The sequence below is a fragment of the Podarcis muralis genome, chromosome 18, assembly GCF_964188315.1.
Source record: "Podarcis muralis chromosome 18, rPodMur119.hap1.1, whole genome shotgun sequence".
NCBI lineage: Eukaryota > Metazoa > Chordata > Lepidosauria > Squamata > Lacertidae > Podarcis > Podarcis muralis.
In genome coordinates, this window is record NC_135672.1 from 8,635,539 (window position 1) to 8,701,674 (window position 66,136).

Here is a 66,136-nt window from a genome sequence, read left to right on the forward strand (position 1 = left end):
CAGCTGAAACGGCTTGTTCCCTGCACTTTTTTGTTTTGTTTCCTAAGTTAAACACAGTTATTGCTTCGATAGCCTTGGCCTTAAGGCGGTTTGCGCGTGTGATTTTCTGACAGGCAAAGGCAAAAGAGAGCCATTTGTTGAAACAAATAGGGCAAACCGAGCCTAATAGTTGCATAAACTACACAGGGCTCTTGTTCAAGGGCAAAGCCGAAAGGAGATTAAGAGGCCATCGCTAATGAGGCTTTCCTGCTCCTTGAAATTATATCCCTCCCGCAATGTGCTAAAGGCTGGGGGTCCAAGCCCCAATTTGCTTCAAAAGATCTGGGCCCCTGAACACACACAAGCAAAGGGAGTAACTGATATTCTTAACATATATCCCATACTTGAAGCCACGTCCAGATAATAATCCCCCTTCCTTGCCCGTATGGAGAGCTCTCAACGACACGAAACACGAAAACCTTTTAGCACGGGAGAGATTTGCTGTCCGAGCTGGTTTTCTAAATGTTCCCATCCTTCAGGAGTGAGGAAAGTTTTCAGTCCAGAGGACCACATTTCCTCTGGAGTAACATTCCCGGGGGGCTGTTTGCCCAGTGGTGGGACGGACCAGGGGGGAAAGGTGGGGAGGAAGACAGTCGAAAGTGCAAGGAGCAAAAGACATAGTTCTTGCCTTTGTGCAAACCCCTACATTCCAGTTGTTGCAAAAGTCAGGTGCTTCGATGTCCCACACATCCCTTGATCCATGGGTGTGTTGTTGTTGTTCTTTGGTCGTTTAGTCGTGTCCGACTCTTTGTGACCCCCTGGACCAGAGCACGCCAGGCACTCCTGTCTTCCACTGCCTCCCGCAGTTTGGTCAAACTCATGCTGGTCGCTTCTAGAACACTATCTAACCATCTCGCCCTCTGTCGTCCCCTTCTCCTTGTGCCCTCCATCTTTCCCAACATCAGGGTCTTTTCCAGGGAGTCTTCTCTTCTCAGGAGGTGGCCAAAGTCTTGGAGCCTCAGCTTCAGGATCTGTCCTTCCAGTGAGCACTCAGGGCTGATTTCCTTCAGAATGGATGGGTTTGATCTTCTTGCAGTCCATGGGACTCTCAAGAGTTTCCTCCAGCACCAGAATTCAAAAGCATCCATTCTTCGGCAATCAGCCTTCGTTATGCTCCAGCTCTCACTTCCACACATCACTACTGGGAAAACCATAGGGTTGACTTTGTTGGCAAGGTTATGTCTCTGCTTTTTAAGATGCTGTCCAGGATTTTTGTTCTTTTTTTTTAAATTGTTGTTGTTGTTGTTAATGCATAGGACCTCCCTATTTTCATCAGGGAAATGTTGGAGGGGATGGAATAGGACGTCCCTATTTTCATCAGGGAAATGTTGGAGGGGATGGAATAGGACGTCCCTATTTTCATGGGAGAAATGTTGGAGGGCATGGAAGAGGACGTCCCTTTTTTCATCAGGGAAATGTTGGAGGGTTGTTTGCAACTTTATAGGTGAGTTCTTCAGGAACCCCTGGAACAAAATTGATTTTTTGTTTGTTTGTTTTTAAGAGTGCGATTTTATTCCAAATGGAGAAATCTGTATTTCCTTGAGGCAGGATTTGCGGGGAGCGAGGACGTTTGCACAGATTGCAGCTGGTACTTTGGACGTGGGAGACATCCCACAGACTTATGTAAGGATCTGGTTAGTTAGGACGATGAACCAGAAGGCTGCAAAAATCCCATCCACCTCTTTCCCCAAACTAAGCATAGGAACAGAAAAGGCATGTGCTACCCTCTTCAGGTAGTGACACCAAACTGCCTGCAAGCAAGGACATAATTTTCATTTATATTCAACTCTTCTCTTTCTCCACAGAGCTTTGCACGAGTTTTAATTCGAGCTTTTAGCCTAACCCATTGCGGCTTTGACATTTTGTACCTTTTAAAATTGCTGTTGCAACATTCTGCTAGTGGTAGTCTTATTGAGGTTTTTTAAATGAATAAATGAGTGAATGAATAAAATAAAATAAATAAAATAAAATAAAATAAAAGTTTTATTGAATTATTTTTGTATATATTTTTCCATAAACCACTTCGAGGATTGCTGCTTCCCAAGCACAAAATCAATGCCATTTTTATTCTCTCTCCCGTCTATAATAATAATAATAATAATATAATAATAATAATAATAATAATATAATAATAATAATAATAAAAATATAATAATAATAATAATAATAATAATAAAAATATAATAATAATAATAAAACAACTATTATTATTAGTATTATTAGTATTATTAGTATTATTAGTATTATTAGTATTATTAGTATTAGTATTATTATTATTATTATTATTATTATTATTATTATTATTTGTTTATACCCCGCCCATCTGGCTGGGCTTCCAATTAAGCCCCGCCCTCCAAGGCCCCGCCCTCCCGCTTTCCCCCAATCCCAACCCGCCTTTTCCCTTAAGCCCCGCCTCTCCCTCCTTCCCACCCTTCTCTCAAGGTAAAAAACAGCGGCGGGAGCTTAGACGGAACCTCCGGCAGGGGGCGCTAGAATCCTTCGCCCTTCTTCCTCCTCCTGGGTCGGCGTCGCTCTAGGAACCCCGGCCTCCGCGCTGCAGGGAGAGGAAGCGGAAGCGGCCGGGGAGCTTCCGGTTCGGGACCGGAAGCGCTGGAAGCCACGCTGGGCGGCTGCAGGGGAGGGTCGCGCTCCGTGTCTGAGTTGCTCGTCAGGCGGAGGGTGGGGGCCTGGGGGGGGCTGTGGGGGTGCGGCCCCCGCCCCAATGGAGGCTGCTGGGGTGGCCCCTATCAGAGCCCAGTGAGTATTAGGGTGCCCCCCTCCGCACCCCAAACCTTCCCTAGACCCCCCTCCCTCCTTCCCTGCCCAGGTTCTGCACCCCAGGGAACATAGGAAGCCGCCCTAGACTGAACCCATTGGTCGCTCTTGCTCATATCTCCTGCACTGACAGGCAGCGTCTTCCCTGGGGTGGGGGGCGTGTGACCTTGGAATTATAATTATAATTTATTTTCTATACCCTTCCCATCTGGCTGGGTTTCCCCCAAACACTCTGGACAGCTCACATTAGAATATTACCATGGGCCTGCCCAGTCCTAGGCTGATGCCCAAATTATTATTTATTATTATTATTATTATTATTATTTTATACCACACCCATCTGGCTGGGTTTCCCCAGCCACTCTGGGCAGCTCCCATTAGAATATCACCATGGGCCTGCCCAGTCCTAGGCTGATGCCCAAATAATAATAATAATAATTTATTATTTATACCCTTCCCATCTGGCTGGGTTTCCCCAGCTACTCTGGACAGCTCCCATTAGAATATCACCATGGGCCTGCCCAGTCCTAGGCTGATGCCCAAATTATTATTATTATTATTATTATTATTATTATTATTATTATTTTATACCCTTCCCATCTGGCTGGGTTTCCCCCAGCCACTCTGGGCAGCTCCCATTAGAATATTACCTTGGGCCTGCCCAGTCCTAGGCTGATGCCCAAATTATAATAATAATATATTATTTATACCCTGCCCATCTGGCTGGGTTTCCCCAGCCATTCTGGGCAGCTCCCATTAGAATATCACCAAGGGCCTGCCCAGTCCTAGGCTGATGCCCAAATTATTATTATTATTATTATTATTATTATTATTATTTTATACCCTTCCCATCTGGCTGGGTTTCCCCAGCCACTCTGGGAAGCTCTCATTAGAATATCGCCAAGGGCCTGCCCAGTCCTAGGCTGATGCCCAAATAATAATGATAATAATAATAATTTATTATTTATACCCTGCCCATCTGGCTGGGTTTCCCCAGCCATTCTGGGCAGCTCACATTAGATTACCTTGGGCCTGCCCAGTCCTAGGCTGAAGCCCAAATTATTATTATTATTATTTTATACCCTTCCCATCTGGCTGGGTTTCCCCAGCTACTCCGGGCAGCTCCCATTAGAATATCACCATGGGCCTGCCCAGTCCTAGGCTGATGCCCAAATAATAATAATAATAATTTATTATTTATACCCCGCCCATCTGGCTGGGTTCCCCCAGCCACTCTTGGTGCCTCCCAGCAGAATATTATACACACGGTAAATACATCAAACATTAAAAACTTCCCTAAACAGGGCTGCCTTCAGATGTCTTTTAAAAGTCAGATGGGAGGGCGTTGCACAGGGCAGGAGCCACCACCGAAAAGGCCCTTTGCCTGGTTCCCTGTAACCTCACTTCTCGCAGGGAGGGAACCGCCAGAAGGCCCTCGGAGCTGGACCTCAGGGTCCGGGCTGGACAATGGGGGTGCAGAGACTCCTTCAGGTATACTAGGCCAAGGCCGTTTAGGGCTTTCAAAGTCCACCAACTAGGGGGTTTGAACCCAAGGCTTTCTGCATGCAAAGCAGGGAGCCCTCCTCTCCACTGACTGTAACCCCCCCCCCAAAAAAGAAAACCAACCACCTTCATTTTCCCCTTCAACACCCCCCCCCCCCAATTTCAGGCTGCTGACCCTGGCTCCTGCTGGATCTGCTTCCCCTCTCAACCCCCAGTCCAGTAGGAAGCTGTTAAAAGCAACAGCGCAGGGCAGCAGATCAGCACTGGGGGCTTTTTTTATTGGTGTAGCCTAGGACTTACTGATCAGAAGGTTGGCGGTTCGAATCCCCGCCACGGGGTGAGCTCCCATTGCTTGGTCCCTGCTCCTGCCAACCTAGCAGTTCGAAAGCACGTCAAAGTGCAAGTAGATAAACAGGTACCACTTGGGCGGGAAGGTAAACAGCGTTTCCGTGCACTGGTCTGGTTCGCTTTGACGTGCTTTTGAACTTCTAGGCTGGCAGGAGCAGGGACCGAGCAACGGGAGCTCACCCCGCCGCAGGGATTCAAACCGCCGTCCTTCTGATTGGCAAGTCCTAGGCTCTGTGGTTTAACCCACAGCGCCACCCGCAGCCCTAGGACCTGGGAGACCTGGGTTCAAATCCCCTCTCAGACATGAAGCTCAGTGCGTGACCTTGGAGTCAGTCACAGTCTCAGCCTTCACAGGATTTGGGGAAGGATAAAATGGGGAGGGAGAGGAACATGTATTCAATCCTGAGACCACTGAAGAAAAGATGGGAAATAAATGCAATAATAAATAAACTATTAAAAAGTTCTTGGGGGTTGGGGTGCAGATTCTTCTGATGAGAAATATTTTTGTCACCGTGTGGTAAAACAGAACCCTTATACAGTGGTACCTTGGTTCTTGAACTTAATCCATTCCGGGCATCTGTTTGACTCCCAAAACCGTTTGAAAACCAAGGCATGGCTTCCGATTGGCTGCAGGAGCTTCCTGCACTCAGTTGGCTTCCGTTTGGTTTCCGAGAAACGTTCACAAACCGGAACACTTAGTTCCAAGTTTGCAGCGTTCAGGAGCCAATTTGTTCGACAACTAAGCCGTTCGGGAACCAAGGTACCACTGTATTTTAAGTTCTGATTTAAAAATCGGTATATCACAAAAATGTAGCCCTCTACTGACTTAACCCCCCCTCACTGTCTGCATGAAGTATCACTCGTAGATGATGTGGTGTGGACACAGAGCTTCACAACCCTTCTCCCCTATAGGTACCTCTCTACAAAAGAAAAGTTCCACACGTACCTTGATCAGGAAGGGGAGGTGACGAATGAGAAAGATGGCGATGTGCTGGCTGCAGAGGACAGTGCAGAGAATAATACCAGTGGAGACCTGAATGAGCCTCCTGCCAAACTGCAGAAGCTGGGAAAAGATGAAAGCAATGCAGAAGAAAAGAGCCCGCCGGAAGAGGAAAACAGAACTGCGAAGGATCCTCGGGGCCAAAAGAGGGCCCGGGGACAGAATAAGGGCCGCCCTTGCATGAAGCCGACTCAGTACGAGAAGAACCGCCTCTGCCCATCAGTCGTTCAGGTAAACTGTGAGGATGATTAGGACTTGATGAAGAGATTGACAAAATTTGAGAGCTCCTAGCCCTGTTAATGGCATGGGGATGTGGGTGGCGCTGTGGTCTAAACCTTGCCGTTCGGAAGGTTGGTGGTTTGAATCCCCGCGATGGGGTGAGCTCCTGTTGCTCGGTCCCAGCTCCTGCCAACCTAGCAGTTTGAAAGCTCGCCAGTGCAAGTAGATAAATAGGTACCACTCCGGCAGGAAGGTAAACTACGTTTCCGTGTGCTCTGGTTTCCGTCACGGAAAGCCAGAGATCAGACATAGATAAGAAACTAAGAGTGATGAAGAAAAATTGAAAAGGTGAAAATAAAATTCTTACTGGGAATATATGTATATAACAACATCGATGATGGTTTGTATTTCTTAAAAATTGAATGTTCTTGATAAGATTTTTGTTTTAACTCTATTCTTTCTTTTCTTCTTTATCTTTTCCCTTTTCTTTTCTATTTCTTTGGTGTAGATCTTTTCATTATAACAGAACATTGTATTTTCATTATGTGAAATTTTAAATGTGTAAATAAAGATATATTTCTTTAAGGTTTTTGCCACAGGTCACTTGTTGGACCTGATGGGATTAAGGGACATGGGTGGCGCTGTGGGTTAAACCACAGAGCCTAGGACTTGCCAATCAGAAGGTCGGCGGTTTGAATCCCCGCGACGGGGTGAGCTCCCGTTGCTTGGTCCCTGCTCCTGACAACCTAGCAGTTTGAAAGCACCCCAAAAAGTACAAGTAGATAAATAGGTACCGTTCTGGCGGGAAGGTAAACGGTGTTTCCGTGCACTGCTCCAGAAGCGGCTTAGTCATGCTGGCCACATGACCCGGAAGCTGTACGTCGGCTCCCTCGACCAATAAAGCGAGATGAGCGCTGCAACCCCAGAGTCGGCCACGACTGGACCTAATGGTCAGGGGTCCCTTTACCTTTTAAAGAGAAGGTTGCTGAATTGTAGGGTGTAAGATGACCAGGGCGTGACCTGCAACTTCATACTGTATATATATTTAAAAAGCTATGCTACCCTCCTTTAAAGCAGCCTCTTTCTCTTGTTGAAGGAACGGGCCGATAAGTGCTTCTTCGGCTCACGCTGCCGTTTCCTACACAGCGTCAAAGAATATATGGCCACCAAGCCGCCGGACCTGGGAGACACCTGCATACTCTTCAAGATGTTCGGCAGGTGCATGTATGGGGTCACGTGCCGGTTTGCTGCAGCCCACCTGGGCGAGGACTACGAGAACGTCATCAATGAAGGCCTCTTGAAGCAGCGGGAGGGGAAGCCGCCAGCCGTGAAGAACAGCCTCAGCAAAGACCTCCAGCACCAGCTGCGCAAAAAGAAGTTCCCTTTCGAAAAGTCCAACCAGTACCTCTGCCGCTTAGCTAAGCCCAACCACGCGAAGGGGGCTGGGAGCCAAGGGGCGGTCCCACAACCCGCCGTGGGGAGAGAGGCCGCGGACTCTTCCGCCTCCCCAGGAAGCATGGATCTCAGAGCTGCAGGAGAAGAGGCGGCAAAGGTTGCTCCTTCGCCGCCAAACGAAGGTCCCACGGTGGAGGAACCGGAGAGTCCAAGTCAGCCGCCGGCCGCAATGGAATCCGCACTCAAAACGTCTGGGGTTGTGACAGATGAAGATCTTGTGAAAGTCAGGCCGTGCGAGAAGAGAAAGGTAAGGGCTGTTTGCGTTACCATATACAGTCATACCTTGGGTTACAGACACTTCAGGTTGCGTTTTTTGGGGTTACGGAGAAACCGAAACCCAGAAGTACCGGAACGGGTTACCTCCAGGTTTCGGCTGTCACGCATGCGCAGAAGCACTAAATCGCGCTTTGCGCAGAAGTGCCAAATCGCATGGATCACGTTCATAACCCAAGCGCCCACTGTATATTTTTTTAAGTTATTCAGAGCGCTGCAGAGGTTTCACCCTCAAACCTCAGGGATGAATTAGACTCCACACACAGGACTTGAAGATGAATCTTTACAGTGGTACCTCGGGTTACATACGCTTCAGGTTACATACGCTTCAGGTTACATACTCCGCTAACCCAGAAATAGTGCTTCAGGTTAAGAACTTTGCTTCAGGATGAGAACAGAAATTGTGCTCCGGTGGCGCGGCGGCAGCAGGAGGCCCCATTAGCTAAAGTGGTGCTTCTGGTTAAGAACAGTTTCAGGTTAAGAACGGACCTCCGGAATGAATTAAGTACTTAACCTGAGGTACCACTGTACTTGTCAGGATGGCAATAATTGAGCAGTTTGCATTATTCATATATATTAAGTCCAGTGCAATGCATTTCTCGCCCTTGAGCCCAAGAGAGGGTTTAGTCCTTTTGATTTCAAAACTCATTCATGTTGTTGTTGAGTCGTTTAGTCGTGTCCGACTCTTCGTGACCCCCTGGACCAGAGCACGCCAGGCCCTCCTGTCTTCCACTCCCTCCCGCAGTTTGGTCAAACTCATGCTGGGAGCTTCGAGAACACTGTCCCACCATCTCATCCTCTGTCGTCCCCTTCTCCTTGTGCCCTCCATCTTTCCCAACATCAGGGTCTTTTCCAGGGAGTCTTCTCTTCTCATGAGGTGGCCAAAGTATCATTTGTAGCAGTGCATGAATGATTAGCCCACAGCTAATAACCTCACCCTTCCTGACCCATGACTTGCATATTCATGATTTTGTCTTACAGCTAGATCTCAGCGAGAAGCTTTATTTAGCTCCTTTAACAACGGTAGGTAGATTGATTGATTGTTTGTTTGTTTGTTTGTTTTATAGATCTTCCTTCATTGTAGGGAGTGGGCAGTGGGGTCCGGAAGGAGCACACTCCCCACCAGCAGGCAGCCACAGTCTGCCTGCACGCGTGACCCTGGGGTGCAGGGCACATCCCCCCCCCCCAGACAAGCCACAGCTGTCTGAACATCGTTCCCTCCGTCTGACCTTTTGCGGTCTCGGCAGTCTGCGGTGTCCTGTCTGTAACCTTTGTCCCTGAGACCTTTTGTCTCCTTCGTCATACACCGTGCAAGGGGAAAAGGACGCGGTGGAAACAGGTGCCAAAACAACTTTGTACCACCCCACGATCTCGGGGCTGGAAGATGTGTAAAGGTCACAGCCCAAAATGTATTTGCCTGGCTTGCATATTTGTCTCAATAAAAGGAGGCTCCACAGGGCTGACCGGCAGCTTGCATGCAGCTCACCTGTGCGCAGCTCACTGATGATCACCCCAAAGGAGGGAGTCAGGCTGCGCCCTTGCCAAAGACCTGGTGGAACAACTCTGTCTTGCAGGCCCTGCGGAAAGATGTCAAGTCCCGCAGGGCCATAGTCTCTTGTGACAGAGCGTTCCACCAGATCGGAGCCACAGCCAAAAAAGCCCTGGCTCTAGTTGAGGCCAGTCTAACCTCTCTGTGGCCTGGGACCTTCAGGATGTTTTTGTTTGAAGACCGTAAGTTCCTCTGCGGGACATACCAGGAGAGGCGGTTTTAGGGGTAGTTTTTCAACAGCCTGGAACTGATTAATCCGTTTTGCATTACTTCCAATGGGAAAGCGCGCCTTGGTTTTGGAACGCTTTGGTTTTGGAACGGACTTCCGGAACGGATTAAGTTCGAGAACCAAGGTACCACTGTATTGGAACATTTGGCTGTGGTCTGGTTAGGAACAGGTGAAAAGCTGGAATTGTGAATTGGTTGAAATGGATGGAAAGAGGCCTGGCACTTCGCTGCAGCGCCAGCAGCTATTCCCATTCAGCCCTCACATGCTTCATGTTGTGAGATCGGACCGTGTCTTTGTTTAGACGTGGTGTCTTGCTTGTGCTGGCTCGAGACCTGCTCCGAGGCAACCGTAACACTCCATTCTCCTGATTTCTTCCGGGGATTCCAGTGCGGCAACCTTCCTTTCCGAAGAATATGCAAGCGGTTTGGGGCGGACGTCACCTGCGGCGAGATGGCCGTTTGCACGAACCTGCTCCAGGGGCAGTCGTCCGAGTGGGCATTGCTGAAGAGACACAACACAGAGGATCTTTTTGGCGTTCAGGTAGATTGAAGGCAGACTCGCAATACGGCCACACCGGGGGTGGGAGAGCGAGAACAGGAGCAAGCCGCTTCTGAGGCTAATGGAGATGGCCTTGCTGGACTTCTCCTGGCTGCCATGATGCTCAAAGTGGTTCCCCATGGCTGGTGGCAGAGGCCGGACTGTGCTCCCTTTCACCTCTGCCTTCCCACAGCCGCTGGAGGTTTGAGAAGAGAGTTCTTCCTGTTGGGAGGAGAGGGAGAGAGAAAGCTCTCTGCAGCTCCTGAAGGAGCGTCTCCACCCCCATCGTTCTGTCCGGACACCCAGGTCCAGCTCAGAGGACCTTCTGGCAGTTCCCTCCCTGCAAGAAGCAAAGTTGCAGGGAACCTGGCAGAGGGCCTTCTCAGTGGTGGCGCCCGCCCCGTGGAACGCCCTCCCATCAGATGTCAAAGAAATAAACAGCTATCAGACTTTTAGAAGACATCTGAAGGCAGCTTTTACAGTGGTGCCCCGCAAGACGAATGCCTCGCAAGACGAAAAACTCGCTAAACGAAAGGGTTTTCCGTTTTTTGAGTCGTTCCGCAAGACGAATTTCCCTATGGGCTTGCTTCGCAAGACGAAACGTCTTGCGAGTTCTTGTGAGTTTGTTTCCTTTTTCTTAAAGCCGCTAATAGCCGTGCTTCGCAAGACAAAACAACCGCAAGACGAAGAGACTCGCGGAACGAATTAATTTCGTCTTGCGAGGCACCACTGCTGGAAGCTGCCCAGGGTGGCTGGGGAAACCCAGCCAGATGGGCGGGGTATAAATAATTTATTATTATTATTATTATTATTATTATTATTATTATTATTATTATTCCTCCTCTGGCTGATAGATGCTCCCGCATGGGAAGCTAATAGGTCTCGATAACCCTCCCCTCCAGGAATTCCCTTTTAAGGCCATCTTTAACCAAAATCCATTGCCAGCTTCATCGGTAGTTAGCAGAAGTAAAGGTGGAAGATGATATACTTTCGTTGAGGGTTGTTTTGTTTTTAATACAGCGGTGCCTCGCAAGACGAAATTAATCCGTTCCGCGAGTCTCTTCGTCTTGCGGTTTAGTGGCTATTAGCGGCTTAGCAGCTATTAACGGCTTAGCGGCTATTAACGGCTTAGCGGCTATTAACGGCTTAGCGGCTTTAAGAAAAAGGAAACAAACTCGCCAGAACTCGCAAGACGTTTCGTCTTGCGAAGCAAGCCCATAGGGAAATTCGTCTTGCGGAACGACTCAAAAAAACGGAAAACCCTTTCGTCTTGCGAGTTTTCCATCTTGCGAGGCATTCATCTTGCGGGGCTCCACTGTACTGTCTCCTTGTTCTGGGTATTATAAACCCTTGTTTGGGGTTGCCTTGTTCTCCTAAACGATGGTTGACACTGGCCATAGTTGGTTGCGTTTAGACATAGCAGGCTGGGGCCGAGGCAGGAGCTCCCAGACTCCTTGCAGCACTGGAGGGAGGAGTGGTGGAGATCAGCCACGATGCTCAAGCGTTTTGCACTAAACCGTAGTCTTAAGTCTGCCATGCCTGTCTTTTCACTATATTCTATTGATACGCTCTCTTTTGATTTATGTAATTCATGCTGAGTGGGGTGCAGACCTCAAAAAGGCGGGTTGGGGAATTCTTGCAGATAAATAGTTTGGCGCACGTGCAATGCCTATAAGCTGCTCTCGTGAGTTGGGGCACCCCTTTGACCCTCTTTCACCCGACGCCTCTGCAGCTGGAAGGAGCGTTCCCAGACACCATGACCAAGTGCGCAGAGCTTCTCAACCGGACCATCGAAGTGGATTTTGTGGACATCAATGTGGGCTGCCCTATCGACCTCATCTATAACAAGGTAGCCCATTGAGCCCTTTCAAGCACTAAAAAGGTAAAGGACCCCTGACAGTTCAGTCCAGTCGCTAACGACTCTGGGGTTGCGGCGCTCATCTTGATTTATTGGCCAAGGGAGCTGACGTTTGTCCTCAGACAGTTTTTCTGGGTCATGTGGCCAGCATGACTAAGCCGCTTCTGGCGAAACCAGAGCGGCGCACGGAAACGTCATTTACCTTCCCGCCACAGCAGTACCTATTTATCTACTTGAACTGGTGTGCTTTCGAACTGCTAGGTTGGCAGGAGAAGGGATCGAGCAACGGGAGCTCACCCCGTCGCGGGGATTCGAACCGCTGACCTTCCGATCAGGAAGCTCTGCACTCAGTGGTTTAGACCACAGCACCACCCGTATCCCTAAGGGAAAATTAGGGGGAGGGACTAATCCGAGGGGACTCAGGGGAATTCATTTCAAGTGTGGCACCCTCAGAAACAAATCAGAAGGGAAAAGCTTGGAGTCACGTGTTTGGGAATCAACCTACATATTTATAGTTTTCTTCTCCTTGACGTGTTGACGTGCTTAAGCTTCCAGGTCATGCTGGCCACGTGACCCGGAAAGACTGTCTGCGGACAAACGCCAGCTCCCTCGGCCTGTAAAGCAAGATGAGCGCCGCAACCCCAGAGTCGTCCACGAATGGACTGAACTGTCAGGGGTCCTTTACCTTTACCTTTAAGTTTCCCTTCACAATTCAACTGAGCCCGTTACTTAGCTTGGAAGCGATGGGGAGGCTCAAAGGAACTTCTCCAAGTCTTACAAAATTGCAGCCCACCTTTTTTTTCTTTTAAAGTAAAAGTTCTGCCAAGTTGACACCTCTCCCTCCTTCAAGCTGATGGACCTGGGGCTAAACCTATGGGAAGCCCAGACCATCAAGGACCGAAATCAGTTCTGAGATTATGACCTTCACCCTCCCGCCCCCCAGTGATCTTTCAAAACGCGCTTCACTCTCCTCTCCTTTCTCTTCCCAGGGGGGAGGATGTGGCTTAATGAGCCGCCCCAACAAGTTCGAGCAGATTGTCCGAGGCATGAACTACGTAAGTTGGGGTCGGGTGTGTGTTTTCTCTTGGCTGGCTCCTAGCAGTCCTGGATTTCATCCGTGCTTCTGTTCCCCCACGCTGCTCCTTTTTGCAACCACGGTCATCCTCTTCGTATCAGCTTTGCACAGCGTCACATAATCTGCAAGCTTTGACCCGTTTATTGGCTCCTGCTTTGCGGTGAATGTGTCCAGGGTCCAGGGCAGACCAGCAAGATGGGTGGGGTATCATAATCATCGCAAGATTATGATTACAAGGCCCTTGTGGTGGGGCATGAGGTTCTTCGATACGGTAAGATAATCGATACGATAATCTTTATTGTCATTGTCCCATACAGAACAACGAAACTGAAAAAATCTACATCAGACATTCAAAAGCCAACAAGCCTGCTATCCCAACTATCCCAGCCTGGTTAGCCCCCTAAAAGCTCTGATACCCCATAATACAATATACTCCCATAGAGACTACCTTGCACTGCGTTTAAAACCAAAATCGCATTTAAACAGAAACTGTTTCTCAGGCGGCTAGTCCTAGTCTTTAATCCCTGTACCTTCTTCCAGAAGGCAGAAGCTGAAAGAGATCATTTCCGGGGTGCGCACTGTCCTGAGCTATCTCTGCAGCTTTCTTATGGCACCTGGAAGCATAGATTTGATCCAAGGTGGGAAGAGTGCACCCAATTATTCTCTCCGCAGTCTTTACAACCCTGGACAGCATTGTTTTTCCCCTGACCGTGCAGCTCCCAAGCCACTCTCAGTTGTGGGGGGCTGGCTTTTGAGTTTCCCACCAGGTACAGAAGTCACTGGTCTCAAAAAGGGATTACTCTACTCTGTGGGCCTCTCTGTGCATTCTCGGAGCAGCCGTTGGTGAAAGCTTTCGGCGAAGGAATCTCGGGAGTCCAGCTTTGTCGCGCTCAGGTTCGGCTCCCGAGGCACACTTCGCTTCGCTCATCGTTCCCCTTTTCCTCGGCAGGTGCTAGATGTTCCCTTGACCGTGAAGATCCGGACCGGGGTGCAAGAGAAAACCAACCTGGCTCACAAGCTAATTCCCAGCATCCGGGAGTGGGGTGCCTCTATGGTCACGGTACAGTAGCCTTCCTTAAGCCACATTCAGAATCATAGAATCATATAATCATAGAGTTGGAATAGACCACAAGGGCCATCGAGTCCAAGCCCCTGCCAAGCAGGAAACACCATCAGAGCACTCCTGACATACGGTTGTCAAGCCTCTGCTTAAAGATCTCCAAATAAGGAGACTCCACCACACTCCTTGGCAGCAAATTCCACTGTCCAACAGCTCTTACTGTCAGGAAGTTCTTCCTAATGTTTAGGTGGAATCTTCTTTCTTGTAGTTTGGATCCATTGCTCCGTGTCCGCTTCTCTGGAGCAGCATAAAACAACCTTTCTCCCTCCTCTAGATGACATCCTTTTATATATTTGAACATGGCTATCATATCACCCCTTAAGCTCCTCTTCTCCAGGCTAAACATGCCCAGCTCCCTTAGCCGTTCCTCATAAGGCATCGTTTCCAGGCCTTTGACCATTTTGGTTGCCCTCCTCTGGACACGTTCCAGTTTGTCAGTGTCCTTCTTGAACTGTGGTGCCCAGAACTGGAGATGAGCAGTAACTTCATTTTAAAAAAACCAAAAACGCACACACCCTACTAGATCAGACTAAAGTTACACCATCTAGGCCAGGGGTTGTCAACCTGGTCCCTACTGCCCATTTGTGGGCATTTCAGGATTCTAGGTGGGTGGTAGGGGGTTCTACGGCACAAGCTGAATCCTCCTTCCATTGAGCCCTGGTAAGGAAATTTTATCGAGAAAGATGCATTAGTGTGCGGTAGGTATAAAAAGGTTGACTACCCCAATCTATGGGACACGGGTGGCGCTGTGGTCTAAACCACAGAGCCTAGGGCTTGCTGATCAGAACGTCGGTGGTTCGAATCCCCGCAATGACGGGGTGAGCTCCCGTTGCTCGGTCCCTGCTCCTGCCAACCTAGCAGTTCGAAAGCACGTCAAAGTGGAAGTAGATAAATAGGTACCACTTCGGCGGAAAGGTAAACGGCGTTTCCGTGCGCTGCTCTGGTTTGGCAGAAGCGGCTTAGTCATGCTGGCCACATGACCCGGAAGCTGTCTGCGGACAAACGCCGGCTCCCTCGGCCGGTAAAGTGAGATGAGCGCCACAACCCCAGAGTAGTCTACGACTGGACCTAATGGTCAGGGGTCCCTTTACCTTTACTTTACCCCTGATTTATGCCAATATTCTGTTGTCTCCAGCAACAGATTTTAATTTTATTTTATTTATCATCATATTATTGTATTATTGATTACCATATTTTTTGCCCTATAGGACGCACTTTTTCCCCTCCAAAAATGAAGGGGAAATGTGTGTGCGTCCTATGGGGCGAATGCAGGCTTTCGCTGAAGCCTGGAGAGCGAGAGGAGTCAGTGCGCACCGACCCCTCTCGCTCTCCAGGCTTCAGGAAGCTATCCGCAAGCCGTGGGAGCCTGGTGCAAAGTCGCGCAGCTCTCCCACAGCTTGCGGAGAGCTGCCTGCATCCTGAAGCCTAGGGCAAATATCCACAAGCCTGGGGAGACCGGCGCGGAGAGATCTCACACACGCCTTAAAATGCTGCCTTTAAGAAGCCCCTACACGAGACACAAAGGCGTCAGTCTTCCCCTGCTCTTGCCCTTTGGCAACCAGTATCCTAAAGTAGACTCCCTCTGCATGTGGAGGTTCTATGTAGCAATTGCATCTTGTGGGGGTTGGTAGACCACATCTCTGTTCTTACCTAAGCATTTCAAAAAGCGGTGTGTATTGTCATTTGAATCTGTGACGGAGGCATCAACTGTCCCTTTTCTGACCCCGTTAGCTTCATGGCCGGTCGAGGGAGCAGCGGTACACAAAGGCGGCAAACTGGGAGTACATAGCAGAGTGCACAAAAATTGCCAGTCCGATGCCTCTTTTCGGTAGGTAGTTCTGTTCTTTCCGCGCGCTGGTTTTGCTTCCTTTGCAACATATTTGGGGCTTGGAGGTAATGCTTTGCTGCAGTTTTGGGGCTTGGATTGCTTTGGCTGGGTTTGCCTCCCTCTCCATCAAGCCGCCTTTTCCTCCTTCTCCTCCTTCTGAATGAATGAATTTTATTATTACGGTCACAGACCAGTTCCGCCTCACTTACAGTATCAGGAAAATCATAAAACACAACAGGAATACAGTGAATTGCAATTGGGAATAACAGAGACAATTAATAATAATAATAATAAATTTTATTTATATCCCGCCCTCCCCAGCCGAAGCTGGGCTCAGAGCGGCTAACATCAAATGTATAACACATTAACATAAAATCAGACAATCAATTAAAATACATCCTCAAATTCAGATATAGCGGCTGTTAAAAATATATATTAAATCTTGATCATTAAAATATAACCTAAAATTGCCATTTAAAACCTCAGTCATTTTGGTAGTACAGCTTGTTCCCTGAGTTTTATGGCAGTCGCACAGAATTCTGATTCTGCGATCTTTGGAAAAACCCCTTTTCTCTTGCCATACAGTTAACCTTCCCATATTTGCGCTACCGCCCTGCCCCGCCTTCCCACAGCGCAAGAGCTCAATGAAGTAAGTTCAGGACAGGCAAAAGACCCCTAACTTGTGGGATGAATTAAGATGGTGATAAATGTCTAGAGGGGAGGAAGAGAGGTCTGGCGGCTATGACCACTAAAACAGAACCTCTGTATTCAGATGCCTTCTACCCCAGTTCCAGTTGCTTGATGATTGGCGGAGGGGGAGGGGCAACAGCAGAGAAGGATTGCTGTCTTCAGTCGCTTCCTGGAAGCATCTGGCTGGCTACTGGTCAAAAAACAAGATGCTGGTCCATATAGACCTTCCTTAGTCCGGCCCATCAGGACTCTTCTTTGTAGATCAGTGGTCAGCAGCCCAACTGGCCTGTGGGCTGCCACAAAGAACGTCACGGGGGTCTGGGAGCAATTGGTTTCTCTCCTCCTCTCTGAAATCTCTAGCTTGGACTCTTGGAGGTGAGTGAAGACTACAGGAGACGTGTGGCTCGTCATTGCCCGGTCATTCTGAACAGTTTCTCTCTTTTCTTGAAGACATCAATAAATGCTTTGGATTTGAGAAGCTCTTTTTAGTGCCATCAGGGACGCGGGTGGCGCTGTGGGTTAAAGCACAGAGCCTAGGACTTGCCGATCAGAAGGTTCGAATCCCCGTGACGGGGTGAGCGACCATTGCTCGGTCCCTGCTCCTGACAACCTAGCAGTTCGAAAGCACGTCAAGTGCAAGTAGATAAATAGGTACTGCCCTGGCAGGAAGGTAAACAGCGTTTCTGTGCGCTGCTCTGGTTCGCCAGAAGCGGCTTAGTCCTGCTGGCCACATGACCCGGAAGCTGTACGCTGACTCCCTTGGCCAATAAAGCGAGATGAGCGCTGCAACCCCAGAGTCAGTCACGACTGGACCTAATGGTCAGGGGTCCCTTTACCTTTTAGTGCCATCAAGTAGGGGCAGGATTGGACCGGAAGCTGCCTGCTGGTTCTCCCTTCCCAGTCCTGTTTCTTAGATAGTAAACTTCCTGGGCAGCGCTCTGCATGCTGCCGCCGCAACATAAGCAGGGAGGAGGAGGTGTCTTGGAGGTTAGCGGTTTTTTGTGCAACCTCAACCTCATTTACAGACAGGGCTGTTTCAAATCCATTTACAGTCGTACCTTGGTTTTCAAACGCCTTGGGAGTCAAATGTTTTCCTTCCCAGAGATCGAAAAGCACAAATCATTGTTCCGGTTTTGAAAGGTTCTTTGGAACTCAAATGTCCAGCGCGACACCCACTGCTTCCAGTTGGCTGCAGGAGCTTCCTGCACCCAACTAGAAGCCGCGCCTTGGTTCCCGAATGTTTTGGAAGTCGAACGGACTTCCGGAACGGATTCAGTTTGACTTCCAAGGTAACACTGTACTTGCAGAAGGCATCGCTGTGGCCAGGGGCAGTTGAAAGAGCCATAAATAAGTGCTTGGAACTATTAAGAGAAACAGATAATAATAATAATAATAATAATAATAATAATAATAATAATAATAATAATAATAATAATAATAATATTATTTATATACCCCACCCATCTGGCTGGGTTTCCCAACAGAATATTAAAAACGTCAAACGTTAAAAACTTCCCTAAACAGGGCTGCCTTCAGATGTCTTCTAAAAGTCAGATAGTTGTTTATTTCCTTGACATCAGATGGGAGGGTGTTCCACAGGGCGGGCGCCACCACCGAGAAGGCCCTCTGCCTGGCAAACTGCATCTGAAGCATTGGGGATTGCTTTGGTGACCCCTGAATTATTGTTTTTTCCTTTTGGCGCAGGGAACGGAGATATCTTGTCTTTCGAAGATGCTAATCAAGCCATGCAGAGTGGAGTTTCGGGAATTATGATTGCTCGGCAAGTGTCTTCCCTTCGTTTTGTTTTGGGTGGTCTGGAGGAGAAAGCACCTTTCGTTACCCTCGTGGGTTTTTTCCCAAGCAGAAGGTCCACGTTCAGTCTCCGGCTTCTCCAGCTATGGCTGGGAAAAACCCTAAAACCCTGGAAAGCCAGTCAGTGGCTGGGTTCTGACACAACTCTTGGATCAGCCTTTAGTCTGCGTGTGATCTCTCTGCTTGTGCACGCAGCTCAAGTTCTCCTGCTTTGCAGGGAAACAAGCTGCAGAGCAGTTGGCTTACAGTTGTGTAGCTTGCTTGACTCCAAGCTGCAGCACGCATTAGCATGCAGCTCATGCACAGACGTAAGGTCCTTTGTGGCTTAGGGGTTGTGTGAAAGCTCAGCCAGTGAAAACAGTACAGTCGTACCTTGGTTTTCGAACAGGTTAGTTCCCAGATGTTTTGGCTCCTGAGTGCCACAAACCCGGAAGTGACGGTTCCGGTTTGCAAACTACCGTATTTTTTGCTCTATAAGACTCACTTTTTCCCTCCTAAAAAGTAAGGGGAAATGTGTGTGCATCTTACGGAGCGAATGCAGGCTGCGCAGCTATCCCAGAAGCCAGAACAGCATGAGGGATCGCTGCTTTCACTGCACAGCGATCCCGCTTGCTGTTCTGGCTTCTGAGAGTCAGAATATTTTTTTTCTTGTTTTCCTCCTCCAAAAACTAGGTGCGTCTTGTGGAAGTTGAACGTCCGGGGCTTCCTTGGCTTTTGATTGGCTGCAGGAGCTTCCTGCAGCCAATCGGAAGCCACGGTTGGGTTTCTGAACGTTTTGGAAGATGAACGGACTTCTGAAACTGATTCCGTTTGACTTCCAAGGTTCTACTTCCAAGGTAGTAACTTAGATGGTCCGGCACAGAGTTCACTGAGTTCCAAGGCTAAAAATGTACCAGTGTATGAAGACAGGTTCACAACTTCATTTCCCAGCCCCCAAGGACTAAGGTTATGATTGCCATTACAAAATCATTTCCAGCTGTAATAGCAGACGCATGCATGGTTGTCACAGAAGACAGAGGCGGCAAGGATCCTCATTTTGAAATAATACATGGAGCTAAACAGAAAGAAAAGAGAATCATTCTGGGCCTTGCTGAACATAACACTATACAGTAATGGTCGGGGGAGGTGAGGAGGAGGAGAGACTTGCTTAAGATCCACGTGGTCGATCATACGGTAGCCTAAGACCACATTATAGCCACGTCTTCCTAAAGGACATGGGTCAGGTATCTGCCACTGCCGCTGTTACTACCCCTGCACACAATTCCGTCTTTTGCTGTTTTCATTGGTCATGCATCTGTTTGCAAGGAGAAGGCTCCAGTTCGGTCCCCAGCATCTGGGAAAAGGCTCTGAGGGGATCACCGACTGGCAAATTGCCCTCTCCCGTTCCCTTAGATTTTGCTGGTGGTGGGGCTGTTTGAACATGGAATTGTCTGGGGGTATTGAATCATAATGATGGGATACTTTTGAATCCCAATAGTTGCCCTAGTGGGTTCTCGCTGTGCAAAAATATTTGGTGACGTTCTTGTGTTTCTCCTCGCACACTTACGTTCTGCCAGGGTGGCAGGCATACCGCTCGGGGACTTGGCTCTAGAACTTGAGCATTTTCCCGTGTGTGTACGCGTAGATTCTGCTCATGGTTTTCTCACGGCGGTCGTTCTTCCGGGTCACAGGGGGGCGCTGATCAAGCCCTGGATCTTCACTGAAATCAAAGAGCAGCGGCACTGGGACATCTCGTCGGGAGAGAGGCTCGACATCCTCAAGGACTTCACCAACTACGGCTTGGAGCATTGGGGATCGGACACGCAGGGAGTGGAGAAAACCAGGAAGTTTCTGCTGGAGTGGCTCTCCTTTCTCTGCAGGTAGAAGCTCCTCCTCAGCCCTTGCTAAGTCATTGCATTTTGCCTTTCCATCCGGGTATTAATAACAGCTGGCCTTGGGTTCTTGTAAGGAACTTATGGCAGTTCAGGTGCAAAACTTTTTTTTGTAAGGTAGGCAAGACTGGATCCTGCAACAAACATCTTAACACACCACTAAGTTTCTGCTGCGTGTAACACACTGTAGGGACATCCTACGCATCAGCTGCTTCTCAGGCTTTGGAGATTTTGAGAAACAAGTCCATGTACTTTAGAAGAAGAAGAAGAGTTTGGATTTGATATCCCGCCTTTCACTCCCTTTAAGGAGTCTCAAAGCGGCTAACATTCTCCTTTCCCTTCCTCCCCCACAACAAACACTCTGTGGGGTGAGTGGGGCTGAGAGACTTCAAAGCCTTTAAAAGCCTAGCTTGACACTGGGGAAAGCTAGAAGCTGGCTGCTAACGACGACCAGATACAGTGGATGTTTTTTAAAGCACTATATATATGCCTGCTTTTATAGGGACGCAGGTGGCGCTGTGGGTTAAACCACAGAGCCTAGGACTTGCCGATCAGAAGGTCGGTGGTTCGAATCCCTGCGACAGGGTGAGCTCCCGTTGCTCAGTCCCTGCTCCTGCCAACCTAGCAGTTCGAAAGTACATCAAAGTGCAAGTAGATAAATAGGTACCGCTGCAGCGGGAAGGTAAACGGTGTTTCCGTGCGCTGCTCTGGTTCGCCAGAAGCGGCTCAGTCCTGCTGGCCACATGACCCAGAAGCTGTACGCCGGCTCCCTTGGCCAGTAAAGCGAGATGAGCGCTGCAACCCCGGAGTCAGTCACGACTGGACCTAATGGTCAGGGGTCCCTTTACCTTTACTATATGCCTGCTAAGTGTGAGTTCATAATATCACTGCAATTCAAATTGGGGCAGCATCAAGAGAGATAGCTGCCGCTTCTTCTTTCTTTATTCCTCAGTGGTGTTTCCCCTCCCACTTACTCAAAAAGGCAGGGCTTCGCAACAGCCTTGTTTGACTCTGCCTTGTATCTCCCATGCTTATAGCTGCAGCTAGATTTTGAATAAGCCTAACTTCTGGGGTGAGTGAGAAGAGCAACCAAGATGAGGCTGTTCTCCTACTGTCATGGAAAATGAGTCTTCCTTTCTTCCTTTGGCACTTTGGCAGGCTGGAATGCGGGTGGCGCTGTGGTCTAAACCACTGAGCCCCTTGGGCTTGCTGATCAGAAGGTTGGTAGTTCGAATCCGCACAACGGGGTGAGCTCCTGTTGCTCTGTCCCAGCTCTTGCCAACCTAGCAGTTCGAAAGCACACCAGTGCAAGTAGATAAATAGGTACCACTGTGGTGGGAAGGTAAATGGCATTTCCGTGTGCTCTGGTTTCCATCACGGTGTCCCGTTGCGCCAGAAGTGGTTGAGTCCTGCTGGCCACGGAAAGCTGCCAGAAGTGGTTGAGTCCTGCTGGCCACGGAAAGCTGTCTGCGGACAAACGCCAGCTCAGCCTGAAAGCGAGATGAGCACCGCAACCCCTTAGTCGCCTTTGACTGGACTTAACCGTCCAGGGGTCCTTTACCTTTACTTTTTTACTTTGGCAGGTACATTCCAGCCGGCTTACTGGAGCGCCTGCCTCAGAGGATTAACGAAAGACCCCCTTACTACATGGGCCGGGACTATTTGGAGACCTTAATGGCAAGCCAGAACGTGGGTGACTGGGTTAAGATCAGGTAAAAATGGTTTGAACTTCTGCCAAACAGTTGACAGTTTTCTGTGCATGTTAAGCACACAACTACATTAGCTATGTAGAAGTGAGGAGGAAGAGAGGGGGAGAAAAGATTATTTCAGCTGCTACGAAGGCAGAAATGTGGGTTTTGGCCCTTGAAGGGAGTGACTAGTTAAAGCTATTGCATCTGATGCAACACAAACCATGGGGCTTCCTATCTCCCAAATCCCTAAGACACCCAGCGGGAACAACTTTTCTGTCCCAAACCAGGACAAAACTATTCTAGCCCAGCTGTGTGGGAAGAGCAGCTCAGATCACTGGGCTGCGAATCTCGCTCAGATGACCTTGGGCTAGTCCTGATCTCCCAGCCTAACTTAACTCACGAGCTTGTTGAGAGGTGCAAATCTCACTCTGAACTCTTCTGAGGAACAAGAAGTACGAAAAGGGCAATGCAAATTCTCTCCCAACACCCCAGCTGAATTGCCTTCCTCTCTGTCATTCTTTCCATAGTTCCTTCTAGAAATTGGGGGAATGGCGTGCAGCGGTCTAAAAAGTGCACCTCTGAGATTTCTGTCATGGCATTTTTGCGCCCTGTGGGGTTTTCATCTCATAATAAGAGTTCAGTGGCCTGTCGCTACTGTGGGTTAAACCACAGAGCCTAGGACGTGCCAATCAGAAGGTCGGCAGTTCGAATCCCCACGACGGGGTGAGCTCCCATTGCTCGGTCCCTGCTCCTGCCAACCTAGCAGTTCGAAAGCACGTCAAAGTGCAAGTAGATAAATAGGTACCGCTCAGGCGGGAAGGTAAACGGCGTTTCCGTGCGCTGCTCTGGTTTGCCAGAAGCGGCTTAGTCCTGCTGACCACATGACCCAGAAGCTGTACGCTGGCTCCCTCAGCCAATAAAGCGAGATAAGCGCCGCAACCCCAGAGTTGGTCACAACTGGACCTAATGGTCAGGAGTCCCTTTACCTTTACCTTTTTAGCCTGTCATGCACAAAGTATCATCGCAGGTGTGTGTGCTGTTGGAAGAATCTAGAGACGTGTCTGCAGTTTTCCCAATTTCTCCTTGCAGTGAGATGCTTCTGGGTCCGGTTCCTGCCAGCTTCACTTTCCTTCCAAAACACAAGGCAAATTCTTACAAGTAGGAGGACCGTCGTCGTTTGGGGAAGCGCTGTCTCCAATGCACATCTTGCATATCTCTTGGTTTTGAATAATAATAAAAAAAGTTCTATTTTTGATTTGGCTGCTGTGTGTAGTCTGCCTCAAAGATGATTTCCCCTGACAACCTCTCCTGGACATTTCAAGACGGCACCGATCCAGTATACATGCATTTCATTGTCTGATCCAGGGCGAAGGGGAGCGGTTAGCTGTTAAATAGCACATATGGAGTCCAGAGGGAAAAGTCTCAACAATGGTTTCAACTGGGGAAAGGGACAAAGAGGTTTTGCCCTGCCTTATGCATTAAAGGAAGACGTTCAGCGAAACATACAGGAGGAAAACTCTCGCAGAATCCCACAGCCAATTAGAGCAGGTTCAACCTCAGTATCATGCCACTCTCAACACCCCCCACTCCCTTAGGTGGAGAATGATTAACCCCTTAAGTTATAAAACTCTTGGGGGCCAGTCGCCACATCTTGTCAGCTGAACCTACTTACAGGGTGGTGGTTGTGGATAAAATGGGAAGGATAAATATGCCCATCTTGAGCAGCTCAGAGGAAAAGGTGGGTAGCAGAAATAATATTATTGCAGCATAGTATTATTTAGACCTTCCAAGTGTCCTTATTTTCCAGGGACATTTATGGATTTACAGAAGCCGTCCCGGTTTCTGATTTAATCCCGGGATGTCTTGCTTTTTCTTAGAACGCCTCTATTTTCATGACAGAAATGTTGGAGGGGATAGAGTCACTATAAACAGGAGTGCCCAAACTTTTTCCAAAGAGAACCAGATTTGATGAAGCGAACATGCGTGAGGGACGACCAAAGTTGGTGAGCTTTTTTTAGAACTGAAATTGTTGAGCTTTTTTTAGGATTTGACCCCAAGAAATAAACTGACTTTGGGCAGGCTTGCTATAAACCTTTGGAAGACACCTTGTGCTTTGCCGCACATTTCGGCACCCAGACGCCGAAACCCTGGAAGTGTTTTTCAGAAGCCGAACGTCCAACGCTGCTTCCTGCAGCCAATCAGAAGCCGTGCTTCCGTTGCCGAACATTTCGGAAGCTGAACAGGCTTCCGGAATGGATTAAGTTACACAACCGAGGTTTGATTGTATATATATTGGAAGCTGCTCAGAGTGGCTGGGGCAACCCAATGCGATGGGCAGGGCATAAATAATACAATTGAAATGTCGGCAGGTATGTTATCATTGCAGGCAGATGCTTTCTCTGTACACTTCCTTTTTAAAAAAAAACCCTCCTACTTAGACAACTCTAGAAAGTTGAGGTGGTTTTAATCTGTTTTATAGCGTTTTGACTTTTCTTATTAAAGTATGGCTGCAGTTATTGTTGTTATTATTTGGTCTTTTCATATACCGCTTTGAAGGTTTGTTTTCAATACTCAATCGATATATATATATATATACAGTGGTACCTCGGGTTAAGTACTTAATTCGTTCCAGAGGTCCGTTCTTAACCTGCAACTGTTCTTAACCTGAAGCACCACTTTAGCTAATGGGGCCTCCTGCTGCACCACACGATTTCTGTTCTCATCCTGAAGCAAAGTTCTTAACCTGAAGCACTATTTCTGGGTTAGCAGAGTGTGTAACCTGAGGTACCACTCTGTGTGTGTGTGTGTGTGTGTGTATACACACACACACACACACACACACACACACACATATATGAAATTAATAATAATAATAATACAGTGGTACCTCGGGTTAAGTACTTAATTCGTTCCAGAGGTCCGTTCTTAACCTGCAACTGTTCTTAACCTGAAGCACCACTTTAGCTAATGGGGCCTCTTGCTGCCGCCGCGCCGCCAGAGCCCGATTTCTGTTCTCATCCTGAAGCAAAGTTCTTAACCTGAAGCACTATTTCTGGGTTAGCGGAGTGTGTAACCTGAAGCGTCTGTAACCCGAGGTAGCACTGTGTGTGTGTTTGTGTGTACACACACACACACACACACATATATATATATATATATATATATGAATGAAATTATTAATAATAAAAATAATACAGTGGTACCTCAGGTTAAGTACTTAGTTGGAGATCCATCCTTAACCTGAAGCACCACTTTAGCTAATGGGGCCTCCTGCTGCCGCCAGAGCACGATTTCAGTTCTTATCCTGAAGCAAAGTTCTTAACCTGAAGCACTATTTCTGGGTTAGCGGAGTCTGTAACCTGAAGCGTATGTAACCTGAGGTACCACTGTGTGTATATATATATATATACACACACACACACACACACGAAATTAATAATAAATAAATAAATAAATAAATAAATGAAAATAAAATAACCCAAATTCATGAAGATAAAGCATAAAGCGCTGAACCTCCCCGCTCCCCCCATCCCTCGCGTCCCTAAAGCGGCGCTCGAGCGCCACCTCCATGAGGACTAGCGCCCCGCCTGGCCCGCCTCCCTCCCGAGCGTCCGTTACAGGGCAACGGCTCGCGCTCTCCCTCCGCGCGGTCTCCTTGGCGACGCGACACCCGCCTCGCCTCCCCATTGGTCCGCGCCTCCTCCCCCTCACTCCCGCCATCGGCATCTCTCCATTGGCCCAGGCCATCCCGCGCCCCTATTGGCCGAGGCGGCTGCCCGTTGTCGGAGCGGCGGTGGCGGGGAGGGGTTTCCGGTTCCGGCGTGGCGGCGGCGGCGGTTGTAGCGCAGGAGGGAAAGGAAAAGGAGCCTGTGGCGGGCGGGGGGGGAGGGCTGAGGCGAGGCCGGCGGGAGAGAGGCGCAGCAGGCCCCGAACCATGAGGCGGCGGCGGCGGCCTGAGGAGGAGGCGGAGCAGCAGCGGAAGCCGCATCCCTGAGGGGAAGCCAGGCTAGGCCCAAAAGCCCAGCAGGACGGGAAGAGAAAGAGGCGGGCGGGCAGGCCGGGCCCAGCCATGGACAATCAGGTGAGGCGAGCGGGGGGGGAGGGGCCGCTCTCGCCCCGCCCTCCCGCTCCACAAGAGGGGGCGTGGCTTGGCTGCATTGGCTGCCCTTGCAGGCCCCGCCCCCCGCCTGGCGGAAAGGGGGCGGGGCTTTGGCGGCCCTGAGGGGGAGAGGGGGCGTGGCGCGACGGTGCCGCAGAGCCCTGGCTCCTCCCCTTGGTGGGCGGGGCTTGCTGCTGGCTTTTTTTCACCCTCGTGGCTACGCCCCTCCCATCACACACACACACGGAAGGGGGCGGGGCTCTGCCTCGTGGGTGGGCTGCCAGCTGCCAAAGGGGCGTGGCTTGTCAGTCTTGGGTTTGTGGAGTTGGGACCACCAGGGTCATCTAGTCTGACCCGCCCTCGCGATGCAGGGATGATTATTATTATTATTTCCGTACGTTTCCGAGCACAATTAGTGTAGACTCTCTGGCCAGAGTGGTGCATGCTCTGGTTGTCTCCCACTTGGACTACTGCCATGCGCTCTACATGGGGCTGCCTTTGAAGGTGACCCGGAAACTACAACTAATCCAGAACGCGGCAGCTAGACTGGTGACCGGGAGCGGCCGCCGAGACCATATAGCTCTGGTCCTGAAAGACCTACATTAAGACCTAAATTGCCTTGGCCCAGTAGCTTGAAAGCCCTAAACGGCCCAGTATACCTGAAGGAGCATCTCCACCCCCATCGTTCAGCCCGGACACTGAGGTCCAGCGCCGAGGGCCTTCTGGCGGTTCCATCCCTGCGAGAAGTGAGGCTACAGGGAACCAGGCAGAGGGCCTTCTGGGGGGTGGCACCCTCCCACCAGATGTCAAAGAGAAAAATAACTACCAAATTTTTAGAAGACATCTGAAGGCAGCCCTGTTTAGGGAATCTTTTAACATTTAATAGGTTATTGTATTTTAGTGTTTTGTTGGAAGCCGCCCAGAGTGGTTGAGGAAACCCAGCCAGATGGGCGGCGTACAAATAATAAATTATTATTATTATTATTTGCTCAACAGTGTAGCTCCCTCCTCCAGTTACTGAAATGGGGAGGGAACAGGCCCCTCTCCTCCAGAGTATGGAAAGAGGATCTGCCACGATCCAGGAAGGGGGTGTGGCTTTGCTCCATCCGAAGGCTGGGAGCCCCCCCCCCCAAAAAAAGAGTAAGGACTGGATTGCTTGGGGGAGATGAGTGGCTCCTCCTCCTTCCCAGCCCATATCTGAGGGAGTGGAGTTTGGTTCTGCTGCCCAAAGGCACAGTTCTGTTTTGTGGATCTCCATTGTTCTGTTCTTTGCTCACCCCTCCATCCTATTAGCTGGGGAAAGAGGTGTTTCCACTCTTGGAAGTGGGTGTGTCTCCCTGAGAAGGGGAGGAGCTTGCGACTCAAAATTAGGGTAAGTGAGAGAGACTTGGGGGAGTTTTGACAGCTTGGAGCCCGGCCCTTTCTCAGTGGGGGTGGAGGATGCATGGAGAAAGAGGGCAGACAGCTGCCCCCTCCCCTTTCATGTACAGATGCTTCAGGTTGTGCAATTCCGGGTTGCGCACCGCACCGAACCCGGAAGTACCGGAACGGGTTACTTCCAGGTTTCGGCGCTTGCGTATGTGCCGAAGCGCTAAATTGCGCTTTGCACATGCACAGAAATACCGAATTGCAACCCGCACATGCACAGACGTGGCGCTGCAGGTTGCGAACGTGCTTCCTGCACGGATCACATTGACAACCCGAGCATCCACTGTACATGTAAGCATATCTCTGTGTGTATATACACTAGCATGTATATCTGCATGTACACCTCAAAAATAAGATGAGGAAAGAGCTTTGCTTGCACGTATTGTCTTGTTGTAGTCTATGCAGCAGCTTTGTACAGTAGACCTACTAGTATTGTTTTCATACTTCACAAGGTTGCCCAAGGCATGGCTGGCCCTAACCCTACCTCTTTTTGAGTTCATGGCAAAAGGCAGTGTTCAAACAAGGACCTTCACAGCTTTTAGTCATAGCATTCCCCCTAGGCCTGCATGCCCATGTTGCGCAGATAGGCCTTTGCTGATAATGTGCACCCACCTCCTGTCTATATAGCCGATTATATACTGGATCACCATTAATGTGAATCAGTATATAAAAAGGTAAAGGTACCCCTGCCCGTACGGGCCAGTCGTGTCCAACTCTAGGGTTGTGCGCTCATCTCACTTAAGAGGCCGGGAGCCAGCGCTGTCCAAAGACACTTCCGGATCACGTGGCCAGCGTGACGAAGCTGCTCTGGCGAGCCAGCACCAGCGCAGCACACGGAAACGCCGTTTACCTTCCCGCTATAAAGCGGTACCTATTTATCTACTTGCACTTAGGGGTGCTTTCGAACTGCTAGGTGGGCAGGCGCTGGGACTGAGCAGCGGGAGCGCACCCCGCCGCGGGGATTCGAACCGCCGACCATGCGATCGGCAAGTCCTAGGCACTGAGGTTTTACCCACAGTGCCACCCGCGTCCCTTGTATCAGTATATACCTGGCTATAAGAACAGCTTTGTGTATTTGAAATGCAGTTATTTAGATAGCAACTACTGTATGTATCATATATGTCTATATTCAGCAAGAATGGGCATGTGTGTCTGTTTACACATGTTATATTTTATGTTTTTGAATATCTTTAAATCAACAAACACAGGCTACATGGGCAGCACGTTCCACACACACGCTGAAATATGCATTATATTGAATACACATTATATAAACACACAAGCACATACAGCTGGCTACATGTGAATACTTCTGTGTTCATGTAAGCCTGTATCTAATTTATCTAAAACGTTTTGTAGCATGTAGCAAGGGGTACATGATGTTTATATAAATGTATATTTGATACATTTGATATAAATGTATATTTGATATTTGGGACGCGGGTGGCGCTGTGGGTAAAAGCCTCAGCGCCTAGAGCTTGCCGATTGAAAGGTCGGCGGTTCGAATCCCCGCGGCGGGGTGCGCTCCTGTTGTTCGGTCCCAGCGCCTGCCAACCTAGCAATTCGAAAGCACCCTCAGGTGCAAGTAGATAAATAGGGGCCGCTTACTAGCGGGAAGGTAAACGGCGTTTCTGTGTGCGGCTCTGGCTCGCCAGATGCAGCTTCGTCACGCTGGCCACGTGACCCGGAAGTGTCTCCGGACAGCGCTGGCCCCCGGCCCCTTGAGTGAGATGGGCGCACAACCCGAGAGTCTGTCAAGACTGGCCCGTACGGGCAGGGGTACCTTTACCTTTACCTTTATATTTGATACAGTTTGCATATTGGATGTAAGATAAGGAGGCAGACTTACTCTTCTTGGTTATCAATGAACTGGTTCCTACATGGCTGTTCCACCACTTGATATCTTAACTGTGAAGTAGTCATTACAGTTCTAACACCAGAGGCCCATTTTTCATATCTCCTCGAAGGCTGTGTGTGTCAGCAGTTCCCAGACATAGAGGTCCGATTCATTCTTGATTTCTTGCCTCCTGAATCACTGGTAGCTGAAAGGTGAATAGACTCCACTGCAAAAGCCCTGTGTTTTGAGGAGATGCGAGGAATTCTCCTTGCAATGTTTTATCTGCAACAGCCCATCCACACATGCAAGTTACTTGTGGAGTTACCAAACAATAACCATGTCTGTGTCACCTAGAGCGGTACTCAAACTCTGGTCTGCGGCCCACAGATTTCATTCATGTGGTCTGTGGCATTTCTGCAATAAATCGTATTGATTTTAGCTGCAGTTTTATTGCTTATATTTGTATTCTATTGCATTACAGTTTGTATTTTGTAGAATGCAGCTCATAATACCATAAAAGAAAAAGAAATAAAAGAAACAATTAGAAATACGATTAAAAATCATGCAGCACATTGTAATTGCTACAGTAGGAAAGAAAAACATTAAGTGATTCGCCAAGACCCCCAGCAGTTTTCAAGTGGTCCATGGCGAGTAAAGGTTTGGGAGCCACTGCCGTAATGGCAACCAGGACATCCCCCTGTTTGCACTCTTCAAATAATGTTCATATTTATGTACATTTATGCGACCTCTCTGAAACACACACTGATGTTCTGGATGCATCACTGCACATATACAAGGATCCACTGGTAAATACATTTTTTTCTTCTGGCACAAGCACGAAAGGAGAGTCTCTTCCTTTCTTGTGTCCCTGGAGAAACATGAGGACTCTCTGTGATGCCAGGCCAACTTAAGAAGCATGGAAGCTGGAAGTAATGCAAGGACTGTCCCTGGTGTGGTGTTGAACATGGAAGATGCTTGGGAGAGCCATGAGAGAGCTCCCTGCTGAATATATGAAGCTTAGCTGCCTTGGGGGTTAGTTTCCATTCCTATCTTCGGCTGTGGAGGAAGGCAAGGGGCTCACACACACACCTGGGCTCGCCCTTGAGCTCATATCATGTCAGAATACGCTTATCCCCTTTAAGGAGAGCATCTTGACAAGAGCAGGTTACCAAGGGGAGCCCAGATTTGTTGAGACCTGCACAAATATTAGCCCTTCCATTCTCAGGGACTGGATTTCAACAATACAACAAGACCAACCTTTGCCCTTCCTTCTTACATATTTTTTGGGGTTTCCTTACTAGGAAGTGACCCAGGTTCACTTCCCTGCTCTGCCACAGACCTTGTTGGGTGCTTGTGTTTCGGTTGAGGGCGCTCAGCATGACTGATACGGAAGCAGGACAGCACTCGAGCACTATAGGGTGTTGAGTGAGAGGTCTGCACTATGAAGCCAGTAACAGGAGAGAGAAAGTCTTCTGAAAGTAAAATAAATATGTCAGTGCCTCATGTTTTGCCATCACGTGTGTGTGTTAATGCCCCCAAAGTATCTGCGCACTGCAAGATGCACATGTTTCGGGTGCATGTCCGTAGCTGTCAACCTTCCCTTCTTTTGCGGGAAATTCCCTTATTCCAGCGCTGCTATCCTGGATTGCTAGATATCGTGTAGACTGTCCCCGGGACAGGTGAGGCTGCTGATCCCTTATTTTCGAATCTGAAAGTTGACAGCTATGTGCATGTCCAGCATGTGCCCCTGTCCAATGCTGCTCTTTTGACTACTTGCAGTGGGAGCTCAAGGGACCCGTTCTTTTTGGGGGGGAGAGGAGATGCTGGCTAGTTCCAAACACCTTTGGATATGCACCTTATCCATATCTGCATTCAATCCTAGAATTGGTGGGTGACTTTCAGACCATCTAGTTCAGGCGTAGGACACCCTTGGTCCTCAGGATGTTGCTACGCTATAACGCCTGTCAGCCCCAGCCGCCTTAACCAATAGCCAGTGATGACAGAAGTGGCTGTTCAAGCAACATACAGAGGGTCAAAGGTTTCGCAGACGTGACCAAGTCCGGCCTCTTGCATCCCCCAGAGGTGCAGCTTCCACTGGAAGACCTCCATTAAGGCCAATGGTCCTGTTGTCAAACTCTTCCATCAAGAAGCTCCCACTGTTCAACAGAACTCTGTTCTCCTGTAACTTCCATCCATAGTCCTGTGCTCTGAGGCAGCATTCAACCTTTCACCGTGAGGCATACCGTATCAGGGGTACCGTATTCTTGTCGCTGCTGCTTCGACTTTGACATTCCTAGATGTTGCCTGTCTCCTTCCTCATTCCGTAACTCCCTTTGCCTCCCTAGTGCACGGTCCAGGTGAAGTTGGAGCTGGGGCACCGCGCCCAGCTACGGAAGAAGCCCACCACCGAGGGATTCACCCATGACTGGATGGTGTTTGTGCGAGGCCCAGAACAATTCGAGATCCAGCACTTTGTGGAGAGGGTGGTCTTCCGGTTGCATCAGAGCTTCCCTAAACCGAAACGTGGTGAGTTCATGCGTGTGTGCCGTATTTTTCGCTCTGTAAGCGCACAAGGCGCACCTAGTTTTTGGAGGAGGAAAACAAGAAAACAAATATTCTGAATCTCAGAAGCCAGAACAGCAAGAGGGATCGCTGCGCAGTGAAAGCAGCGATCCCTCTTGCTGTTCTGGCTTCTGGGATACTGCGCAGCCTGCATTCGCTCCATAAGACGCACACACATTTCCCCTTACTTTTTAGGAGGGGAAAAGTGAGTCTTCTAGAGCAAAAAATACGGTGGCTTTCTCTGTAGGTGTGTTCTGCCATACTTCAAAGCACACAAGCGCTCCCATTGGGGACAGAGTACACATGCAAGCCCTGCCCTCATCCCCCCCAATACCCCACTGCTAACACCAAGATATGCTCAGTCCCTGACAACCTCCATGTTGAATGGAATCTGCCGGGGCTTCTCCTTGTGTTTGCTTGAACACAACCAAAATGCCTCTTGTGGTTGGGGAATCCTCAGCCACAGAACAGTGAAGGGTACCCTGCTCTTCATCAGATGAACAGGAGTAGAAACCCCTTGTAGACCTTCCCCAGTCAGCACAGGGGTTGTTGTCGGCTGTTCATGGGAGGGCTTTGGGGTGCGTGGCTTGCTTGAGAATCCCTGCACCACCCATCCACATATGCAGGGTCTTATCCAGCGCTGGTCGTACTCAGAGTAAGTCTATTGAAAGGATGTACATGGCCTGTTTGGGTCCATTCATTTCAGTGACTGTGCTCCAAGTAGGATTTAGCTAGATTTAGCAGCCCACAGAATTCACAGGTTTTGACAAATGCCTGAACTCTTGGCAAGCTAGAAGTACCTGCAGGCCAGAAGTGAATGGCTCCTTTCTCACTGCAGTCCTGCTCCTTGAGTGAGAACAATTGTTGGCCTAACACGTGGGTAGGCAATCTAAGGCCCGGGGGCTGGATCCGGCCCAATCACCTTCTAAATCCAGCCCGCGGACGGTCCAGGAATCAGCATATTTTTACAAGGACAGAATGTGTGCTTCTATTGAAAATGCATCTCTGGGTTATTTGTGGGGCATAGGAATTTGTTCATTTATTTTTTCAAAATATAGTCCGGCCCCCCACAAGGTCGGAGGGACAGTGGGCCGGCCCCCTCCTGAAAAAGTTTGCTGGCCCCTGGCCTAACACAAGGACGCTATGCTTGATGCGTTATCACCATCTCCATATTGGACTGCGAGAGACCCCTGTCTGAAACCCTGGAGAGCTGCTGCCGGCCCGTGTAGACAGTACTGAACTAGGTGGGCCAGAGGTCCAACAAGATACCAAGGTCCAAGGCAGCTTCCTATGTTCCTGTAATAGGTTATTGTTTCCAGTAGTGTATCACTCTGAAGTGTTTCACAAACATGATCTTGTAATCCTTACAACAGACCTGTAATTGCTATGTGTGTTGCTATCCCCATTCTCTAGGTAGGTGTGGAGATGCTCAGATTGGCAAAGAAAGAGAAGCTTGCCTGAGGCTACATAGCATAGAAGCTAGCTAACCTGTATGTTTCTTCTGCGATCCAACAGCCCTGAAGTTTTAATACTTAATTTCTTCTTTCCTTCTCAGTTTGCAAAGAACCTCCTTATAAAGTGGAGGAGTCGGGCTATGCTGGCTTCATTATGCCCATTGAAGTCCACTTCAAAAACAAGGTATCCTTTCAATCTCTCCTCCTTGCCGCCCCCGGGCTCCCTTCTTGCGTTCCCTTAAAACACACGGCAAACTCGGCGGGCTGGCCAGCCCCTGCAGCAATGTAGCTGAACCGCATTGGCCCAACCCAAGTTTTTATCCAGGTCCAGTTATCATTTAACCTGCTCGTTTCTAAGCAATGAGGCGGTTTGTGCATTTCATGCTCATCATCATGCGCTGATGTATCATGGGACTTCCAGATATGCAAAGGACCTCCCTGGTCTGCCTCTTGATGCTCCTTGTCTTTCACATCTCTGCATCTCTTTGTGGGGAGGTCTCCAGTGCGCTGCTCGTGGGCGTGACAGCAGCTTCAGACACCTCCCAAGACACCCTCCCAAATTCTTTTTTTTTTTAATTAAATTAAATTAGTTTTTGTTGATGGGAGTGTTCAGTTTTTTTTGTTTGTTTCATTTCTTAAACAAATGTATCAATCACTTTGCAGCATAGAGCCACTGAAGCGATGTGCCGTGTAACTTAAGTGTTGGCATTTTGACTTTGTGGGGGCTGGTTCTGAGCATTGCCTGTTTTTCTTCTGCTAAATAGATATTCTGCGGTGCCCACAACAGATTATTAGAATTCCAAATGTGTCCCGGGCCCAAAAAAGTTGGGATCCCTGCCTTGGTATTCAGATTTTAAAACAGGCATCCCCAGACTCAGCCCTCCGGATGTTTTGGGGCTACCCATCATCCCTAGCTAACAGGACCAGTGGTCAGGGATGATGGGAATTGTAGTCCCAAAACATCTGGAGGGCTGAGTTTGGGGGTGCCTGTTTTAAAAGCAGGTAGAACAGTGTATAGATTGTGTTGGCCCCAAACCAGCACCTTAGAATATGTAACCTTCCTCTGACTTCGGTTGGTACCTGATCTTTGCACCGTTATCCATGATGAGATAAAAGTCCAGGCCTGATTGCCGTGAGGGCTGCCCCTAATGCCCTTCTGGAAAACCTTTCGGCTCAGAGTACTGCAGTCCGGCTGCTAACTGGAACCTGCGGAATGGAGCTGTGTTCTTGCCAGTCCTCCGGGATCCTCCCTGCCCACCTCTGTGCCTGGAAGGTACACGTCAGAGTGCACATTTTGACCCACGCAGCCGAAAGCTTTTGGGCCCAGGATAGGCTGTTTCCATACAAGCCTGCCTGTGTTTGAAGTTTCAGCTGGGTTGCCCTCTATGTCTGCTGTGTTCTGTTCTGCGTTTGTTGCCTATCTTCCTAGTGTGTTTCAGTATTGTTCGAAGCCATCGCAGGGACCGGGGTGAAAAGAGAGCCATGTCTGAATGTCGGTATAGCAATAAGTAACCAAACAAACCCCTGTGTGGCAAAGAGAATGTCAGCAATGTCTAGGCAACACGATGACCATGTACATATGCAATAGACAATCTTTATAGAATTCCTTTAAACCATAACAAGTACAAAATAATCTTCAGTCTCAAAGTCTCTGAAAATCTTTAAATGAAGCAAGGCACCAGACTTTGTATGATAAAAGACAAGCTGTAAAGCTTTGTGTATTCAGCAAATATGATGTCCAGTACTGAACAGCGACTACATTATTACATGAGCACTGTTCCACAGCATTTGATATTTTCATTTACATACATTCATTCGAAATCAGATGGGTTTATGAAGCAATTCTGTATCCTCCCACCACACTGACGAAGAATTCTACAAAACAGTAGTCGATATCCGGAATCACTGTTCAGTATTGGACATCATATTTGCTGAATACACAAAGCTTCACAGCTTGTCTTTCATCTTACAAAGTCTGGTACCTCGCTTTGTTTAAAGATTTCAGAGACAAAGATCATTTTGGACTTGTTATGGTTTATTGTTATACATACATCATGTGTATGTACATGGTCATGGTCGTGTTGCCTAGACATTGCTGAATGTCGGTACAGTGGTACCTCAGGTTACATACGCTTCAGGTTACAGACTCCGCTAACCCAGAAATAGTGCTTCAGGTTAAGAACTTTGCTTCAGGATGAGAACAGAAATCGTGCTCCGGTGGCGCAGCAGCAGCGGGAGGCCCCATTAGCTAAAGTGGTGCTTCAGGTTAAGAACAGTTTCAGGTTAAGTACAGACCTCTGGAACGAATTAAGTATTTAACCCGAGGTACCACTGTATAGGCAACCCTGAGCTAGAAGTGCCAAATGTCTGACTCAATATAAGGCATCTCCCTGCGTTGGTATATATAGCTGTTAAAACCCCTTCATGAGGCTTTTCCTCCTTTGCTTTCAGGAGGAACCGAAGAAAGTTTGCTTCACCTACGATCTCTTCTTGAACCTGGAGGGGAATCCGCCCGTCAACCACCTGCGCTGCGAGAAGCTGACCTTCAACAACCCCACCAAGGAATTCCGCCGGAAACTAATCAGGGCTGGTGGGGTGAGTAGCCAAGACAAGATGCACCCTGGTCTTTGCACGCTCAGTGTCATGACTCTTTGCTGTTCTTTGGATCAATCTAGCCAAAAGCTCATAGCCGAATGGGTTTTGTGAAGTGCTGTTACGCTCTTTACAGTGGTACCTCGCAAGACGAATGCCTCGCAAGACAAAAAACTCGCAAGACGAAAGGGTTTTTTGTTTTTTGAGCTGCTTCGCAAGACAATTTTCCCTATGGGCTCGCTTCGCAAGACGGAAACGTCTTGCAAGTTTGTTTCCTTTTTCTTAACACCGTTAATACAGTTGCGACTTGACTTCGAGGAGCAACTCATAGCACGCGGTGTGGTAGCCTTTTTTTGAGGTTTTTGAAGACTTTGGTGATTTTTGAAGCTTTTCCAAAACTTTCCCGACACCGTGCTTCGCAAGACGACAAAAATCGCAAGACGACAAAACTCGCGGAACGAATTAATTTCGTCTTGCGAGGCACCACTGTATTTCTAGGCTGGGAAACAGGGTGAGGGTGATAGAGGTTTGTTGTGTGGTGCAGAGAAAATGACTGGATAATATGATAAAATGACTGGAAAATATGAAGAACAGAGGTTCTGACGAACAGATTATTAAAAACGTGTGAGGTAAACGGTGGAAGTCTTTTTTTAAAAAAAACTAAGGTAGATAAGGACAAGATGAAATTATACAATTGAATAGAAATATAGATGGGAAACGGCTATGTATTGTGAGTACTTACCTACTTTTAAAAATTTTCACTTATGATCTTTTTCTTTTACTTCTTTATTCTTTCTTTGTTCTTTTTTTCTTTTTTCTGATATCTTTCATTTCACTGCTTTATTGTGAATAGCATTTTATAGAGGTATAAGTAACTGTAAATATGATAAGAGACAAAATATTCTCGAATTCTTTTTCCTTGGTTAGATGTATTTCCTTTTTTTTGTATTTTCTTTTGTTCTGAATATGTATGTTTTCTAATTTGTACTTAATAAAATTATTGGAGACATAATAATTGAAAGTTGTAACAAGGTTTGAAATAAGGTAACAAATTGCTGATAATGTTATTACAAAGAACGCAGCTTTGGAAGGTGTGGGGAAGTCCAATGTTAAAAAAAAAAACAAAAACCAAAAAAATGTTTCTTGCATTTGGTCTTTCTGTATAATTTGAAATGTACAAAACTATGAAAAGAAACGCAATAAAAAATATTATAAAAAAATAAAAATAAATAAAATTATTATTTTTTTAAAAAAGAAAATGACCGGATAAGGGATTTCTGGAATTTGCTGGCACAAAGGTGTGGAACAGCATTAATATCCAAGTTGTCTCTCCTTAGGTGGTGGTCATGCCAGAAGGTGCTGAAACAGTGTCCAGGCCAAGTCCTGACTACCCCATGTTACCCACAATACCGCTCTCTGCCTTCTCTGATCCGAAAAAGACCAAACCACCCCATGGGTCAAAGGTGAGTCGCTTGGGAAGAGTGTGGGAATGTCCTTCCAAAATGATGAGGTCTAGAATCTTTCGTCGTTCCCATTCTGCAGAGACGCTAAAGCCCTCCGAAGAGGCATAGAATTATGTGCACACTATATATACCGTATTTTTTGCTCTAGAAGACTCACTTTTCCCCTCCTAAAAAGTAAGGGGAAATGTGTGCGCGTTTTATGGAGCGAATGCAAGCTGCGCAGCTATCCCAGAAGCCAGAACAGCAAGAGGGATTGCTGCTTTCGCTGCACAGCGATCCCTCTTGCTGTTCTGGCTTCTGAAATTCAGAATATTTTTTTCCCTTGTTTTCCTCCTCCAAAAACTAGGTGCGCCTTGTGGTCTGGTGCGTCTTATAGAGCGAAAAATACGGTATTCCCTTTGGCTTCAGTATTGTATTATGGTTGAGTTGAACTAATGGCTGGAAATCACAGAGAATTGGGTCTCAGGTAAACTATGCAAACCTCCACTAGTCAAGGCTATTCAAGAATGGGCCAGGCTGCTTTAGGAGGTGGTGGGCTCTCTGTCACTGGAGGTGTTGAAGTAGAAGAAGAAGAAGAGTTTGGATTTGATATCCCGCCTTTCACTCCCTTTAAGGAGTCTCAAAGCGGCTAACATTCTCCTTTCCCTTCCTCCCCCACAAAAAACACTCTGTGAGGTGAGTGGGGCTGAGAGACTTCAGAGAAGTGTGACTGGCCCAAGGTCACCCAGCAGCTGCAGGTGGAGGAGCAGAGACGCGAACCCGGTTCCCCAGATTACGAGACTACCGCTCTTAACCACTACACCACACTGGCTCTCAGACAGGGCAGTCATCTTTCAGGGATGCAGTAGTAGCAGGTTGGATGTATGACTTCTAATTATTTGATACGTTGCATCTGTAGCAGAGAACAGAAGTAGGGGAAAGATACCCTAGGCCAGAGGAGAGCCTAGGTAATCCTGCACTTGCAATCGTTATTGCAGAATCCTCAGTCTTTGCATTAGTATAAATTAGAAAGAATATGAATATCTGTTTTAATAGCACTGATTGGAAATATACAAGGGGCGGGTAACTGACCTGTATTAATTATTCCTGAATAACTGTTTGAGGCTGTCCTGAAGCAAGCAGAGGACAAGTCAGAGGTTGGAAAACTGTGCCTTGCCTGTGAGACTTCAGCTTGCTTCATTAGCGTCCTATACAATCAAGGCTACAGCACCTCTGACGCACATTTCTCGGTCTGTGGTCCAGTGAAGCCGCAGAGTTGATTTCTGAGAATGTGTAGTGAAAAGAGGGATCCCGCTGGAACTTGTGAGTTGCCCAACTAGGAAAATGTGGGGTGCAAGTACTGTTTTGGACCAGTGTAAATCTATGGAGGAAGGAGGGCTGGATGAATGGATGTTGCAGCCCCTTTTATTCCTTTGTTCCATTGTTTTATTTTCTGCTAGTTATAATAATAATAATAATAATATATTATTTATACCCCGCCCATCTGGCTGAGTTTCCCCAGCCACTCTGGGCGGCTCCCAATCAGTGTTAAAAACAGTACAGCATTACATATTAAAAACTTCCCTGAACAGGGCTGCCTTAAGATGTCTTCTGAATATCAGGTAATTATTTATCTCTTTGACATCTAATGGGAGGGCGTTCCACAGGGTCTGTTTACCATTTTGCTTTCTTCTGAATTTGAAAGAACACGGCCACAGTGAGATACGACTTACCGTATTTTCAGCTGTATAAGACGCATTTTCCCCCTCCTAAAAAGTAAGGGGAAATGTGCGTGCGTCTTATGGAGCGAATTGCAGGCTGCGCAGCTAGCGCTGAAGCCAGAACAGCAAGAGGGAGAGCTGCGCAGCGAAAGCAGCGATCCCTCTTGCTGTTCTGACTTCTGGGACAGCCGCGCGAAGCCTCTTCAGGGCAACGGGAGGAACGCTTCGCTTCACTGGAGAGGCGCTGCGCAGAGAGGGAGAGCTGCACAGCGCCCCTTCAGCGAAGCGGGAGGAGAAATGGAGCCCCTTCCGTTTCTCCTCCCGCTTTGCTGGAGAAGCGCCGTGCAGATTCAGAATATATTTTTTTCTTGTTTTCCTCCTCTAAAACTAGGTGCGTCTTATGGTCGGGTGCGTCTTATAGAGCGAAAAATACGGTAACTGGTTATCTGAATGCTTCCTGCATGGTGGCTTTCCCTTTGGAGGAAGATTCCATTTTCTCCGCAGAACCCAATCCTTTTTTTTATATATATAAAATCTTTATTAGGGTTTTTACATTACAAAATAGAAAAAGAAAAAATACAAAATAAAAATAGTTAAAAACAATCAATCTTTTCATCACATTATTTTTCATTTACTTGTTTCCCGGACCTCCTCGTACCTCCCTTTTTTGTATTCCAGTTCAATTTATTAGCTCAGCAGTTTCTTTCCCTCTTTATTCTACCCAGGTCTTTAATCTTAAATTATTATAACATTAAATCTTTACTTATAAAAAAACCATTTTTTCGTATTCTTTTATACCGTTAGCTAGAAACCACTTAATTTCAATCCAACATCATTCTAACATTCATTAATTTTACAGTATCTCTGTAAATAGTCTTTAAATTTATTCCAGTCTTCTTCCACCGACTCTTCTCCCTGGTCTCGGACTCAGAACCCAATCCTTTCTAACTTTGCTGGTCTTTTCATTTCTCCACCGGTGCTTAGGAGGCCAACAAAGATGGGAGCAAAGCTTCCAAACCACACAAGGTCACCCGAGAACATCGCGAGAGGCCCAGGAAAGACTCGGAGAGCAAAAACTCCTCCCGAGACCTTGAAAGGGAGCCGGGCAAACCTGTGAAGGACTCCTCCAGGAAACCCACTGAGAACAAGGTGCCCAAAGAGGAGAAGACCCTCCCGAAAGCTGCTTTCAAGGAGCCCAAGCTGGCTCTCAAGGAGCCCAAGCTGGAGAACACGTCGCCAAAGGGTGGTCCTCCACCGCCAGACATGAAGCCTTCCAGCAAAAGGCCCTCTGCGGTAGAGTCTCCCAAACCCAGCGCTAAGAAGCCGAAGAAGAGCAGCTCCAAAGGAGCCAAGACCGTCCCCTTGGCAACGTCCCCTCGGACTTCGTCTTACGCCGAGAAGAAGCCAGCCAAGGAGAAGCCGAGCGCCAAAGTGGAGAAGATGAAAACGGAGACGGAGACGAAGGCAATCAAAAAACCCTTGGAGGTGGCGGTGGCAGAGGACTCCAATTCCGAGGACGAAGCTTCCCTGAAGTCAGAGGTGAGGGGCCTGTTCTCTTCCCTGCAAGGCCAGGCAGGGCTGCGCTGTATGGTGTCTACTGAGTGTAGGCAATTACTGTATTTTTTGCTCTATAAGAGTCGCTTTTCCCCTCCTAAAAAGTAAGGGGAAATGTGTGTGCGTCTTATGGGGCGAATGCAGGCTGCGCAGCTATCCCAGAAGCCAGAACAGCAAGAGGGATTGCTGCTTTCGCTGCGCAGCGATCCCTCTTGCTGTTCTGGCTTCTGAGATTCAGAATATTTGTTTTCTTGTTTTCCTCCTCCAAAAACCAGGTGCGTCTTGTGGTCTGGTGCGTCTTATAGAGCGAAAAATACGGTAAATACAATCCATGCTGAAGACAGAGCTGTTTGGACCTGGAGCTCTTGTTGAGTTTCAGTCCTGCACCTTCCTTCTCTGCCCTCTAGTCTGCTGACATTTCTTCTTAGGATTCGTAAAGGTTTTTCAGAATGCAGGGAAACCCTGGAGGTGAGGTACAATGGTGGTTTCCCTCACTACCATCCTAAAATACTTAAGAAATGGCCAGTTTCTCCCCCCTCTAAGATTCCAGCCTGAGAGGGCTCATGGGGAGTTGAATGGTTTCGCAAAACTTTTTCTTTAACCGTATTTAAAAACAAAAACGGTTAACCCACTCTTTTCTCCAACGTGCTCAAATAAATAAATAAATAAATCCTGTGCCGACTATCTGACTGGCTTGCCCCAGCCGCTCAACAAATATTAAAAATGCAATGAAACTTAGGACATTAAAAACTTGATTGCATAATAATAATAATAATAATTTATTATTTATACCCCGCCCATCTGGCTGGGTTTCCCCAGCCACTCTGGGCGGCTTCCAACTGAATATTAAAAACAGTACAGCATCAAACATTAAAAACTTCCCTAAAGAGGGCTGCCTGTCCCAGGCAGCCCAAGCACTGACTAGACCAGGGTCCGGCAAGGTTTACCTCGCCTGGGCCGGTTCACTCCAGCAGATAGCCCTCCAGGGGCCACGATTTCTGGCGTCTGTGCAGACACAATTTCCGGCATCTGCGCATGCGCAGATGCGATTTCCAGCACCGCAGAAGCGAGCCCCCGTGCCGCGCTGCGCCGGTTTAGCCCAGCGGGCGGGGACTCGCCAAGCGGGCAGCTCAGTTGGGGGCGGCTCGTGGGCTGGTTAAACGACCCCCGTGGGCCGCTTATGGCCCATGGGCCTTAGGTTGCCGGCCCCTGGACTAGACCCTGGTCACTTTAGCTTGTAACCTGACCTGGGACCTCAGGGTGAAGGCTGGGTAATAAATTGTAATTGTTAGTACGTACCCCTTGGTCCATAGTGCCACCCCGTACTCTCCATCATTCTTACCACATGTTCCAGAACTGGGTCAAGGAAGACGGTCTGGCGTTCCACCCTGGGAAACCTTGACTCCAGTCAAGCCACCCACACACCACCCTCGGGCTCAGGGTGGATTTGATTTAAATTACAGTGGTACCTCTGGTTACGTACTTAATTCGTTCTGGAGGTCCGTTCTTAACCTGAAACTGTTCTTAACCTGAACCATCACTTTAGCTAATGGGGCGTCCTGCTGCTGCCACGCTGCCGCCGCGTGATTTCTGTTCTCATCCTGAAGCAAAGTTCTTAACCCGAGGTAATATTTCTGGGTTAGCGGAGTCTGTAACCTGAAGCATATGTAACCCCAGGTACCACTGTACCACTCTGTTCTCCCTTTATCTACTTGCACTTTGACGTGCTTTCGAACTGCTAGGTTGTCAGGAGCAGGGACTGAGCAACGGGAGCTCACCCCGTCATCACGGGGATTCGAACCGCCGATCTTCTGATCGGCAGGTCCTAGGCCCTGTGGTTTAACCCACAGCGCCTATTACAGCTGTGTCCCCCCCCCCCCCAACAACATGAGGATCCAACTTATCCCTATCTTTCTTAAGTCCTGAGAAGAAGCTTGATCAGACTTCCAAGTCTGTGAGGTCATCCTCTTGGTTACTAAAGGACAAAACTGAAGAACCTTCCATGGGAAATAAAAGAAATTGGGCCGGGCTGCCATCTCTCTCTCTCTGCCATTCTGCTATATGGACCAAAGTGTTGAAATTAATTCTCTCTCTTCCTTCTTCCTTTCTCTGTGTCGACTGAAGTCCGCCCCATCCAGCCCTTCCAACTCCAGCTCCAGCTCCGACTCCAGCTCCGACTCTGATTTCGAGCCATCTCAGAACCACAGCCAAGGTGCGTTGCTGTTTGGAAATCTCACGTGAGTCTTGGTGTCAATTAAGCCTACGATGCCTCCCCCCCAAGTGTGAGGTTTTTGTTTGTCATACTGGCCCAATAATAGCCACCAGTTCATAAAACCTGGCAGTCAACGTTGTGCTTCCTGAATGTTTGAAAGCGCTTAGCTAAAGGCACAGAAAAGCTTGACAAGGGCTGATGTAAGTCAAGTGACTGAGCTGGAAAACTGGAAGCGCCCAGTTTAGGCCCCCTTAGGTGGTCCAGTGGACCATAAAGAAGGCTGATGGCCGAAGAATGGATGCTTTTGAATTCTGGTGCTGGAGGAGACTCTTGAGAGTCCCATGGACTGCAAGAAGATCAAACATATCCATTCTGAAGGAAATCAGCCCTGAGTGCTCACTGGAAGGACAGATCGTGAAGCTGAGGCTCCAAGACTTTGGCCACCTCATGAGAAGAGAAGACTCCCTGGAAAAGACCCTGATGTTGGGGAAGATGGAGGGCACAAGGAGAAGGGGACGACAGGGGACGAGATGGTGGGACAGTGTTCTCGAAGCTACCAGCATGAGTTTGACCAAACTGCGGGAGGCAGTGGAAGACAGGAGTGCCTGGCGTGCTCTGGTCCAGGGGGTCACGAAGAGTCGGACACGACTAAACGACTCAACAACAACAGGTGGTCCAGGGCAAGTCATTCTCTTTCAGCCTCAGTCAGTGCTGAACTACATCCACCTACATCAGCCATCTTTTAGCACAACCCTGAGAGGTAGTTCAGCACCAACTGAGGCTGAGAGAGAGTCACTTGCCGTTGGCCACCTAAGGGGGACTAAACTGGGCGCTTCCAGTTTTCCAGCTCAGTCTCTTGACTTACATCAGCCCTTGTCAAGGTTTTCTGTGCCTTTAGTTAAGTAGCTTCCTTTTTTAAAATACCGCCGCTGTAGAAAGTCGTGCCACTTGGCTAGACATAAACGCGGCAGCCTCACCAGTTCCCCGAAAACCCCAGAGAGCTGCTGTCTGCCAGCAGAGACCAGCCTCCTCCAACCCTGCGGGCTCCCGGTGTTTCAGTCAGCATGGCCGGACATCGAAGAGTTGCAAAAATAACTGCTCGCCTGAGGGAATCTTTAGAAAAGTTGCTGCTTTTTCCACCTCCCTTTGCAAAAAAGGCCATGTTAGGCTAGCAAAAGACTGCTAGGGCAGGAACTGATTTGCAAAGTTAGCCATGGTGTGCTTGACTCATTTTGCCTATATCCTTTCCACCTGGCACAATTCCACCACGATTAGGTGCAGTAATACGGCGGGGGGGGGGGAGAGAATATTCTGCTTTGGCCAGATGTTGCAGGTGTCGAGCTCCTCAAATTGTTCATCTCTGGTTACTTGGGAAGTGGATAGTTACGTGTTCACCCCACCCCTGGTGGGAGCCATAACATGGCTGCTCTTCTGGGTGGGGGGGGGGGTATCAACAAACGGAAGCAAATGTGGGTCTACATCAGAAGCAGCAGTGGTGATAAGTGATAAGTTTCTAGCCTTTGAGGCTGTAAAGGTGATAGTCCTGACTGATAAAAACAAATCGTTAGCATTAATTCTGCCATTTTTTGGTACTAAACAATAATACTTTAGAGAAGCACTTGACAAATAATATATTTGTCAAGTGCTTCTCTAAAGTGTGTGATCCCCAGATGGTTTGACGGGTGGGGTTTGAGTCTGAGAGAAAACGTCTTGCCTAAGTCTGCCTTTGCCACAAGTCTGTGGCAGATGCAAGATTTGAAATGAGGACTTCCTGAATCACAGCGCCATCTCTCCGCTGCTATGTCAAATCACCTCTCTGACACATGTGCTTGCCTCTTGCCTCTTCTTCTCTCTCCCACCCCCCTTAAAAATGAATTCAGGACACAAGCTGACGGATGGGTTAACTGGCGTGCAGGTGGGGGCACCCAAGGGAGAAGGCAGAGCCATGGGATCACCAGTCTTGGAGCGGACAGCTTCAAATAATAATAATAATAATAATAAATTTTATTTATATCCCGCCCTCCCCAGCCGAAGCCGGGCTCAGGGCGGCTAACAACAATAAAACAATACAACATTATAAATACATTCTAAAAATTAATTAAAATACAAATTGATGGCAACCATAGACTAAAGCTTTGTAGAGATTGCCAAAGGAGGGAGTCAGGCTGCGCCCTGACCAAAGGCCTGGTGGAACAGCTCTGTCTTACAGGCCCTGCGAAAAGATGTCAAGTCCTGCAGGGCCCTTGTCTCTTGCGACAGGGCATTCCACCAGGTTGGAGCCGCAGTCGAAAAAGCTCTGGCTCTAGTTGAGGCCAGCCTAACCTCTCTGTGGCCTGGGACCTTCAAGATGTTTTTATTTGAAGACCGTAAGTTCCTCTGTGGGGCATACCAGGAGAGGCGGTCCCGTAGGTACGAGGGTCCTAGGCCGTATAGGGCTTTAAAGGTTAAAACCAGCACCTTAAACCTGATCCTGTACTCCACCGGGAGCCAGTGCAGCTGGTATAGCACCGGATGAATGTGATCTCGCAGCGAAGACCCCGTAAGGAGTCTCGCTGCGGCATTCTGCACCCGCTGGAGTTTCTGGGTCAGTCTCAAGGGCAGCCCCACGTAGAGCGAGTTACAATAATCCAGTCTGGAGGTGACCGTCGCGTGGATCACAGTGGCTAGGTCAGGGCGAGAGAGGTAAGGAGCCAACTGCTTAGCTTGGCGGAGATGAAAAAATGCCGCCTTTGTTATAGCTGCAATCTGCGCCTCCATGGAGAGGGAGGTATCGAAGATTACACCCAAACTCTTAACGGACGGTGCTGGCACTAATTGCACCCCCGCACGAGAAGGGAGTTGCCCCCTCAATCTCATATCGTCCCGTCCCAGCCAGAGGACCTCTGTCTTCGAAGGATTTAACTTCAACCGGCTCCCACGTAACCATCCAGCCACAGCTTCCAAGCATCTGATCAGTGTGTCTGGGGCCGAGTCAGGATGGCCATCCATCAACAGATAGAGTTGGGTGTCATCAGCATACTGATGGCAGCCCAGCCCAAAACTCCGGACAAGCTGGGCAAGGGGGCGCATAAAGATGTTAAAAAGCATCGGGGAGAGAATCGCACCCTGAGGCACTCCACACACCAAGGAGTGGCGGGATGACAATTCCCCCCCAAGCGCCACCCTCTGTCCCCGACCAGAGAGAAACGAGCGCAGCCATTGAAGGGCTGTGCCCTGGATCCCCACGTCGGCAAGGCGGTGGTCCAGGAGTTCGTGATCGACCATGTCGAAGGCTGCTGACAGGTCTAGAAAATAGTCAAATGTTTGCAACCTTCTCTCTTCCTGGAATCCTGAAGACAGTCTTCCAAGCTTCTACTGCTTGGGTGGGGGACCTTTGGCTCTCCATATGTCTCTAAACTGGGATGCGGGTGGCGCTGTGGGTTAAACCACAGAGCCTAGGACTTGCCGATCAGAAGGTCGGCGGTTCGAATCCCCGCAATGACGGGGTGAGCTCCCGTTGCTCAGTTCCAGCTCCTGCCAACCTAGCAGTTCGAAAGCACATCAAAGTGCAAGTAGATAAATAGGTACCGCTCCAGCGGGAAGGTAAACGGCGTTTCCGTGTGCTGCTCTGGTTCGCCAGAAGTGGCTTAGTCCTGCTGGCCATATGACCTGTACGCTGGCTCCCTCGGCCAATAAAGCGAGATGAGCGCCACAACCCCGACTGGACCTAACGGTCAGGGGTCCCTTTACCTTTATGTTTCTAAACTACAGCTCCCACCAGTCATCCCTGGCCATTGGCCATTCTTGCTAGGACTTGTGGGATTGTAGTTGAGTGTCTGGAGAGTTAAAGATTCCCCATTCCTGCTGTACTTAGCTCCTTGTATCACACTTAACTACCACCACCATTGCAAGTGCAGCAAACAAAGCAATTGTCCGCACGTAAAAGAACCTCCACAGATGTAAACAAGGTTTATTTATTACAGGCTTCCTAACGGTGTTTAAAACTCTGTGGACAAGTATTTTGGAGGCAGGGAACTTGTTGTTACAGTGGAACCTTGGTTTTTGAGCGTCTCGGAAGCCGAACATTTTGGTTTCTGAAAACCCGGAAGTAATTGCTTCCGTTTTCAAACACGCCTCGGAAGTCAAATGGCTTCCGAAGCGCGTTTCTCAATTTTCCCCATTGAAATTGCCTATTGTCCATTGCGCCTCAATCGTTGAACGTTTCAGAAGCTGAATGATCTTCCGGAACGGATAACGTTCAACAACCGAGGTTCCACTGTAGAAGGTTTCTAAACCCGTTTCTTTTTGTTCTGAAATGTCTGATGGTAACACACTGATTTTGCTGTCAAACCGGAGAGATGGGAGGGGGACTTGGTGTATGAATTTATGCTGTATGAATGCCCCTTTTCCTCCGAATTGTGTCCCGTGGCTCAACAGCCACCCTGTTTACTGTTCTAGACAGGTAGAACAACGAGCTAAACAGGCCTTGTGGTGGGCCACTCTCCCTGTCTCGCGATCAGGCTGTGTTTGGCTTGGGGAGCCCTCAAACTGTGCCACCCTGTGTACAGGCTGGCCCAGTGGGAACTGAACAGAGCCCAAACGGACAGGGCTTGGTAAGCAGCCCAGCACAACTCCGCTTAGCGCTGAACCTGAGTTTCCCTGTCCTGTGCCCATTTTTAAACTGGCTTTCCTGGCTTCTGAACCCCAGGGCCTCTACGCTCCATGGTCGAGGACTTGCAGTCAGAAGAGTCTGACGATGATGACAGTTCTTCTGGGGAAGAGCCGGCGGTCAAGGCAGCTCCCATCAGCAGGGATGCGAGGTGAGAGCAGCCCGGGTTTATTGATGTGCTGTTTTTGCCTGTGTTTAAGGCAATCAGGGACGCGGGTGGCGCTGTGGGTAAAACCTCAGTGCCTAGGACTTGCTGATCGTAAGGTCGGCGGTTTGAATCCCCGTTGCGGAGTTGAGCTCCCATCGTTCAGTCCCAGCTCCTGCCCACCTAGCAGTTCGAAAGCACCCCTAAGTGCAAGTAGATAAATAGGAACCGCTTTCTAGCGGGAAGGTAAACGGCATTTCCTTGTGCGGCGCTGGTGCTGGCTGGCCAGATGCAGCTTCGTCACGCTGGCCACGTGTCCCGGAAGTGCCTTCGGACAGCGCCGGTTCCCGGCCTCTTGAGCGAGATGAGCGCGCAACCCTAGAGTCGGTCACGACTGGCCCTGTCGGGCAGGGGTACCTTTAAGGCAATCATGGTCCCCCAAAGGAGCTCACAGTCCGGCTTACAGAAACACAGCATGAAAGGCGGGGGGACAGGTAGAGAAGGGACTTTAGTCCTCAAGGCCAGAACTGTTGGGGCCACCTGACCTTCCAGTGATTTTGTTTGAACAGCAGTTGTTAGCTCTTGTACATTTGGCTGATGAATGGGGTCAGGGTGTCCTTTCCCCCTCCCTCCTGCAGCCCCAGAGTAGCTGTCCGTTGGCACACACTACTCTCTCTGGCAAGGAGGGAGTCAGGGGAGTCTCTTCCCTGCAGCCTTCTTCTTTTCTGGCTGGGGCTAGGCAAGCAGAGGGAGCAGCCCCTGGCAGCTTGGTTCGCTTAGCCCAGGGGTCTGCAACCCGCGGCTCCGGAGCCGCATGTGGCTCTTTTACACCTTTGCCGCGGCTCCAGGGCGGATACTAGCAAAGGGAGGAGGCACATTGTGCGCTCCGACACTCCCCACTGTGGCGGGCGCTGTACTGGCTGTGACATCGCATGGGAGCGGTGCGTGCGTTAGTCACGCACCGTCCCGATGTCACCTTCCCGCCCGCTACATTGTAAGGGGCATGTACGCTGGTCACTGCATTGAAAGGGGGCATGTACGCTGGTCACTGTTTTGAAGGGGAGTGAAGAACACACACCAAAAAAAAGGTAACTTGTTAATTTAACGTTTATTTCTATGAGGAGGAGTAATTCTGAGGGGTCAAACAAAGAAATAATTTAAAAAAGTGACAAAAAGGTTATTTTTATAATGACGAGTTTTGCGGCTCTCGGTTTTTTTCCCTTCGGAAACGGGTCCAAGTGGCTCTTTTTGTCTTAAAGGTTGCAGACCCCTGGCTTAGCCAGTTGCAGAAGCCAGAGTTCACTGCCCTTCCCAGCGCAACCGTCAGATGAAATTGGCTTTTCGTTTGTGTTCAGAACTTGTAGCTGTTGCCTAAAGCAAACAAAAGACGTGGGGTCAAGCTTTCGTGACTTATTTGACCTGAACAGATTGTTCAGGGTTTTCATAAGAGTGCGTCATGTTGCACGTCGAGTTTTAGCCAGTTCTAGTTCTACTCAGAAATGAACGAATATGATGAAATTGGGCCCATTAATATCTGGGAGTGCTCTGAGTAGAACCGGCAGTGGATGCAACCCTTTGCTGCCTGTGGAGGGGATGGAAGAGAAGCAGCCTTTTGCCGTCACCCCATCAAGCTCAGGATTGCGTGCACCCGGCATTAGCCAACGTGGTGCCCTCCAGACGACGTCAGCCCCTTCCAGCTCCCACCAGCCACAGCCAGCGTGGCCCAGTGGTCAGAGGTGATGGCAACTTTTGTCCAGTAGCTTCCAGAGGCTGCCGCAATGACTAACCTCAGCTCTGCACTGACTGGTTGCTGCATTCTGGGCATTCATCCTGAAGCTGCTTGCTTACAAAGCATTGGCTGCAGCCACTGAGCTACTGGAGACAGAGAGGGACTTGTCCAGAATGTGGGATCAGAGCCTCCTGCTGAACCCTGCAGCCTTCCAGGACAAGTGTGGGAAACCTGTAGCCCTCCAGGTGTTACTGAACTACAACTCCCACCAGCCCCAGCAAGCGCGGCCAGTGGCCACGGATGAGGATGAAAATTATATCTCAGCAACATCTGGAGGGGCAAAGGTTCCCCCATACCTGCCCTGGAAGGCTGCCCCCATCTTCCAGCCTGGACACTGAGGTCCAGCTCCGAGGGTCTTCTGGCGGTTCCCTCACGGTGAGAAGTGAGGTTACAGGGAACCAGACACAGGGCCTTCTCGGTGGTGGCGCCCGCCCTGCGGAACAGCCTCCCATTAGATGTCAAGGAAATTAAGAACTATGTTTGACTTGCTTGAATGGCGTTTGAAGGACGAGGAGGTTAAGTCTGTTATGATTCACTGGGCCAAAGATTTTGGGTATAATATACAGCTGAGTGACTGGGTAAAATTATGGAAAGAAGGTTTAAAATTTACTGCATGCAATGCCCTAAAAGAAAATGTGATGAAAATGATGTATAGATGGTATATAACACCTGTTAAGTTAGCGAAAATTGGGAAGTTTTTGATGTTTGTTGTGTTATTGTGTTTTTAATATTTTGTTGGGAGCTGCCAGCCCAGTCAGATGGGCATTGTATTATTATTATTATTATTATTATTATTATTATTATTATTATTACCTCTTCAGGCTCAGCCACAGCGATAGCGACAGTGACAACAGTGAGGACTCCTGCCTTCCAAGTCGGGAGCCTCCGCCTAACCAGAAACTACCCCCTTCTAACAATAAGGTAATTGTGCAGCAAAGGCAGTTTGGCTTCCTACTCACCCCCCTGTCTGGAATTTGGCCCAGGTATACTAAAGGAACTGGGACGTGGGTGGCACTGTGGGTAAAAGCCTCAGCGCCTAGGGCTTGCCGATCGAAAGGTCGGCGGTTCTAATCCCTGCGGCGGGGTGCGCTCCCGTCCTTCGGTCCCAGCGCCTGCCAACCTAGCAGTTCGAAAGCACCCCTGGGTGCAAGTAGATAAATAGGGACCGCTTACTGGCGGGAAGGTAAACGGCGTTTCCGTGTGCGGCTCTGGCTCGCCAGAGCAGCGATGTCACGCTGGCCACGTGACCCGGAAGTGTCTCCGGACAGCGCTGGCCCCCGGCCTCTTGAGTGAGATGGGCGCACAACCCTAGAGTCTGTCAAGACTGGCCTGTACAGGCAGGGGTACCTTTACCTTTACCTTTATACTAAAGGAGCGCAAGCCTGGGGTTCAGGGGCGGGGAACACAGTTGTAGGAGTGGCTGTTTTTGTTTCGTAAGCAGCGGAGAAAGGTGAGAAGAGGAAACAGAAGGAGAAGGGACCAAAGGGAGAAAGGCTACAGATAGTAATAGCAAGGGAAGATTGGAAGAAGTTCATTTATCGGAGGAAGCAGGGAAGGAGTTGGAGCTCTTTAGTCCTGTCCTCTCGAGGGGACTAAGAACACCTGTGAGGGTAGGCATAGGCAAACTCGGCCCTCCAGATGTTTTGGGACTACAATTCCCATCTTCCCTGACCACTGATCCTGTTAACTAGGGATGATGGGAGTTGTAGTCCCAAAACATCTGGAGGGCCGAGTTTGCCTATGCCTGTGTGAGGGCGTTGAAACAAGGCAGGAACAGAAATCAGGGTGAAGAGTTTGGATTTGATATCCCGCTTTATCACTACCCTAGGGAGTCTCAAAGCGGCTAACATTCTCCTTTCCCTTCCTCCCCCACAACAAACACTCTGTGAGGTGAGTGGGGCTGAGAGACTTGCGTTGCTAGCTTGTTTCAACAAATCGTTTTAACTAACCGCAGTTCAGGTTCGGGTTCAGGCATAAGCTGCGGTCAGTTTTAAGGCAGGCAGAGGATGTTCCCAATGTCTTTTCCTTGCAGCCACCCACAAGCCAAAGGCTTGGTCACATAGGTCAGTGCTATGTTTTGGTGGCAGGGTTTGTATATAGGGGCATATGACTCCAGACAATTGATGACCTCCCCTCTCGACAGAGTACAGAACCCTGTAGGAGAAACCACTATCCCCGTTTTGCCGCCTTCTCCAAACTGGTGTCCTCCAGGTATTGTTGTTGTTTAGTCATGTCCGACTCTTCGTGACCATGGACCAGAGCATGCCAGGCACTCCTGTCTTCCACTAGCTCCTGCAGTTTGGTCAAACTCATGTTTGTAGCTTCAGGTATTACTGGACTGCAACTCCCATCATCCCTGCCCAGCAGCCATTCTGGATGCAGCTCTTAGGACTGAACATCCATGGAGGACACTGGGTTCAAGAACGCTGCTGGCTAGCATGAGAGCATCCGTTGAGATCATATCTGCGTAGAGATTTGAATGAGGCCCTTTCCTTGTTTCCTGCTCCTTGCCCGAATCGATCTTGTTTGGGGAGCTCTGGCTGGTGGTGGGGAAATTCCTCGTGGGGGGCAGAGTTGACTCCTTCCTTTGTTACGAGAAGGGGAGAGAACCTGTTTTCTATATTGTGCCTGGTTTCCAGTTTGAAGGAGCGCAGTCTTTGCACCTTATCGTGGCTCTGCTGCAACGGTTGCCTTTTGTCCCCTCTGAACTGGCTTGTGAGCGCGTTCCCCCTCTTTAACTGCTTTCAGGTAACTGGGAGGAAGAGTCCAGAGTCCTGCAGCAAGCCAGAAAAGATTCTGAAGAAAGGGACCTATGACAAGGTACCTCCATGGAGAGAGGCATTTAAATTGTGGGAGGGAGGGAGGGAAAGAAGGAGAAGCCATCTGTTGGCAGAGGGAGCCCTTGGCCGCTCAGGACAAACCAAGCCAGCCCTAACCAGGCTCAAGCCACCTCTTTTGAAATGTGCAAAGCTGTCTTCTGCAGAGCTAGGCCAATAGTTCATACCCAATATTGTCTCCTCTGGCAGGCAGCAGCTCCCTGGCTGCCTTTCCTAGCCCTGCTAGATTTCAGCGCTCCCAATGCTTTCTCCTCCCACACCCAAGTTTCTCCCTGGGCAGCAGGAAGGGGATATACTGGTTCTTTTTTACTTGATTTGGGAGGGGGTCCATTTATTCCCTTTCTGTCATCAGGCGTGGCCAACTCCCAAGAGACTGTGATCAGAGAGTTTAAAACCGGCAGTGATCTACCCCATTTTGGGGGGTTCGGGTCAGCGTTGTTGAGCTTCTTTGGGAGTCAGTGATCTACCACCAGTAGATCACAATCTAGATCTACCTGTTGGACGTGCCTGATCTAGATGGTGGGTGCGGGGGATCAGGTTCCTACTTATTTTTTTCTCCTTTGAAACAAAAGGAGAGGATCTGGTCTTTTTATAAGGAAACTTCATACAGAGTAGGTGCGCTGCTGCTGCTTTTGTTGTTGTCGCTGCTGGAGCGAAGCTTCAAATAGCTCTCTTACTCAGCCCTAGCAGCAACACAGGCTCTGCTTCCAGAGACGCTTGAATACAGTTGCGGCCCTCCAGACATTTGTTGTCGTTGAGTCGTGTCCGACTGGACCAGAGCACACCAGGCCCTCCTGTCTTCCACTGCCTCCCGCAGTTCGGTCAGACTCATGTTTGCAGCTTCGAGAACACTGTCCAACCATCTCGTCCTCTGCCGCCCCCTTCTCCTTGTGCCCTCCATCTTTCCCAGCATCAGGGTCTTTTCCAGGGAGTTCTCTTCTCATGAGGGGGCCTCCAGACATTGCTGAACAACTCCCATCATCCCTGGTCATTGGCCATGTTTGCAGGGACCGGTGGGAGCTGTAGTTCTGCAGCATCTGGAGACCCAAAGGTTTCCCCCCCCCACCTCCTTTAATGGATGCCAGAGATTATACCTGCACTGCTTGTATGCATACAAGCCTTGCCTTCCCATTTTCTTTTCGGCTGGTTTTTGCGTTGCCGTTTCCCCTCCAACCCCCAACCCTTTGTACAACTCCACAATGTGCTCATGTGTAATACAGGAGTTCTAATTCAGGGACGCGGGTGGCGCTGTGGGTAAAAGCCTCAGCGCCTAGGACTTGCCGATCGAAAGGTCGACGGTTCGAATCCCCGCGGCGGGGTGCGCTCCCGTCGTTCGGTCCCAGCGCCTGCCAACCTAGCAGTTCGAAAGCACCCCCAGGTGCAAGTAGATAAATAGGGACCGCTTACTAGCGGGAAGGTAAACGGCGTTTCCATGTGCGGCTCTGGCTCGCCAGAGCAGCGATGTCACGCTGGCCACGTGACCCGGAAGTGTCTGCGGACAGCGCTGGCCCCCGGCCTCTTGAGTGAGATGGGCACACAACCCTAGAGTCTGTCAAGACTGGCCCGTACGGGCAGGGGTACCTTTACCTTTACCTTAATTCACTGGGCATCACTCCTAACCCACCCACCCACCGTGTCCATTTTTTGCAAAAGAGGACAGAAACCTTCCCCGCTGTCCACCTGAACTGGCAGAAGCGTATTTGCCCTTCAGGCTATGAGGGGGGGGGGAGTGAGCATTAATCAGCTTTTTGTTGGCGAGAGGTCTGAAAACCTCAAGATACAGAGTTCTCCTTGCTAATGTTCCTTCTTCTCTCTCCAAGGCCTACACTGATGAGTTGGTGGAACTTCATCGGAGGCTGATGGCTTTACGGGAACGAAATGTGCTTCAGCAGGTAAGGACGTGTTAGGTGGCTTTTTGGTGTGGGATGCAAGTGGAAGCCAGAGGGGAATGTTAAACGGTCTCTTTTGCCACAGTGCAATGAGTGGTGCTGCTTTTGCTGTTTTCAGATTATCTTCAGGCACCTTATGCATATATCCAACAGTAAAGGTAAAGGTACCCCTGCCCGTACGGGCCAGTCTTGACAGACTCTAGGGTTGTGCGCTCATCTCACTCTATAGGCCGGGAGCCAGCGCTGTCTGCAGACACTTCCGGATCACGTGGCCAGCATGACGAAGCTACTCTGGCGAGCCAGAGCCGCACACGGAAACGCCGTTTACCTTCCCGCTAGTAAGCGGTCCCTATTTATCTACTTGCACCCGGGGGTGCTTTCGAACTGCTAGGTTGGCAGGCGCTGGGACCGAGCAGCGGGAGCGCACCCCGCCACGGGGATTCGAATCGCCGACCATGCAATCGGCAAGTCCTAGGCGCTGAGGTTTTACCCACAGCGCCACCCGCGTCCCAGATATATCCAACAGTAACCTGTAGTTATTATTATAATTAGTAGTTTTGTGGCCTTGCAAATTCAACAGAAGCTGTCCTGGGAGCACATACAGGTCTCAAAAGTTGGATAGGCTAGCAGTTTGAAAGCTAAATACTGAAATGCACCCCCCCCCCCCATAACTACATGGAGGCGAACGACAGAGAGATTTCTGATGAAGTGATTCTGTGATTCTCCCCCCCCCCCCCCTTGAAGTCCTGGGAAGTCTTTTTGTGAGTCTTCTTGTTCCTGCCCCCAGGCAGATGTGGGGTCTTCCTTTGCCTTGCCATGGCTGTCTTCACACCTTTCAAATCAGCAACCCCGCTTGAATTACAGTGGTACCTCGGGTTACAGATGCTTCAGGTTACAGACTCCGCTAACCCAGAAATAGTACATCAGGTTAAGAACTTTGCTTCAGGATGAGAACAGAAATCGTGCTCTGGCAGCGCGGGGGCAGCAAGAGGCCCCATTAGCTAAAGTGGTGCTTCAGGTCAAGAACAGTTTCAGGTTAAGTACGGACCTCTGGAACGAATTAAGTACTTAACCCGAGGTACCACTGTACTATTAGCCTTGCCCACAAGTAATGTCTAATGGGGATAAATACATCTCTAGCCAGGAAAAGTGTTCTGCCAGCAGGACTTAGATAAGAATCAGGGACCAGTCTTTGAAGTCTCCCAATTTGCTATTGCCTTGTTGTTCAGCTGCAATACACCCAAGGTAGTTTGTTTCCTATACCACGAAGCAGCCTTTCATGGAGACAAGAGGGTCAAACCAAGGAAGCGGGGGGGGGGGGGCACTGCACATGGCTTTTTAAAATGGTGCGCAAAGTGTGAACGATTGGTCCCTGTCTGAATTTCCACGGTGGGACAGGCAATGAGAGAGAGAGCAAGGGCAGAGAACAAACTCTCTGCGTTGCGTTGGCACAGAATATTGGTGTCTCACAGACCTAACATATAGAATAAGAGAACAAGAAGAACATACGTTTAAAGAAGATTGGAAAATGTTTATTGGATATATGGAGGGAAATTGTGCACATTTGAAAATGCTGGCAGCATTAAGATAAATTCAACTGCGTAGATAAGTTTTGATGGGTGTAATAATGGAATACTGAATGGTTTAGTTTATGTAAAATATGCAGGGATTTATGTTATGCGAAATGAACCGTGGGAAGAGAAGAAGGGAAGTCATTGATATTTTAAGGTTGTTTAAATGACTATTCTAAAATGTAAAACAGAAAATTTAATAAGGGGGGGAAAGAATACAGTGATGCCTCGCAAGACGAAATTAATTCGTTCCGCGTGTTTTGCCGCCTTGCGGTTTTTTTCGTCTTGCGAAGCACGGTGTCGGGAAAGTTTTGGAAAAGCTTCAAAAATCACCAAAGTCTTTAAAAACCTCAAAAAAGGCTACCACACCGCGTTCTATGAGTTGCTCCTCGAAGTCAAGTCGCAACTGTATTAACGGTGTTAAGAAAAAGGAAACAAACTTGCAAGACGTTTCCGTCTTGCGAAGCAAGCCCATAGGGAAAATCGTCTTGTGAAGCAACTCAAAAACCAAAAAACCCTTTCGTCTAGTGAGTTTTTTGTCTTGCGAGGCATTCGTCTTGCGAGGTACCACTGTATTTGTGTCTCACTCCGATCCTTTTCCTCCCCGGCCCAGATTGTAAATCTCATTGAGGAAACCGGACATTTCAATGTCACCAACACAACCTTCGACTTTGACTTGTTCTCCTTGGACGAAACGACCGTCCGCAAGCTGCAGAGCTACCTGGAGGCGGTGGCTACGTGACCCTTGGCTTCTGAAGTGGGACGCTTTTTTTTGAAACCAGAATCCCCGTCTCTTCGGTACCAGGAAATGGACTCGTGGACCTTGGCCGCCGCCTTATCCTCTCGATTCACCTGAAGCACTGCCTTAGGGATCAGCCACGCTCTAGGAACACGCTGTTGCTGCTGCTGCTGCCGCCGCCGCTTCTGCTGCCGCCGCCACCAGCCACGCTCCTCCTCTTGGGCTTCAGCCGAGCGCATTGCCCTTGGCGGGCCTGTCCTCCTTCGCTTCAGAAGCTTTGCTTGGAACTGGTAGAGTAAAAGCTGCGCTGGTCCTAGCCGCGACACCGCGCTCTCCTTGGTTGTTGCTGGTTTTTCAATTCCGGCTTTTTAAATTTTAGAACGAGATTCTCTTATGTGTGTGTGTGTTTTTAAGAAAAAGAATGCACGTTTGAGGCATCCTCTTTTTAAGTTCGGGATAAAACTCAGCTGCCCTTTCTGCGCGGGACCTATGGACGTGAAAACCGCCCGGCCTGCAGGCGTCGCGAGGCTTGGCCCCCACCCCCACCCCCCCTTTGCCTCTTCCCGCTGCCTCTCACCCCAGGTCACATGGAGAGACGTTCCGATCAGATCAGGGCAGGCGTTGGGGCAGCCGAATCACACGACTTGCCCAGAGGACGGCCACCCTTGTTGGGGCCAGTGGAGTATTGTGGGGCGGGTTCTGCGTCCCGGCTGCAGCGGCGCCCCGGCCTGAACTTGCTCCTCTGCGCGTGGGACGATTTCCGAAACGTACTTGGCGCCCGCTGACGGCGCCTGCCATCTCGCACTTGAGGCTTTCGATGTGGTGCTGGATCCGGTTCCCCAAACGAGAGCCTTGTTCCTTTTCCCCCTGTTTGATCTGCTTTAACTGTAAGGACTATGTTACTGTACGCTGTCCTGTCCAGTCATTCATATATATGTATATATGAATGACGTATACATATATATATGTCATTTATATATATATATATATAAGTGTAAGAAGGGCCTAATTGGGTCTTAAGGTCTCAAAAGGGGTTGTGTAGGGGTTTTGCGTGGGGGGGGGGCATTGATATTTTGTTTCTGTTTCCGTTTCATTTTCCATTGCAGTGGCAGATAGAGAGGGGGGGTAAAGTACAGCTCGACCTGTTTCTTCAACATACCTGTGGGCAGATATATTTTTTTTTGCATATGGAAACCAAGCAAATATCCTGAAGATCTCTCTCTTTTTTTCTCCCTCCGTTCCCCAAAAGGGACCGATCTGTGTTGCTCTTTCTTCTTTTCCTTCTTTGCCATCAGTGTTCAATTAACCTTTTGCCAAAATGCGTTTGCCGCCATTGCCCGTTTTGCGGAGAAGCGTTCCCCACCCACCCACACCTCCCCGCCGGTTTCTGCGAAAGCAGTTGGCCCAGGGGTGGGGATGAGATGAACTAACTCTGAGAGTTTGTCTTTCTCCTCCTCTTTCTTTCAAAACACCTGCACGGTTTCGAAAACAAACTTTGGCAGGTGCTGGACAACACTAATTGGAATATTTGTCAGTTTTCCTTGCTTGGCTAAGTTTTGGTGCAGGGGGTGTATCCGGTAGGGGGAGGACCCTGAAGTATGCAGAAACTCCTCACCCCCATACGCAAACACACACGGTGTTAGCATTTTAGAGCTTACCTTCCAAACAGGAGTCTTAAATCTTTTGCCAAATGTTACAGGACTACTGGTGGTGGTGATGCTGTTTGTGTCGCGGCAGGTGGGATGGGGGGGTGGCCAGAAGATTTCGCTTTGAGCTCTCTTAGGAGTCCTAAAATGAGTGCTCGGGGGGGCTTTGCGGCTTGTGTATTGAGTCACGCTAGTTGTGTTGGGGGGGCGGAGGCCGTGTTTTTTAAAACCTGCCAGTCTTAGTCTCTTCTGGGTTCCTTCCCCCACCCCATGCAAAAGTTACAACTCTTATGTGGCAATAAGCTGATCTGCGTTAGGTCATGTTGACCCCGAATCCTCTTTTGAGCTTTCCTTTTTTAACTTCTTGTCCGTGTGTGTCTTGTTTGTCTTTATAAAATGCCAACTTCCAGAGCTGCTCTGTTGAGATGACTCAGCTGCGTCTCGTATCTGGCCAGTTGTTCTGAGCCTCAGAATTTGGGGGATTCCAGAGAAGACTCTGCTGTGCCAACAGAGAATAGTAGGAGAGCTTTCTGTGTTTGTGGAGGTGCTTCCACTTTGGTGGGAGCGCTGCTAGTGGAGGAAGGGGGCTTGTGAGGCATGGGTCCCATAGTTCTTTCTCAAAGATCCCCAAGGGTTTCTGGTTGCCTAATGAATTGGGTTGAAAGGGGTTCCCAGTGTGGCAAAAATTTACTTCTACACCACTCTTTACCCAGAGTAAACACAGAACCAGTTCTTGCCACACCTGGCAGGATGGAAGAGACTAAACAACTTTAAACGTAACCCTTACCTAGAGACGATTTGTGGTTAATGACTGGGGGACATAATTGAGGAAGCAAATTGACCTTGAGCAGCATCTGCTGGTGGAAATGGAATTGGGGTTCAATGAATTGAGGAGGGAATGATTTGGGATGGAATTTAATTTATCTGGGGCGTGCCTCTAGCTGGCTCGCCTCTAAATTTGTGTGTATACATATGTCTGAGCGTGTGTATGTACACGTATAAGATATACACCCACACGCATTTGTGCCCCCGCTTTTGTTACAAGGACCTTGCAGCACCCTTGGAGCTCAGCAACGCTGCCTTGCTGGGCTTGGGGTTAGCAGGCAACACGGATGCCGTGCAGCCTCTGGATGAGGCCCGCTCCCAGCCGTGGCTACTGCGAGGCCTCCTCCTTTCCAAAGCAAGAACAGGCATTTCTTGTCAACCCCCCGCACAGCTCTCTCCGGCTCCCCAAACACTCCGCTTTTGCCAGTATCCATTCATTCCAGATGCTGTTGTGTCTTTGCGTTTGGAAGTTGCCTTGAGAACAAAAGGAACCCGGGGGGGGGTGGCGGAGAAGCCTCTCCCCTCCGTGCTTCCTCCTGGATGTTGCCCCCCCCCCCCCGCCAGGCAGCTGCGTTCTTGGGCGAGCGAGAAGAGGTGGGGGCTCTCTTTGGTCAGGGCAGCCTCTCCCGAAACTTAAGTATTAATCGCTCAGGGGGGGGGGTGCGGAATGAACATTTGTAAGAAGCTGGGGAGGGTGTTTTCTTCCACTATTAAAAAAATGTATTTTATAGGTTTTGTTTTTTAAAGAACGACCCCCACTTCCTCTCACCCCGTTGGTGCCCCTTGTAGCTGTTTTGGTCACCAAAGGACCTCCTTGTGATCTGATTTCCCCCCCTTCCTTTTCTCCCCCACCCGAACTTCCGAACCTCCTCCTTTTTATTTCCAAAAGCCTTTGAGGCTTTGCAGCTGGGGCTGGAGCCCAAATGCCGGTTTCGCAGACTTGAGGTTTTATGATACTGGTGTTCCATCCTCCTCCTCCTCCATTCCGTTGTAGATTCTTTCTCTTAGAATGGCTGCTGTGTTTGTGGGTCCATTGTGGTGTTCTTGTGTGTGCGCGCGTGTCTTGAGTGAGAGCGTCCATGGGTAGCTGTAACACAGATGGGGAGACTGGATGGTTTTACCTATCTCTGGCGTCTGAAAAATCGCCCCCCAAAGGGAAACGTAGTGAGGAATGGGGGGGTCTTTCCAAAGGGGTGTCTTCTTTATGATCTTTTTCTCCTCCCCCTCCTCTTTCGTTCCTTGAAACTGACAGCGCTTTCAGTCTGTTACCTGTCTTTCGGTTTTTGTATTAAAGGGCCTGTTTCGGGGAATGGTTAAAATGGATGGTGTTTTCGGTTGGGCAAACCCGATCTCTCTCTCTCTCTCTCTCTCTCCACCTAAATCTTCGTATTCTGCTTGTCCTCTTCATTTTGGCCCAATGGTGTTAAGTAGATGTGAAATGTTAGGAGTTTTAAAGCTGTGGGATGGGTGGGGAGGGGGAAGGAAGTGTTTTCAGTAGATGTGGAAATTTTAGAGACTTGAAAGCTATTTCCCCCATGTTTGTTTTGTTTTTAAGAGGAATTTGGGGGAAAGCAAAATATATGCAATGCTGCCACTTTAAAAAGAGTCTGGAATGAATTCTATACATCTCAGAGAACAAAATCCTACAGCTATAAGCATGGGCTCTTTCCGTTTTCCATTCAAATAATTATTATAGCTACATTTCAGTGTTTACAGCTGCACAGTACCTGATTCAGGCATCTAAACGGCTGCTTGTATGACCCCCTGTGGCAGTGTTACAATCTGGAGGTTCTTAAGCCATCTGTGTGCTGCTAAGATTTAACGGGTAGGTCTGGGGCGATAAAGGGCTCTCTTTTAAAAGCAGAAATGGAACACTGTAGAGTGGCAACGTAAAGACTTCTTTCACGGGTCCACAAACCACTCTGAGGTTTTTACAATCCAGTGGCGTACACAGTTTTATGAAATAAATAAATACGCTTGGCAGCACTGAGCACATGTATAATATTCTGACAAGTGTGGCATGGAAGAAAGGAGGCAGCCCCTACAGTCATGCGGAGCTTTGGAGGCGCTCAGATAATAGGAAATACTGTCTTTTTTGCTCTATAGGACGCACCGGACAATAGGAGGGGAAGAACAGGGGGGGGGGGAATTCTCCCCCTCTCTGCTCAGCGCCCCTTCAGCAAAGCGGTAGGAGAAACGGAGCCCCTTCCATTTCTCCTCCCGCTTCGCTGAAGGGGTGCTGCGCAGAAAGGGAAAACTGTGCAGCGCCTCTCCAGCGAAGCCTGGAGAGCAAGAGGGAAGCGCTCCGGGGGCTTTGGGCTTCAGGCGGCTATCCGCAAGCCTTCAGAGCGCAGTGGGAACTCCTGCTGCGCTCCGAAGGCTTGTGGATAGCTGCCTGAAGCCCCCGGAGCGCAGCGGGAGCTCTCCCTCTGCGCTTCGAAGGCTTCGCATTGCTATCGCTGAAGCCAAGGAGCCTGCATTCACTCCATAAGACGCACACACATTTCCCCTTAATTTTTGAAGGGGGGAAAGTGCGCCTTATAGAGCGAAAAATACGGTAGATGAAGTTTGGCCTTTGAGACTCTCTGCCATGTCAGATGAGATCCCGGCCTTCTGGGAGCAACCTGGCCTTATGTCAGGCCTCAGTAGCTGTGCCATTTCAGCTGGCTGCCTCCCAAGGCTAACTGATGAAATTGGTGGGCTGGTCTCGCAGCTTGGCTTCATCTACCAGAATGCTTTTTAAGCCTGGTCTCTTTTTTGCCACTTAGCAAATAGGACTGAAAATGAAAATAGGAACAAACTGACGGTGCAATTCAGCCGGAGTGCAAGTTCTGCTTGAGCTGAGGAACAGTAGAAATGGAAGGAATGTTTCATTTCTAGTGGGGAAAGCTCAGAGGGGAACACCCTTTTTAATGCAACAAGCGTTAATTTTAGCTCAGAACAAATATTTCAAAAGTGTTTGGTTCCCCCCATTTCCCCCCAGACTTCCCTTTTTCGATGTGCCAGGCAGAAGGAAAGATTTGTGCTCCAAATTTGTTTGGGTTTCCCCGCAGGCCTGGTGTCCATTCCTGGTACTCAGCAGAGATTTAGAGAGTTTCCATCTGCTGTACTCATGACTTACAGGAAGCGTTTTAGCCACAAGAACCTTGGAACCAGCTGAGAGAGACGCAGCTGTTCCGTTACCCATTTCAGCTGCTCTGTCCTCTCCCCCCAGCTGTTGGGAAGAGATGAGGGTCTGAGTTCATCGCTCAAAGTGGGACCCGTCTCCCAAAAAAAGTTCTGCCCTCTGTGGAGTTTGCCCCCCATGTTCTGTCCAAACAGCAAGCCAAAAGTGCTCTCCAGTCTGTTTCCACTTTGGTGATGTTTTTTGAAAGACCGCTGCTACTTCGACAGGGGAGGTGCGCCCACCCATGGAAAGAAATAGGATTTTCAAAGTGTTTTTAATTCTGGCCAGATCTGCGCTCCCCGAGCGCGATCGGAGGTGCTTCTGGTCTTCGAAGCATCCTCGGAAGGTCTGTCCGTCGTGTTAAAAGTTGTGTGTCCACTGCCATTTCGTGCTAGAACAGAACTGAGTATGAAAGGTGCTGTCGGTTCCGGAATTAATCTTCCTGAGAATCTCAGGACTTTCCTTTTTCCCCCCAAAAAGAGTTAAAATCGGCAAGATTCCAGTTCGTATTCTTACCAGTAGGTGGTGAGGGCTAGCTAAGGTTTCCTGTGGTTACGGGAGGGGCTTTTTATATCTCTTTGCCACTCCCCCTGATTAGCAATACCCGAAGAATATGCAAATTAATTAAGAAAAATTGCATATTATGTATACAGGTTGCAGTATTCCCCCCTCCCTTTTTATTGTAAAGTACGCATATCCCTCACCATGCTCCTTGAATAGTCATAACACATATCTAATTTTAATTGGCTGGGGGTGGGGGTGTCATGAGTGTGTAAAGGCCTTGAGAACAAACAAACAAAAAGAGGTGGGAGTTTTGCACTCTTGAAGGAAGCGACGGAGTACTTGATCCTCTCGCTGGTGTGTAATTTTTTTAAGGCTGTCTTCTGCTGGAAGCAAAGGTATTAAATACCTGGTCTATGTACAGAGGATATTAAAAGTACTTTGGGGCTGGGGCAGGCGGGGAAAGGGAAGTTCTTTGCTCTGGTGTAATAAATGAACCCTAGCCCATTATTCCGAAATGAAACCTGGAAAGGCGGGAGGGGTGGGGGAGGGGAATGTTTGTAATAAGTTAAGGGATTGGGGTTTTTTTGTCCTGACTTTTACGCCTTTTTTTTTGTTTTGTTAAATTTGTGAAATTTATGGAGGAGTTTTATAGGAAAAAGAAAACATGAAATAAAGGTGAGAGAGTCACAAGCGGCGGCATTTTTTGTGATGTTTCTCTTTTGCCCCCATTTCCACCACCACCACCTAGAGCAGCGGTCAGCAAACTTTTTCAGCAGGGCCCCTCAGACCTTGTGGGGGGCTGGACTATATTTTGAAGGGGGGGGGGGAATGAACAAATTCCTATGCCCCACAAATAACCCAGAGATGCAAGCACACATTCTACTCATGTAAAAACATGCTGATTCCCGGACCGTCCGTGGGCCAGATTTAGAAGGCGATTGGGCCGGATCTGGCCCCCGGGCCTTAGCTTGCCTACCCGTGACCTAGAGCTTCAGCTGGAGCCTGTTTCCTTTGGACTCTACTTCCCCCATAAGTTCCCACCCATCTCTTCCTGTGGGTTCCAAATTTCTTGGAGTACATTTTTCTTAGAAATGTGAAGGTGGCCACCTCTGAAAAATCTGCCACCATCCTTTCTCTCTCCCACTCTCTACACAAGCACACACGCTTGTGTCCCGGAACATTGCTAGTAGGTCTGTCGCATTGTGGAGGATGCAAAACCCAAAAAGGGGTGGGGGGAGCTGTGCTTCTCGCCTCTGCTAACAACATCCCATAACTTGGAACGGAAGGCAGCCATCTTGGTTGTGTGAGTAATGGGACCTAAGGAGAGCCCAGGCAGAACGTACAGTAGCTGGCGCTCAAGAAGAGTTTGGATTTGATATCCTGCCTTTCACTCCCTTTAAAGGAGTCTCAAAGCGGCTAACATTCTCCTTTCCCTTCCTCCCCCACAACAAACACTCTGTGAGGTGTGTGGGGCTGAGAGACTTCAGAGAAGTGTGACTGGCCCAAGGTCACCCAGCAGCTGCATGTGGAGCAGCGGGGAAGCGAACCCGGTTCACCAGATTACGAGACTACCGCTCTTAACCACTACACCACACTGGCTCTCTCAAGCAATGGTTTCTCGCCCACATAAAGGTAAAGGTACCCCTGCCCGTACGGGCCAGTCGTGTCCGACTCGAGGGTTGTGCGCCCATCTCACTTAAGAGACCGGGGGCCAGCGCTGTCCGGAGACACTTCCAGGTCACGTGGCCAGCGTGACGAAGCTGCTCTGGTGAGCCAGCGCAGCACACGGAAACGCCGTTTACCTTCCCGCTATAACACACACAGAGAGAGAGAGAGAGAGATTGTGCCTTTTAAGTTATGAGCATGACAAACTCCATGAACAATCGGAGATAGTTGAAAGATACAGATAATTGTGGCTCAACTCATCTTCCCTGTAACAATTGTGCCCTGGTTTTGAACTGCATCTCAGTGTTTGACTCTGCCATTAAAATTCATCTGAGTTCCCGCCCATGAGGTAAGGTGAGGCAACCGCCTCGGGCGGCATGATTCAATGGGGCAGCAGATTTTATTTATTTTTATTAAACTTGCATACCGCCCTATACCCGTAGATTTCAGGGCAGTTCACACACACACAAAAATCACAGAAAAATCAAGTTGCAGAACAGTTTGTGGGAATATTCTCCCCAAATTTCCCAACTGTTGTTTTTTTTTTAATCGTGAGATACAATTGCCTTGAAGTTTCAAAATGAAGGTGGAAAATAAAATAAACCTCCAGCAAGTCTTAATGGTTTATAAACTGGTAACGTTCTGGCTGGATTTATCCTTTCCTTTAAGGTAAGGCTGTCCAAAGATATATTACTTATAAATGCTAAAATCCCAAAGCCTATCTCCCCACACCCACCTGGTTGGGGCTTGGAGTGCAGCCCCCCAAACAAACATCAATGTCATGCATTTAATACACATTTTTATTTTTTTGTAATTTATTTTTTCAAACGTTTTCACTATAATCTTCACATTGTTTCATGAGTTGACACCCCACCCCAACTTCCAAAGTGTTTCTGCTCAAACCTTTTCTCGTTTAATACACATTTAAAGCACACTGGGCTCCACCCCCCCAAAGAATCTTGGTTATTTTAGTTTGCGGAAGATGCTGGGAATTGTAGTTCCGTGAGGGGTAAACAGTTCTCGAGACGGGGACGAAAACCATGTGCTTTGAAACTGTTAGATGTGCAATGTGGATGCAATTGCCCACAGCTGTGAGACCTGGGCCATAATAATAATAATAATAATAATAATAATAATTTTTATTTATACCCCGCCCTCCCCAGCCAAGGCCGTGCTCAGGGCGGCTGACAAGCAATAATAAAAACAAGTTGAATGATTACAACTTAAAAACAAAATTAAAATACAACATTAAAATATTGAAATATTAAAATGTAGCCTCATCGCAGGAGGAGAAAGGAAAAGGAAAAAAGAAAGAGTGGGAGGGAATCAAATTGGCTCCAAGCCAAAGGCCAGGCGGAACAACTCTGTCTTACAGGCCCTGCGGAGAGAAATCAGATCCTGCAGGGCCCTGGTCTCATGAGGCAGAGCGTTCCACCAGGCCGGGGCCAGTGTTGAAAAGGCCCTGGGCTCTGGTTGAGGCTAATCTAACTTCCTTAGGGCCCGGGACCACTAGGGTGTTGCTATTTATGGACCTGAAAGTCCTCCGTGGGGCACACCAGGAGAGGCGGTCCCGTAGGTGCGAGGGTCCTAGGCCGTGAAGGGCTTTAAAGGTCAAAAGCAGCACCTTAAACCTGACCCTGTACTCCACCGGGAGCCAGTGCAGCTGGAAAAGCACTGGGTGAATATGCTCCCATGGCAGGGACCCCGTCAGGAGCCTCGCTGCAGCATTCTGCACCCGCTGGAGTTTCTGGGTCAGCTTCAAGGGCAGCCCCGCGTAGAGCGAATTACAGAAGTCAAGCCTGGAGGTGACCGTCGCATGGATCACAGAAGAGTTTGGACAGGAAGACCAAAACAATCAGCCAGGCAACCTTCAATGGAGATTTCTTCATCTTCTACAATCTGCTGGCAACTCCCAGAAGCCTGCCTGGCTAAGGCAATG

The 66,136-nt window shown here is 49.0% G+C and overlaps 2 protein-coding genes across 4 annotated transcripts; both read left to right on the forward strand.

Moving 5' to 3' along the window:
* Positions 1–2,666: 2,666 nt before the first annotated feature.
* DUS3L (dihydrouridine synthase 3 like) lies at positions 2,667–23,125 on the forward strand. 3 transcript variants are annotated; one of them, XM_028713609.2, is made up of 13 exons: positions 2,675–2,796; positions 5,578–5,896; positions 6,981–7,586; positions 8,594–8,635; positions 9,778–9,930; positions 11,660–11,776; positions 12,775–12,840; positions 13,810–13,920; positions 15,712–15,808; positions 18,203–18,278; positions 19,981–20,169; positions 21,765–21,893; positions 22,962–23,125. In XM_028713609.2, the coding sequence occupies exons 1-13, from the start codon at positions 2,762–2,764 to the stop codon at positions 23,032–23,034; spliced, it is 2,013 nt and encodes a 670-aa protein (XP_028569442.2). In that variant the 5' UTR covers positions 2,675–2,761; the 3' UTR covers positions 23,035–23,125. The 3 variants fall into 3 exon arrangements, with proteins under 3 accessions (XP_077777892.1, XP_028569442.2, XP_077777890.1); XM_077921764.1 differs by lacking the exon at positions 12,775–12,840; XM_077921766.1 differs by lacking the exons at positions 18,203–18,278; positions 19,981–20,169; positions 21,765–21,893; positions 22,962–23,125 and adding an exon at positions 16,760–16,896 and having other exon boundaries at positions 2,667–2,796.
* Positions 23,126–25,760: 2,635 nt separating this feature from the next.
* On the forward strand, positions 25,761–56,777 carry MLLT1 (MLLT1 super elongation complex subunit). Its single transcript, XM_028713399.2, has 12 exons — positions 25,761–25,953; positions 31,582–31,762; positions 33,354–33,436; positions 35,704–35,847; positions 37,182–37,307; positions 39,992–40,546; positions 42,686–42,773; positions 47,461–47,572; positions 50,177–50,276; positions 52,104–52,175; positions 54,013–54,084; positions 56,266–56,777. Exons 1-12 carry the CDS (start codon positions 25,942–25,944, stop codon positions 56,392–56,394), a joined length of 1,674 nt encoding a protein of 557 aa, XP_028569232.2. The 5' UTR covers positions 25,761–25,941; the 3' UTR covers positions 56,395–56,777.
* Positions 56,778–66,136: the final 9,359 nt, after the last annotated feature.

Bases quoted from the DNA above. Each gene is read 5' to 3' on its own strand.
- DUS3L (XM_028713609.2), top strand. From the start codon at position 2,762: ATGGAGGCTGCTGGGGTGGCCCCTATCAGAGCCCA. The intron at 5,897-6,980 runs GTAAACTGTGAG...CTCTTGTTGAAG, and splicing joins TCTGCCCATCAGTCGTTCAG to GAACGGGCCGATAAGTGCTT. The intron at 20,170-21,764 runs GTAGAAGCTCCT...TTACTTTGGCAG, and splicing joins TGGCTCTCCTTTCTCTGCAG to GTACATTCCAGCCGGCTTAC.
- MLLT1 (XM_028713399.2), top strand. The intron at 35,848-37,181 runs GTGAGTAGCCAA...GTCTCTCCTTAG, and splicing joins AACTAATCAGGGCTGGTGGG to GTGGTGGTCATGCCAGAAGG. The intron at 42,774-47,460 runs GTGCGTTGCTGT...TCTGAACCCCAG, and splicing joins ATCTCAGAACCACAGCCAAG to GGCCTCTACGCTCCATGGTC.